The following is a 72089-nucleotide window of genomic DNA, read 5'->3' as shown; positions in this document are numbered from 1 at the left end:
AATAGTTATAACTTCATGGCTCTTGTCTTTATAAGTTAACGGTAGATTTGGGGAGAAATCCCATGTATAACTGTATAATTATCTTAACTTTATACTTGTAAATTTATGGACAGAGCAGTTATAAAATATAATTCTTATTTTGATTTTTATTAACGTGTACTAGTAATTTTCTTAGAGAATCCACTTTAATGTAACAGCATGCCACGTCCTTGAAAAGTCTTAAGCCGGCAAGCCTCAGACTGGCTCATACATAAGGTTCATGAGCCTGGCGCTCTTTATAAGTAAAGTCTGTGTGCCTTTGCACTGATTTCTTGTTAAAATTGTGCCTTCCCCACAATAGCAGGAATCATGTCGCAAACATTACTCGCTTGGAAGAAACGGTTTTACTCACACGAGAGTTATTTTACAATAGACTGTCCGACAGCGATATCACGGAAGAAGCATATAATCATGCCAAAGAGGTATGGACCAAATTCTCTGTGACAACACTCGGGGAGTACAGCGATCTCTATTTAAAGACCGATGTCCTATTGTTGGCCGATGTTTTCGAGAGTTTTCGCGATAGCTGCATGACAAATTATAGTTTAGATCCCGCTCACTATTATACGCTTCCAGGCTTCACTTGGGACGCGATGCTCAAGCATACGGGAATCCGTCTGGAACTCTTCACAGACGTGGACATGTTGCTTGTTATGGAACGCGGTATACGCGGTGGTTTGAGCCAGTGCTCCCACCGCTACGAGAGGGCCAACAATCGGTACATGCGAAACTACGATCCGGCGGAACCATCGAAATAATTGATGTATTACGACGTTAATAATCTATATGGATGGGCAATGTGTCAACCGTTGCGTACCCGCGGTTTACAATGGATCGATGACGCTGACAATCTTGACGTCCTTAATGTGTCCGAGGATTCCTCCGAAGGCTATATTTTGGAGGTTCACTTGGAATATCCACGCAAGCTTCACGACAAACACTCCAATCTACCATTCCGGTGCGTGAGAGGCCGCCAGGTTCACGCCAGGAGAAACTGCTCGCGACCGCCGACGATAAGACGCATTATGTAATACACTACCGTGCTCTACAGCAGTGTATACGTAACGGTATCCTCTTAAAAAGCATTTATCGCGGTTTAAAGTTCCGGCAGTCCACTTGGCTGAAGGCGTATATCGAATTAAATACACGCTTGCGGACAGCCTCGAAAAACGATTTCGAGAAGAATCTCTTCAAGCTAATGAACAACGCGGTACTTGGCAAGACTATGGAAAATGTTACGAATAGAGTTGACGTGAGGCTCGTAATCAAGTGGGAGGGAAGATACGGGGCGGAAGCGCTGATTTCCAAACCGAATTTTTACAGTCGTGCAATATTTAAAGAAAATTTGGTCGCTATTCAATTGTGGAAATTATCCGCGAAGTTTAATAAGCCCGTGTACGTAGGCATGAGCATTTTAGATATTTCAAAGACCTGTCTGTATGAACTCCATTACGATTATATGCTTCCTACATTCGGCAGTAAATGTAGAGCGATGTATACCGACACGGACAGTCTAGTGTACAGTATCGAGTTTGACGATGTTTACTCGGTCATGAAACGTGATCTCGTCAAATTCGACACCAGCGATTACTCTGCTGATAATCGGTACGGCTTACCTCGGGTCAATAAAAAGTATCTGGGCTAATGAAGGAAGAGGATAATGGAAAGATCATGACCGAGTTCGTCGAATTGAGATCAAAAATGTATACTTTTAAAGTGCAGGGTTGTACAAAAATGATCAAAAAAGCTAAAGGTGTCAAGGTTATGTTGTTGAATGAAGCATAACTTTTGATGATTACAAGGATTGTTTGAATAATTTCAATGTACAATCCCGCAATCAAAATTTAATTAGATCTATATTACATAAAGTTTTTTCAATTACACAGAAAAAAATTGTTCTCAGTCCACATGATGATAAGCGTTTTGTCACACCCGGTACTGTAGCCACTCTACCTTGGGGTCATTATAGACTAAAAGAATAATTGTGTATATATTTTATTATATAAAAAACATGTTTTTCCTATTTATTTTAAATACAAGAATATTTATATTACATAAATGATCATAAAACATTGTTCTTATTTATCCACGAGTTATGCGTTTTATCCATACATAACCCCCACTTTAAATAAACCTTATTCCCTTTCTTACGCAACACTTTTTCCATCAGGTATACATTAGGATTAGCAGTTTTTAGGAGCTCATATTCATAAAATCCTACATATATCACTTTCCCATGAAAATCTCTAAGTAAATATGTGGCTGGATTTGTCCTGTGCATTTTTGTAACTTGAAATATTTCAGTAGTCCAGTCAGTGATGATAGAAAGCGGGTATTCGTTCCCCCACTATGCAACCATAGGCTCACTACGACTCCGAAAGCCTTCTGGAAATTCTGGCATGTGTGAGACATCCCCACTCGTGCCCCTTCTCGCTGATCACATATACCATCACAGCGATGCATACGTGTCTCGGCTTCCGTCGCTTGACTTCGGCTAGTTTCGTTGAACGTAAGTACGAAAGAGAGCGGTATACTTTTCTCGGACCTCTCTTTCTCGCGCTCGATCTTCGTTCGTTTAGCCAACGAGCAAAGTCGTGCTAGCCGAAGCAAATTAAGAAATGTATTTTCTGGCAGCTATGATAAAAAAGCTGGCCACGTTGAATGAATATTAAAGTAATATTTATAAGCAGCCATTAACTTATTAGATTTTATAATAAATAAGGAAATGCGATGATTTTACGTAACATTGATCAATTTTGTTGAGACTCATATGTTACGTATTATTGTTAAAAATATTTCATTTTCTTAATTTATTATTTAATCTAGTTGATTAATGGTAATAAAAAAAATCATTATGGAAACAAAATTTAAAAAAATTGCACGAGTCTTCGGGATTTGAACCCGGGCCCGCGATAACAGTAGGCAGTCACCTTACCATCTACGCTATGGCACTTTTTTGGCAGCTTAGAAGCAAAATCGCAAGTCGCTTATTAAAGCGATGGAACCTTTCTCTATTAAGTTTAATTTCCAGAAGAAAGTATTAATTATAATCTTACCCACAAAAAACAAGCTTCGCTTGTAAAAAATGGACGGCAAGTACATAAGTCGTATCTAGCATGATTAATATATAATAATATAAAATATTTTAATTAAAAAAAATAGTGAAATCCAAATGTTAGGCAAGTATAAATTTTTACCATGGCGAAAATTGAAATTTGGAAAAAAGTAAATAGCAATACAAAAATTACTTGCCGGGCCCGTTGTGTGCAGTCGTATTAAATAGCCACATTTATAACTTACGAGAAGCAACGCTTATATAGCAAGATAACGACTTACACATGGATATTACGGGCCCGGCAAGTAATTTTTGTATTGCTATTTACTTTTTTCCAAATTTCAATTTTCGCCATGGTAAAAATTTATACTTGCCTAACATTTGGATTTCACTATTTTTTTTAATTAAAATATTTTATATTATTATATATTAATCATGCTAGATACGACTTATGTACTTGCCGTTTATTTTTTACAAGCGAAGCTTATTTTTTGTGGGATCTTATAACGTTTTGTAAGAATATAGGAATTAAAACTAAAAAATTGTTTTAACTAATTCAATCTTACAAAACATTTTCCAATGTTGTGATCGTTCCATAATGTAACGCTTCAATTCGAGATATTAATTTATTAATCTAATATGTAAAATACAAAATACTACAATGATGAGTTCTTATCATAATTACACTTTTAGATGCATTTAACATAGGATTCAATGACTGTTTGAATTATATTTTCAACATCTTATAACCAAAATCACCTTAAAGCCTCTCGCTTTCAAAAATTTATTTCTAAATTTACCTTTAAATCCACCTTTTTCTTAGTTGTTGCTCTCACTATCACCTTTGCATTATGGCTCTTTCCCTGATAAACTAGTGACATTTATATATTCTTTTCATTAATATAAACTGTAAAATATGTACCAGTTAATGTAATGGAAGCCTATGATTTTAAGGTATACTGCTTTCAGTTTCCTGAAGTTACACATCGTATGCTCTATTACATGTGAAATATTGAAATCCTGAATTACTTTTATATTTACACATCTACATGATTTTATTATAATTTTCATCAACTATGTGATTTCTAATTCCAAAGTTGTATGCCCAAAATCACCTGCAAGTTTTTCCCTCTCAAGGATTTTCTTATGAATTGACTCATTTTTCCACCTTTTTCTTAGCTGTCACTCTCAATATCAACTTTGCATTATGGCACTTTCTCCATCACATTAATGCCATTTATATTTTCCTTTCATTAATATACACTAGGAAATACACCAACTCCTGCAATGGATGCCTCTCTTCTTTAGATATATAGTTTTCAGCTTCCTAAATTTATTCACCGTATGCCCCATCACATGTTAAATATTGCAATCATGAATTCTTTTCATATTTACAGATCTACATGATTTTGTTATAATTTTCATCAAGTATGTGATTTTTAATTCCAAAATTGTATACCCAAAATCATCTACAAGCCCTTCACTTTTAAGGATTTGGTTAGAAATTCATCTCTTTTTCTTAACTGTTACTCCCAATATCAACTATGAATCACGGCTCTTTTTCAAGCAAAATAGTGCCATTTGTATTTTCCTTTCATCAATATAAACTTGAAAATACACAAATTAATGCAATGGAAGCCTCTATTTTAGATATACTGCTTTCATTTTCCCAAATTTATTCACTGTATGTTCTATCCTTATAACATTTCCTGTGCCAGAGTCCTCAGATGTTCGTTTCGCTAATTTCTATACACTGTTGAAACTGGTCGGACTTCTGGTGCTACAAAATGGAGTAGAAACCATTAATTTTTGGACTGACTTTCAATTGAGAATAAACATTGCATTTTTTCATCCATACCAATGACCAGTATACTGCCTTTGGCCTAGAATACTAGCATAGGTAACAGAGGAAAACAATTAATAGTTATTAACTCAATTTTTCAGAATTTCATCCAATGAGTCTCATCCTTAAATTATGGCTGAGCAATTGATGACGTTTTTCTGAATATTGGCTTATTCTTACTTTGCCAATCTTTCCATGCTTTCATCTTTGCCTGTTTCAAGTACCAGAATACAGGAGTGAAAAGCCCAGTTGTTGATTCAACTCCAATAGTCAGTATGTGAGCGAACCTTCTTCCTTGGATTTTCAACTCTATTGTACCAAATGTATTTATGTCAAAGCACAAGTATTACCATTTGCTATAAGACACTTCCACAGTGACTGTAAAATACTAAATGATAACACTATGAGTAAGCCTGAAATCAAATTCATCATTTAACAATCTTAATCTTCAAAGAAAATAAATATTTGAAGCAACATGAAGCATCTCAGTTACTTACCAGTATTTGATTTTGCCCCATCTCCATTTTTTTATTGCTTGTTGACCTAACTTCTGTAATATTTGGTTGTCTTCGCATCTTTTGTAAACATCTACTATCGTATAATTTGTTCAAAACCAAATACTGGTTAACTTGTATTTTATGTAAATGAAGATTCTTTGGAATGTTTCATATCTTTAAAATAAGCATTGCCATAATTTAATCTGAAATATTTGTTCGTATATATATGATATAACCTATCGGATAGTTACAATCAATATCAGTTTAAAGAAAACAAAAAGCAAAACATGCATTTGATTAATGATTTCAATACCTGAAAGTTTAGCATATGATTACCTTAACAATTTCTTTCAATTAATATCCTCCTGATAATGACCGATGCACATTAATGTTGAAAGTATACTTCTCATAGGCACAGAGTTATAAATATTAATCTTATTTAATCCAGTCAGCTCTATCCTCATCAATGAATATGAAAATGTTCTGTCTTAATTTAATCTGAAAAAGAAATACCACAAAGTATACTACGTCCTGTATTGTAAAATATATTGTTATACTTATCTAATTCGCGAATCCTTCAGTCACTGTTAATTGAATTATTTGTGATTGTAGAAATTAACAGATGCAATATCGCAACACGATGAATAACCTCACTGCATTAAATAAAAATAACCTCACATTACAATTTACACAGTTCAATATAGTCGCCGAATTGACAGTTCACAACCATATAGTTTGATCGTTGATTATATTATATTAGAAGCGTTGTGAAAATGACGTCATTTTTCTTAGCGACCAACTTCAGCCCGAGACATACATTTTGGCTGGAGAAGAAGAAGATTATGAAGGAAAATTTTATTTTCGATATATATATAGCTAACAGAGTATGAGATCTCTGGACTGCGTGAACCGATTTTGATGTTCTTAGGCGCAAATGAAAGCTTTTTCAAAACCATTTTAAAAAAAGCTTTACTTAAATAATGGCAATGGATTATTCACGGAGAAAAATCGGTTTGAAAATTGGGACGCCTCAACTAGCTGTATAAGAGAGTAGTGCCTCGACGGCGGTATAGGCATGACTTTTTCTACTTTTATGTACTTGCCGTCGAGACACTACCGTGTCTCTTGATATTTATTTACTTTGTATGTCTTTTCATAATAAAACAAAATATTTTTTTTACATATTTCTAAACATTAATGACTTTAATTGCTGTAGCTTCAAAAAGTGACTCTAACATTGCGGATAACATTTTTGAAAGACTGCAGAATTGAAAATAAGTAACCCAAGAATCATATTTGGTATTTAATATGTCATTCCTATTGCAATCTATTTAATTTAAAATACCTCATAAATATAAAAGCGATTAATCGTTCTTAACAAGTAAAAGCACCTGGCTGACAGAGATTAAGTCGATATTTATAATAGATAATATATGAAAATAAATAAATAAATTGTGATCGATTTTTTACATTTTCAAATAATAGTATCGCATAATTAAAAGAGTTAGTGCAAAAGTGGAAGAGCTAGTCTAAAGGATCGATATCGCAATTTTGGCAAGTCATCGAATAATTCCTCCCGATCTTTCTCCTTTAATTTTTACAATTTCTGAAAAATAAGCATCGTTTGCTAATTTTGATTTTCTCCTTCCGTACGATCATTAAGGTACGGGTACACGGCGCGTGAAGTGCCTTTTTGAGCCGGAAAAATTGCTTTTATCGAAAAAAGTTGTTTAGACATCGCAGAAAGTAGACATTTAGGGCTACACGTAGATACGCTTATTTCTCAGAAATTGTAAAAATTAACGGAGAAAGATCGGGAGAAACTATTCGATGTTTTGCCAAAATTGCGATATCGATCCTTTGGACTAGCTCATCCACTTTTGTACTACCTCTTTTAATTATGCGACACTATTATTTGAAAATGCAGAAAATCGATCACAATTGATTTATTTATTTGTTTATTTTCATATATTATCTATTATAAATATCGACTTAATCTCTGTCAGCCACATGCTTTTACTTATTAAGAACGATTAATCGTTTTTCTATTTATGAGGTATTTTAAATTAAATAGATTGCAATCCAAATATGATTCTTGGGTTACTTATTTTTAATTCTGCAGCTTTCAAAAATGTTCTCCGCAATGTTATAGTCACTTTTTGAAGCTACAGCAATTAAAGTCATTAATGTTTAGAAATATGTAAAAAAAATATTTTGTTTTATTATGAAAAGACATACGAAGTAAATAAATATAAGATTATAATTAATACTTTCTTCTGGAAATTAAACTTAATAGAGAAAGGTTCCATCGCTTTAATAAGCGACTTGCGATTTTGCTTCTAAGCTGCCAAAAAAGTGCCATAGCGTAGATGGTAAGGTGACTGCCTACTGTTATCGCGGGCCCGGGTTCAAATCCCGAAGACTCGTGCAATTTTTTTAAATTTTGTTTTCATAATGATTTTTTTTTATTACCATTAATCAACTAGATTAAATAATAAATTAAGAAAATGAAATATTTTTAACAATAATACGTAACATATGAGTCTCAACAAAATTGATCAATGTTACGTAAAATCATCGCATTTCCTTATTTATTATAAAATCTAATAAGTTAATGGCTGCTTATAAATATTATTTTAATATTCATTCAACGTGGCCAGCTTTTTTATCATAGCTGCCAGAAAAGACATTTCTTAATTTGCTTCGGCTAGCACGGCTTTGCTCATTGGCTAAACGAACGAAGATCGAGCGCGAGAAAGAGAGGTCCGAGAAAAGTATACCGCTCTCTTTCGTACTTACGTTCAACGAAACTAGCCGAAGTCAAGCGACGGAAGCCGAGACACGTATGCATCGCTGTGATGGTATGTGTGATCAGCGAGAAGGGGCACGAGTGGGGATATCTGACGCATGCCAGAATTTCCAGAAGGCTTTCGGAGTCGTAGTGAGCCTATGGTTGCATAGTGGGGGGAACGAATACCCGCTTTCTATCATCACTGAGTCCAGTTCGCTGTGTACCTTTAGCAAACACGTTTTTGTATTTGCTGATTCGCACAAAATCACCGACCTTGAACTTGGAACGTCCAACGATCTTAATTGTGTTGTATACAGTAGCGAATAGCTGCTCAGCATGCTTAGTTTTCACATCAGCTGGACGCATCCTTATAGTCTCTGCGAAAAAACAGTTGGAAGAAATGCAGCGTCACAATCGTATGATAGAAGCAACTGCAAGAGGCGGACGGGGGCTGTATCTCGCAACGTACAAACGAAGCGGTGGAGGGGTAGTAAAAAAATCAATGTCAGAGAAGCGAACAAAAAAGTAACTGTACACGGTCTACCAAGATCTGGTGCTGCAAGTAATATTCAATTATCTCACGTATGTCGTGATATACCAAATTTCCGTGGAGTCTTTATGCGTACAAGTCTACCATGAAATGGTCCATCGTGTAATGAATGTGCAATCGTTAACCTTGACGATTCTAATGGTCCAGGCACTCACTGGGTTGCCCACGTTAAATGCAATAATCTTGTAAAGTATTTCGATTCTTTCGGTAATCTGAAACCACAGACTGAACTTGTTCGGTACTTTGGTCTGCTTAGTACAATTTATTACAATCATGACCAATATCAGTCGTATGATACGAGCATTTGTGGTCAGTTGTGCGTTAAATTTCTAAGAGAACATACGAAATGTCTTTAACATATACGCTATAAGAACATGGTCATGTATTGGAATCAAATTTTTTCCCTCCGATCAATCTGGACGACGGTCACTATGAGCTGGGACTCGTAGATTTTCAAAGTTTCTACTCGATCGCCAATGTAGATGAGACCAATAATAATTTTCACTTTGGTAAAAATAAACTAATAACCATATGTTCGAGATCGGGAGGAGCAAAAATGTTGAGAAGTAGATTCCACATTTTCTGCTATATCTCCCTTTCTCTCTTGCGCTCAGAGTGACGGCTAGACCCTCAGCGTCTAGCTGCTCACTTTGTCTCTATCTCTCCGCGGCGCGCTTGCACGTCTTCTGGCCATGGCGCGTCGCGGCCGCGATAGCGACACTACTTGCGCGCTTGGCCACTAGGTGGCCAGCGCCCGCAGCAGCTCTCTCGCTGGCAAGTTTACTGTCGCGTAATTACTTAGATGGGTCCTTGATTAGGACCCATCGCAGCCAAACCAGCTCAGCAGCAGCTTTAACAGCAGCAGCAACCGAGCACCGCTGATAATTTTTGACGCCTTATCGGCAACCTCCGCCTTCCGGCATCACCGCCTACGGCATTTATTGACGCCTCTACGGCAGCGCCTCCACCAGGCCATCCAAGAGCGCCTCCACCGGCGAACTCATCGGGTCGAATACTTGGTAAGTATCACCCAACCACCCACCGCCTACCAAGAGGGGACTACCCCTCTGTGGCAATCTCCTCCGTCCTAAGGGAGATTTCTCCGGGGACTTCCCGGGAGAAATTAAACACTCTCCTTCCCCTCCACACTGCCTCCGAGGACTACCTTGGACCCAGTGTTCCGAATCTCAAATCCAGGGCTCTCGAAAGAGTCGGGTAGTGGGAGGGGTAGACTCACCATAGGGGTTGGGGTGGCTCAGAGCCACTGAAACTCGTGGAAAGGCGGCTGCGGGGTAAGGGGACTTCCCCTTCCCTAACACCTCTTCTCCACCTTTGCTTCCTCCTATGGCTGCGGATTTGTCTGGGGAATACCCCAGGGAAATTGTCCGGTCAGGGAGTTTTGTTGTCGGCGTACTTTCCTGGGGAATTTTAGTTCTTAGAGTTCTTGGGAATCTTCTGAGAAAGAAATTCCCTGGAATTTAACGAGGGCAAATTCCCTAGGAATTCGATATATTTAAGTCTCGAGGTCTTCTTTGTATATATTTGTACAATTTGTATATTATTTATTTATATAAATAAAGATTCCTTTTTCCTGTAAATCGTCTTTGAAACTTTTATTTTCGAGAGAAAACCGGCCCATCTGACCACAGGACTGGAAACTACTTGGACACTGTTTCGCACACCATACCTACAGGCTGTTATGAGTTGGGTGCGATAAATGAATACTTGCGTATGCGGTTGGAGTTACCATATGATCATAATGTTATTATTCTGCGTGCCAATAATAAGACACTTAACAGTGAAATAATGTGTAAATATTCTATTGATTTTATAAAAATTAATAATATTGGTTCTCTGCTAAGATTTTCATCGGACCGCGTTATCCTACCAAACACTTGGGCTGAATCGGACGAAACTGTGAATATTTTAAAAGTAAATATTCTACCTATCGAATATAATATTACCGCTGGTGCATATAAGAACGGTAGGCCAGGACATGTCATCCACAAATGTTTCCCAAGCGTTCCACCAGGCTATAAAATCTCGGAAACACCGAAAAACGTTATTTACTTGCCAGTCATTGCAAGGGTAATCGATCGTCTCACATTACGTATTCTCGATCAAGACAATCGTCCTGTAAATTTTGGAAGTGAAGAGATCACCATACGGTTACACATTAGAAAATGTTGATTTACAAGAATATTAATGATTATAAACAATCATTACTTGATGAACCAATCAGTCAATCAGCTGCAGTTGAATTGAATACATCATCATGATCATCATCATTACAGAGTAATATTGAAATAATAAAATTGGAATTGATAATAAGAAAGTGCTAACGAGAAAAAATATAGATTTTCTACACTCATTGGGTTTGACTGTGAAGAAAAAAAATCATGGATCCGGTGAACGTTACCGCACAGCCTGCGTACGACAACCGCATCACTAAATTGGAAATACATGCTTACAATCCGTATGCGAATGCATCATTAGGAAATAGCGATGAAATTCTTATCCTAATACAACAGCAAGATTTGATTCTTTTGCCCAGTGGCAGTTACCTCCAAATAGAGGAGAAGCTGATTGATGGTACTTGTGCGAAACAGTGTCCAAGTAGGCTCCAAACCTGTGGTCGGATGGGAAGGTTCTTTCTGAAGATAAAATGTTCAGAGACAATTTAAAAAAGGGAAAAGAGTCTTTATTTAAATAAATAAATGTACGAAAATTTACAAAATATATAAAAAACTGCGATACTTAAATATATCGAATTCCTAGGGAATTTGCCCCCGTCAAATTCAAGGGAATTACTTTCTCAGAAGATCCCCAAGAACTCTAGGAACGAAAACTCCCCAGGAAGGAACGCGGAGCAATAAACTCCCAAACTGGACAATTTCCCTGAGGTATTCCCCAGACAAATCACCAGCTACAGGAGGAAGCAAGGGTGGTTTAGGGAAGGGGAAATCCCCTTACCCCGCAGCCTCCCTCTCTCCGAGCTCTAGTGGCTCCGAGCCACCCCAACCCCTAGGGTGAATCTACCCCTCCCCATTACCCGACTCTTGCGAGAGCCCTGGATTCAAGGGTAGGGAACACTGGGTCCAAGGTAGTCCTCGGAGGCAGTGTGGTAGGGGAAGGAGAGGGTTGAATTTCTCCCGGGAAGTCCCCGGAGAAATCTCCCTTAGGAGGGAAGAGAGTGCCGCAGAGGGGAAGTCCCCTCTTGGAAGGCGGTGGGTGGTTGGGTGATACTTACCAAAGATCGACCCGTCGAGTTCGCCAGTGGAGGCGCTGCCACTGAGGCGTCAAAAAAGAAGAAGCCGAGAAGGCGACAAAAACTGCCGCTGTTGCTGCTGCTACGCGGCTGTCGAGCAAGTTTGGGGTGCGATGAGTCCTTATTAAGGACCCATCTAAGTAATTACGCGACACTAATCTTGCCAGCGAGAGAGCTGCTGCGGGCGCTGGCCATCTAGTGGCCAAGCGCGCAAGTAGTGTCGCGTCGCGGCCGCGACGCGCCAGGGCCAGAAGACGCGCAAGCGCGCCGCGGAGAGATAAAGACAGATAGAGCGGGTAGACGCTGTTAGTCTAGCCGTATACTGTGAGCGCAAGAGAGAAAGGGAGATATAGGAGAAAATGTGGAACCCACAAAAAAACACTTTCGTGTTAAAAAAAGACGGCAAATAATTGAAAGTGATTCCACTGAACAAAATAACCTATAAGACCAAACATTTTTTAAACTCAAATGTTACTTTAAAAATTTCTAGGTAAATATATTTCCACACATCAAACATCAATAATTTCACAATAAAAAATAATACATTAAAAACGAAATATTGCAGAAAAAGAATTTTAGACAAAAATATCTGAAAAAATACTTTACAGTTAAATATTTCAGAAAAGGAAGTAGTTCTTCTGGTTGCTTAATAAATATATCTGGCAACATAAAGCATGAAGATCAAATAAATTAGGCAAGTAAGTCGATCAATCGGCAACATAAAGTATTGAGATCACATAAATTCATGCAAATAAATGAATGAATAATTAATTATTATATAATTTTTATATACGTACACAGTGGGAAGTTGAACCGTGTGTGGTTTCAACTACAGTGTAGTATCTCATTTTCCAAGTTAAATTACAGAGTGAAGCTAGCTGAACCACCCACGATTCAATTCCCTACTGTGTACTACATGCCCGGACGGGCCGACATTTTTCCATTTCACACCTCTTTCTGCTACAACTAGCATGTAAACAATTCTCCACTCCAAAATGGCGAATGTGTCTCATTTTTCGTATTCATCTATTGGTAACGGACCATTTCATGTTGGCACTACATGATATTGACCAATCAGCGCTCTCACAAACCATCATCCTGAGCGCTATAGTCAACTAACACGAATCTCCTATATGCCGCCGTTAGAAAAACGCCCTGTATATTGCAGCCGAACGCGCTATAATTGCGGCCAAAATTTAGTGAAATGGTGTTTTATACGCAGCCGTGGTGCTAATATTGTTGAACATGTTAAGATCTTTTTACCCATGATAACAACTTTCAACATTTATAAAAGCAGTCGTTAAAGATACGAATAACGTCATACTGAATTAATTAAATTTCCTCAAAGAATATGATAAACGTACCTTTTGAATTTCTGGGCCATGTTTTCTTTTGAACGATATGATCGTTCGCATATATCCATGATTTATCCTTACGTATCATAGACGTATAATGACCAGTTGCAGCATCCTTGCCGTCATGGAAAATCGCACAATTTACTTTATAAACTTTATCACCCATTTTTAATTTCTTAATAGGTATACCTTTAATGTTTCAGTTTTTAAGAACAATCCAATCTTTAACGTTTTCTATATTTTCAGTTTTGGTATTATATAATGATAATTTAACAATCAGAACTTTGTTAGTAACTGTACTAGCAATTTTTTGCTGAAGTTCTAAGGAACTCATGCAATTACTGAACATAGAATTCAATAGTTTTTTTCCACTTGAAGAAGTTGCTCTGAATTATTTCTTTCATGTGCTCCAAGAATTACTTTTGCATAATTTTTTGGGAATTAACAAACTCTTCATACCATCAAATAGCGTAAGTAATAAAATATTATTATAAGATAGGGTAATATCTGTATGACAACATGAAGTACTACATTTGTCCGTTTTTGTTAGATAATGTTGCACAACGCGATTCAAGCAACTTAATTTATCACACAGAACAGTGATTAAATCACCAGCATCATACTGCCGCTTTCCAACAAATTGGATTTCAGCATATTGTCTAATATCAATATTTTCTAAAGATTTATCAAAAGTTTCTGTAAGCAAAAATAAAAGATTTTAGATCATTGTCTGCTCCTATACGAAATAGTACACTTCTAATTGAATAACAATTTACAATGCATTGTATAACTGCATTTGTGTATGAAGAAATATAATCACGTTTCATTATTCCTTTTATGTATTAATCAATATCATTTACATATACAGCAATTAATGACAAATTTAGATGATAAAAGTTATACTTATTACTACAACCTTCTATCCTCATTAAAATTAGTCACCAAAAATTTTCGTAAGTTATAATTTTTCATCTGCATATCTTTACGCAAATATGTGACAGCTTAGTCAATTTTCCACCATTGTAGATGCCCCTTCTTCTTTCTACGATAACCTGTAAATAAGATAAATTTATAATATAAAAAAATGCTATTTAAGAGAAAATTGGTTTGAATTAAAATTGGATACGTATAATACAATTTTCCTTTCAATTGTTACTTTGCTACTGAAACTTCATCTCAAACATAATAGTACCCAAGCTGACTATTTAAATATTTATACACAACAATTAATGACAATTTTAAATGATGAAAGATCTATTTATTACTTAAACCTTGTATCTTCAATAATTATAGGCACCAACAGTTTACGTATGTTAAAATTTTTTTCTGCATACATTTATGCAAATATTTGAGAGTTTACCCAATTTTCCACTATTCTAGATGCTCCTTCATCTTTCTGACATATCCTGTAAATAAGACAAATTTATTTTATAAATAATGCTACTTAAGAGAAAATTGGTTTGAATTAAAACTGGATATGTACGTATTATACAATATAATTTTCCTTTTAATTGTTGCTTTGCTACATAAAGCTCATCTCAAACATAATTGAATAATTTTATAATATCCACAAATGGCTCATACTCAACATACAGCTGCTGGATACAAATTATTTCTACTCTTTTTTCCATTCGGATGCTTTTTGTTGCATTATTTAAGAATATATTGCCTGGTAATCATTTTAAAAGAATATAATAACAATACAAGAGGCTATGAACCGAAAATGTGATAATATTTAAATTTCCACTACCTGCAAGTCACAAATTAAATTGAAATAAGTATCTCAATATTATTGTATTAGAGTTTATTGATAAGCACCATATATCACTATATACCAAACAGAATTCTCCAACATAATCTGAAATTGATACAAAAAAATATATCTGTAAAAACATGAATATGTATTTATAAATTTTAATATTTTTGTCTTACAATTTTATAGATCTTATGCAGTGTAAAATACCAGGCCTCTTTTTAGTCGAAATCTAAATTTATCATCCTCCGTAGCATTGTCTAACTGAATGATTTTCTAATATCCATAAATGGCTCATACTCTACATAATCAGCTACTGGATACAATTTGATAACTTCTACTTTATTTTCCCATTCCGATACTTGTTGTTGCATTTTTGAAGAATATATTACCTGCCAATCATTTTATAAGAATATAATAACAATAGCTTAAAATATATGTTGGTATATGACTGCATATAAGTATATAAAAGTACTTATATAGATTCAATTTTTAAACATACGTACAAACCAAGTTATGGCAAATTTATATGATGAAAGAAGATTTATTTTGTTAATACAACCTTCTAACCTCATTGAAATTAGTCACAAACAGTTACTGTATGTCAAATTATTCTTTCTGTCTACCTTTATATATATATCATTCTCATCGATCTTCGATTATTCCAACTATTTCTTGCATATTTCCAAAACAATCTGCTATTTAGGAAACAATAATAATATTCACTAACATATATAACAGAAAGACTAAGACTGAATTAAATCTAAATATTAATTGTTAAATGTTATTTACCTTCTAATTTGTCCATCGTAATCCATTATATCTGATTTAAATAATCTGAGTAAGCTTGAAGTATATGCTGGTATATAACTGCGTATATAAATATATAAAAATATCTAGATTCAATTTTTAAACATACGTACAAACCAAGTTATGGCAAATTTAAATGATGAAAGAAGATATATTTATTAATACAACCTTCTAAGCTCATTAAAATTATAAGTCACAAAAGATCAATGTATGTTTAATTCTTGTTTCTGCATACCTTTATATATGTAATCTGTTCAATCTGCCATTCGTTCATCTGCTTTCTGCATTTTGCTAACACAATCTGTAATTTTGAAAACACATACTATAATAATAATATTGATAAACACATTTAATATTAAAACTGAGTAAATAAAAATCAGATATTGAAAAATGTTATTTAGTTTTTAGTTTGTTCTTCAAGATGCATTGAAACTAACCTAAATAATCTGCGTATTAAGGGTTATAGACTATACCACAACTATTTTCCTTGTTTTGGCATCATTTTGTTACCAATTACTTTATTAATTGGAATGTGGTGAGCGTTTATAAACGCATGGTTTTCTATTAGTCACTCTATTTCCTGTAACCCATAAAACAAAGAAATCACAAAGTACCATTGCTCAAATATTTAAATATTTGTTCTAACAAATAATACTTATCAAATTGTTTTCTGGATCACTGCCATATAATTGATGCATCCAAATTTTAACTATGAATTCACGTGGAAAACTCACGTGCGGATTATACTAACAAAACGAACACTTCGATGGATACTACATATACGTCGCGCCTGCGTTGCGGCCATATTGGAATCTGTTTCACACCTATAGCACGAACACATTCGGACTATATCGGAAGAGTGGTGGAGAAGGACAGAAGATGCCGTTGATAGGCTTCTAATGTGAAAGAGTGAGACTTCCGAGCGAGAAAACAATTTTCGGTCGGAATAAGAAGAAAAGCTGAAACTAAAATAGCTGATCGTAATTGCTCAATCTTGATATCTCAGCATTGAGTGTACCGATTTAGACGTTTGTAGTCTCATTCGAAAGCTTATAATTGATTTATATAATGAAAGTTTCATTAAAATTTTCATTAAATGAACCGATCGGAAAATATATCCATCGGAAGAATCGAGTGGTATAGTTTGGTTCAATCTTCGCGTAAAAGTAAGTAGTGTCGCGCGGCTCGTATTTTTTTAATTACTTGCCGCGTAACACTACCGTGTTACTTGATCTACTTCTCAGCATTTTTGCTCCTCCCGATCTCGAACAGTACTTGTGCTGCTACTACACCTTTGACGGATAAAGTTATGCTCGACGCTAATTCCATGGCATTTTTGTTCGATGAAATACGTTATGAGTTGAACGGTATTGAGATTGATCGGTGCAAAAACGTTAGTATCACTACCAGTATGAAGAATCTTATATCTTTAACCCATTTGCATCATACAGAAAAGTGAAAAATTCGTTCTTATCACCAAACATTTTTTTTATTGTATTTAAATAAAAATGTTTTCAAATGTTAAAAATAAAAGCAATATTACATAAATAAAGAAATTTTACTTCATAATAGATTAGTAATTATGAGAGGAATGAAATCTAATTATTTTGCACAACATGATAATGCTTGAAATGATCAATGCATAATGCCACATGGCAATTATCACATTGATAAAATGTATCTTTTCTTTTTTTTTCTGATAAACAAACTACACAGCGTTTGCGAGCTTTCTTTGATGAATTCGTTTCAAGAAGGATTGGAAAATGTTGACCCCTAAATCTTCCTGGCAATGATAAACATGGTGTAATTGTTCTTTTTTTTGTTGGGTATTGATTTTAGGTATATTTTTTTCAAGTATTTCTTCCGCTAATTTTTGTTTGAACACGTGGAATGTTCTGTCCTTATAAATTGTTTTGTAAACAATATAACTGTTCAAAAGAATCATGTCCAGACAATAAAAAAACTCCTTTTTATACACCTTGTGATAACGTCGCATAGTGTGAAATTTACTGAGAAGTTGATCTCCTCCGTCAACTCCGCCCATGTTTTTGTTATAGCCTAAAACAACTGTTGGTTTTATAACATTTTCTTTAGTTTTGTAATTTTGTTTCCCTGAATCAGAAAATTGTACATTATGCATTGTTGATAGCATGTTGACATCTTTTTTGTCTTTCCACTTTATTGCGGAAATATTTTTACATTGTAGTATAGCTGCTTCACCTCGTTTTAATTTCTTACTTTCTAAGGCTTTAGGCATATGTTTTCTATTTTTTCTCACCGTGCCACAAACATTTGTTTTTAATTTATACAATTTATTATATAAATCAGGTGAGCTATACCAGTTATCAATATATAAACAATGCCCTTTTTCCAACAAGTTACTTTCCTTCATCATATCTAGAACAATTTTCGTGCTAGCTAGCCCCTTTTTACACTTATCCTTTCCTACATAAACCCTGAAATTATGTATATATTGTTACGCGGCAAAAATCCCTAGTGGATAAAACTCGCCGCGTAGAGCAAAATGCTGCTTACTCTACGAAAGGTTATTTGGGGAGCGATACGATACAGCCAAAAACCTATACGCGATGATGCCTACGTCTTTCTCCAAATACTCTAAATCAACTCTATGAACGGTATGTTGGGCGCCAGGTCCACATAGACCAGTTTTCTCTATATTACGTTACTCTCGGCATCCTTCATCTGTGCGATATAGCGATCTTTTCCCCAAAATGCTGGGCTAGCTCGGTCCCGATCTGGATAATGGAGAGGGGTCTGGTTAGGAGAGGCTTTCGATAAGGCGGGGACGATAATCCTTAACCAAAGAGGGAAAATACGATTAAAGGACAAGTCATGATTTACCTAGGAAAACTCTGAGGTTTATTCACCAAATAAGCTATTTACAACGATCGATAACACCTCAGATTTAAATCGTAAGAGCTAAAAGTCGAAATTCGTAAATCGATTGGCCCGCCACTTTCTATCACACCTTATGATAAATTCTCAACGGATTACAAGCGTCAGGTAGAGGTACAGGAAGAGGATACAACTCACTTTAGAGAAAAAGGTGGTGAATATTGCCTATGATCACGGCCAATCACCTATACCGACAAACTAACATACGCGAATATTTACTCCAACAGAACTCTAACAATCTCACACGCCTCAACAGCGGAGAACTTATTCTTCAAGAGGGAAGTGAGCTGGAGACGGAATTGATGCCCGGCGACACTCAATCTTGGGCTATCAATCCGTTAAACGATACAAAAACTCGGGCAATTTCGTCCCGGAAAACTCTATAAAGATATCGAAAATTATGCCGAGCCTACAATAGGCAGGCCTCGACGCGCGACACCGCCAACGACAAATAACTAAAACAATAAGGAAGATAATTCGCTTTTCTCCAGTTTACTTCCCGACAATCTACTAAAATAACTCTTCAATGTATCGGTATTGAATTCCGGGCCATGATCCTACGCAAAGCTAAAATTAAAGGCTTTCTATCAACTACGAGAGATGACTCGATATAACACAAATTAAGCATTTACTGGCATGGTCGACCCGAGGGAGGCACTCACCGATCCGCTCAATTCTTCCGGCTTCGATACCTCAAACTCTTCCTCTCGAATACGGCCGCTTTCCTCAGGACAACGGTGGTCCGATAGATTCAACCAGGCTCCTGGAGACAGTCGTCGGTCAGGTTCGGGGGGGGCTCCAGATTCACTTCGGATTCCAACAAGGGCCAAATTTCGACTGCGATAGCGGTACAGTGATCTCGGTACCTCTCGATCATCCCCACCTAGTCATTAATAGGCTCGGATATCGATCGGATCACCGAAGATTCACGAGGATCCGCGGTATCGGGCGATCCTCTTCTCTAGCTCTCTTCTCTTTTCTCGTCGTCAGGCGGAAGTTCCGTCCTGAACGACTCCAAATATTGTGGTTGGCGGTAGCGGGAGCGGTAGTCCTAGGCTGAGGCTGCTTCGTAATCAATTGTCGATAGATGTTCTCCGCGAGGGCGGCTAGGCGATAATTACTCCATCCGGATATGATCCTTCGTTATATTCGGCGTACCTTACGTTAACTCAGGCCTAGTTGGCATAGCACAGCGACCTATAGAGCTTCTCTTCTAGCCCCAATCTGGTTGAGTTGGGATGCGACGACTATCGGGAGTCCGGAAAGCGAGAGGGCGAAGCTGAAGGGTCTTTGGGTGACGATCCTGGTGATGCCGGTGTCCTTCCTTGAGGTGGCAGAGGAATAGGAGAGCGGAGAGGCAAGGCCCCACCCTCCGGTTGACACGCCGTACAAGCGATTACAAATTAAAAGCCGCGCTAGGTGCGAAAAGAAAACCGAGAAGCGCAACGCGATATATACCCAACTACTACCGTGTCTTATAGCTATAACCCGGGACGATATATATATATCAAATAGAAGTGACCTCTGACCTTTGTTAGTGGTGGGGTTCCTTAGCGACCCTGGAGTCTCCCCCGACCTTGGTGCTGAAAAGCTTAGTCTACCATGCTCATAAAATTTCTTATTTGCCTACTTCCAGCTTAATTTAGAAATAGTCAATCTCGAGGGTGCATTCGAGAGTGAGAGGAGGATTCCATCAATTATGTTTGTGACGCAGCCAAGACGCCTAGATTTGGCCACGTCACAACTCCCCCCTCCTTGTGATGGGAGACCGAACTTAGGCTCTCCCTCCCTTCGACCAGCCAGCAACGATAGTGTACAGGATCGGTAGTGCGGGCGAGGGATGTCGTACGGAAGTCAACGAGACAGAAAAACGATAGGAGAGAATGGAGGGATATATTAGTAGAAGAGATCGGATGGAAGGTGAATTCGTAATTAGGACGGGAGAGGGAACACAGGTTAACGAAGGAAAACCAATCGAGTTTAATTTTTTTTTTTTTTTTTTTTTTATTGCCAAGTTTGTCATGAACAATGAATAAGAGGTTATACAGGGAATGCGTTATGCCGGTATCAAAACATTAACTAACATAAGTCGGATGGCTATATCCGGTTTGGACATAAAGAACGTAAACAACAGAGAAAAAAAAAAGTACGTAGTAAACCCTAAGACGGAGTCAGGCATTTAGAAGGCTAGGAAGGATCGGAATAGATTCAATCGTGGAACTTAAAAAAAAATAATAAAGAAAAATAAATGAAACACTGTCATCTCGAATAGGGTGATCCTTCTTCCTTCCCTCGCTTCTTGGGATAGTGGCCTGGAACTTCTTCAGCGACTTATACATAATAGTCGAGCGGCGACGCCCTGATTGAGTCCACCTGGGGCCGGGTATCCTCCCCCTCGAAATAGGCTTTCCGAACCTCTGACTGGGAGGCCCATTCGTCCCCGCAACGAGAGCATTCTCTAAGATTAACCCCAGGTTTGCCACACCGGTAGCAGAACCTTCTGCGTTTTTCCAGGCACTGACTATAGGTATGTCCTATGGTGCCGCAGTTGTGACAAGCCCGGTCATCGTGGCCTCTGGATGAACGCGAGGGTGTGCGGAGTTTTGAGCTCTTCTCCTTAGCCTGGGGGGCAGTTGCCAGTGGCGGTAGGTCCACGGTAAGAGTGTCGATATCGGTAACGGTCTGAACTCCCACTTCTCGGGTTGAGGGTCCCAGGTTAGACGATTCGGTATTCGTTGCGGCGTCAGAGGTCCCCTTGGTATTTTCTTGACGGATTTCCGTCTGCTCGGTCTCCTCCTTGTTTATGTGGGTGGCTGGGGGAGCGCCCTTGGCGAACAATGTAGAGGTGGTAGTCTCTGGGGCAGTAGGTCCTTGATCGTCCAGGGGCCAACTGTGGTACGGCTCGGGAAAGTACCCTGGCGCTTCTTGGGATCGACGGTAACGGTTCAGGGACTCCTCCACCGCTTGAGCAAATCCAGGGCGACGGAGTAATGTGTGGATGGCGGGTAAGAAGTCGGCCAGAGGTTCGAGGATGGTGGCCTCTTGGTTGCGGAGAGGCATGATGTTACTTGTGGAAATGGACGGACTTCACTTTCCCTCTAATTGGGCAGGCACGATGGCGAAGTTGGATTATACTGACCCTCGGAAGGAAGTGGAAGGACGATAACACTATGGCTGGGGCGATATTGATACGGCCACTTTCGAGGTTTAATAATGACTTATACTCGTCATTCGTACTCGTCCGAACTATTGCTAGGGAATGCAGAGTACGAAGGCTCGCGAGCATCCCCACTCCCTAAATTTTACGTTCGGATCTCGATCTAACTCACGAGTGATCCCGAATGTTGGCGACGTTGTTCGATTCTCGTTCCAGGCTCTCCCTATCTCTCTGTTATTGTAGCGCTCTTCACCGTGTTTCCGCGAATCCTTATGTTTTGGTTGACGCCATCGGTAGCGATGGCTATCGACCAACAGTGAGTACGAACAAGTAGGATCCCGTCATCGAACTTCAGTGGACAACTAGTGATAGGTTTCGACCGACGGTGGGCATGAACAAATGACCGTACCTGTCTGGAACTATATATCGGGGTCGACTAGGGGTAGTATAGTAAGGAGATCTCCCCACTTCATAGCTGAAGGGGTGGCAAACAGACATATATGGGTAGTTTTTTTTTTTTTTTTTTTTTTAAATTCATAGAGCTACAAATCCCTGTCTTTTATATAACTATATCAAGAAGAAGCATTACAAGTTACGCCAGCGTTAGTTAAACAGCTAAACTAGACTGGCCGCAAACAGCTGAACATAGTGTGAACATCTTATTATTTTTATTTATAACCCCTTCGAATTGACGGTTAGATCACCGGTGGGATGATGAGGTATCGTATCGCGTTCCACATAAAGAAGAGAGAGCGAGACGGAAGGAGTTAAGAGGGAGGGATATAGATTTTAACGTCCACTACATGTGTTCTCACGCGTTTTTGACCGTCGAGACTCTCAACCTCGTAAACGGTAGGTGATAGAATTTTAATGACGCGATAGGGACCATGGTATTTCGGGAATAATTTGGCGGCTACTCGATCTTCACCCGACGATAATTTGCGAGTTTTGGTCAAGAGTAGGTCACCAATTTTTAAACGAAGGTCCCGTCGATGAACATTATAACGTTGAGCAGTTTTGTCAAAGGTTTCTTCTAATTTCAACGCTACTCGCTCCTGTAAGTCGCGCATACGTTTTACCCGCTGTCTCCATCGAGTGGTATCGATATCGGTGGGTGAAAGAGGATCTAGGTCGTCGATCTCGGCGTATCGGTAATGACGAATGGGTACGGGTTCTCGCCCTAAATTCAGGAAAGCCGGCGTTACCCCCGTAGCCGTGTGCCAGGCAGTATTGTACGCGAAGCGAAAATCGGAAAGATGTACATCCCAATTGCGGTGGTTTTCCCCTAAAAAGGAAACGATCATAGTCTTCAAGACTCGGTTGGTTCGCTCCACGGGATTGGCTTCGGGTCTATACGGAGGAGTTGTCGAACGTACGAGGCGGTATTCGGAGCACACTTCTTTCATGATTTTATTAACAAATTCGGTTCCGTTATCCGAATGGAGGACCCTTGGTGCCCCCCAACGCGAAAGTATCAATTCGTGGAAGGACTCTTTGACCTTCGCTCCGGTAGCGGTACGCAATGGACAGCACTCTATCCATTTTGTAAATAGGTCTTGAAAAACGATAATATACACGAATCCGCGAGCGCTTTTCGGTAACGGTCCCATTAGGTCGACAGCCACGATATCCCAGGGCATTTCCGCTATTCTACGTCCCATAAGCCCTTTTGGCGGTTGCTGCTCGACCTTGCATCTCTGACAGGTATCGCAGCACCTCACAAAAGTCACAATGTCGCGATACATACCGGGCCAGAAATAGCGAGTTGTGAGACGGTGGTAGGTCTTTTCAATGCCAAGATGCCCAGCTTGCGGCAACGAATGGGCATTGTTTATGGCTTCCTGACGAATGTCTTGTGGTAAGACCAACTTCCACGGCTGAAGATCTTCCAATTCGGCATCGGTATCGGACCGTGGTCGGTAATAGTACATTTTTCCCTTGTACAGCTGATAATTCGGGAGTTTTTCCGGCGTTTCGGTCAGGATCGAACGGCGTTTATTATACCACTCGTCCCCGGCATCAGCGAAATTATCTGGTTCGGATACGAGGATGGGCCCGTTGGGTTCGTTAGCGGCAACGAGAGAGTCGTCGATAGAGGGGGGGGAATCATTGGCTTGGCTGCGAGTGATCGCATGAAGGTGTTCCAAAGAAGAGCCGGAAGAACGACAGAGATTCGGCGGTACGCAGAGCGGAACGTACTCGTTGGCCACTAATTTCGAATCGGACTCATCGGGGGACTCATAGAGGGCGGAATCGGTGTCGTTCGGAAAAGCGAGAATTATGTTCGCCAAATCGGGATTGGGTGGTTCGATAGCGGTAGAATCGTCAGTTTCTCCTTCGAATGGCTCATACATCCTTGACAGAGCATCCGGCACCAAATTTAAGGAGCCCTTCCGATACATCACGTCAAAATTATACTGCATAAGATCGAGTGACCACCTGGCGAGTCGACCAGTCGGATCTTTGAGATTTTGCAGCCATCGCAAACTGCTGTGGTCGGTCACGACAGTAAACGAGTACCCTTCCAAGTAACCTCGAAATTTCTTGATTGACCACAATACGGCGAGACATTCTAGTTCGGTAGCAGAATACTTTCGTTCCTGATCGGTCAGGGTTCGACTAGCATACGCTATTACGAATTCTTGATCTTCTTTACTCTGTGTCAGTACGGCACCCAATCCGATCGTGCTCGCGTCAGTTTGAAGAACGAATGGTAGGTCGAAATCGGGACAGGTTAATATCGGAGTAGTCGTTAGGCGTGTTTTGAGCAGTTGAAAAGCTTCTTCTTGTTCCGAGTCCCACACCCACATTTGCTTTTTCTTCAATAATCGATTTAAAGGTTCGGCAAGGGTAGCGAAATTTGGCACGAACCGGCGATACCAGGAAGTCATTCCTAAGAAGCGTCTAATTTGTTTAACGTCCTTTGGCCGGGGATACTGTAAAATAGGCGATATTTTATCGGGATCGGTACGCAAGCCTTCTTCATCAATTCTAAAACCCAAGTATCGAACGTTGGATTTACAGAATTCACTCTTTTCGGGATTAATAAGTAAGCCCGCCTCGACAATCCGCGCAAAGACTCGATTCAGCCATTCCAAGTGTTCATTGAAATCGGCAGTCACGATGATTATATCATCCAAGTAGGCGAAAGCATGCGGTTCCATCTCGGGCCCTATCACTTTGTCTAACAAACGTTGAAAGGTTGCCGGAGCACCGGTCAACCCGAAGGGCATTCTACGAAAATGGAACAGGCCTTTTCCCGGAACGGTAAACGCGGTAATTTCTTTACTATCAGAGGCCATAGGGATCTGAAAATAAGCCTGACTAAGGTCGAGAGCGGTAATATATCGAGCAGAGCGAAGCTTGTCTAAGATGGCATTCATATACGGTAAAGGATACGCGTCTTTCTTGGATACGGCGTTAACCCGTCGAAAATCTAAACAAAATCTATATGTTCCGTTGGCCTTCTTAACCATCACGATAGGAGACGACCAGTCGCTCTGGGATGGTTCGATAATATTTTCGACTAACAAACGGTCGACCTCTTGGTAAATAGACTGCTGTACGATAGGAGTCACGGGATAATAGCGTTGTTTGATTGCTGGGTGACCTCCTACGTCTATCCGGTGTTCGGTTAAATGAGTAAGCCCTGGGGCTTGCCGTAAACGCGGTATATGCTCATCTAAAAACTGTTCTAAGCGAGATTTTTCACTATCGCATAATTCAACTATTCCTTGACATCCCGAGAAGTTTTTCGGTAGATTATCCTCCTCAGTTTCCGCGAGAATACGATAGAAAGGGTAAACGTGATATGGTTCGTCCCTGAAATACCAGCTAGCCTCTGCGCAATTAATAACGATGGCAAATGAAGCAAGAGCGTCTAGTCCGAGCACTAGAGGAACAGCTAGCGACGGAAAGATAACAACATTAATTGGCAGAGTTCGATCCTTGATGGAAATCGCTACAGTTGCTTGTTCTTCCAATAGCTCTAAGTGTCCGTCCGCAGTCATAACTTTGATAGGCTCGGTATTGGAGGTTCGAATTGGTAGTTCAGCGAGAGACAAAATTCCACGTTTTCCTATGAAAGTCCGCGAGGCTCCACTATCGATTAATACCGAGATGGATTGGCCTTGGATGGTGACCGGTAGATAGAACAATGACTTTGGTTGACATCCGATCTTAAAAGTGTCAGAATCTGAGTCCGAAATTATCGAAAATGAGTCAAGCTTGACTGCATCATTGGGCGTAAGTGTAGGTGACGATATAGAGAGAGGTACATGGACTGGCGATCCCGAGGCGCTAGCGGAAGGAGACGTAGCCATGTTTACGACGCCTTTCCTTGGTTTCCCGAGCAGGAGGGGCAGTTGGATCTGATCACGTCTGCATGACCGCAACGATAGCAGAAAAGATTTCGCGGTATCGTGCATGCGGCATATCGGTGTCCCTCTTTTCGACAATTCCAACATATTAATGTGCGGGCGGTGGTTGGCGACGTCCGGGAGTCAGAATCCAAGGATGGTACGAAAGGGTTAGTGTTCATCGCGTGAACGGTAGACACGCCCGGTGAAGCATTGACGGGGACTGTCGTCGGTATTGGTGGAGAGGACTTGGCCGTAGATTTCGAGGTTCGGCCGTTAGAATTGGCGAAAGCAATGAGATCGGTAGGGGGCGATAGGTTCGTGTCATTTTCCCCGGTTTCTTCCCCGGTAGGATTTCCGAGCTCTCCCAACGAAAAGACAGGTTGAGGAGCACGCCGTGTGGGTCTAGGGGTGGGCCGGTAAGCTAAGTCAGGGAACAAGGAGCGCTCCGGGGTCGGAGGTTGCGGGAAGCCGGAATGCCGAAGAAAACTAGCCTCTATTCGCATAGCTCGGAACTCAAGGGCGTCTAAACTCGATACACTTTGAATATCGATCAGGGCCTGATATCGCGGTAACATATTAATATGAGCCCAATTTAATCTCTCCGTCTCCGACCAGGGAGGAATAACGCGATCCATCAGGGCGCGTATACAGGTTAGGTAATCAGCGACGGGCTCGCTGTCGCCCTGGGTCCTCCGCGCAATTTCGACTTGTAGCGAAACTTGGAAGGAACGAGCTCCAAAACGGGATCGGAAGGCTGCCTCGAAATCTCGCCACTGCACCCACTCTCTTTGGTGGCTACGGAACCAATGTAGGGCGATGCCGGTAACTACGAATGGAACGTAGGTCAGAAGTTCGGAATCGCGAAGATTAAAAACGCCACGTGTTTCCGACAACCGCAGCAGAAATGCTTCTACGTCCTCGTTCGCTCGGCCACTGAAAGAAACGTTCATTCGCTTGAGAGTGGCATGTACGTGGGAAAATTGTTGCGCGCCATCACGCGTTCGGTAACGATCCGCGGAAAGGCTATAATGGGTGGGAGGCGGAACTCGGTGGTAGCGTTCGGGACCCGGACGACGGGGCAATTCCCAGTTAACGATATCGCCCTGGGCTCCTCTTCCTGTAGGGTTTAACATCTCCTCCTCTAGTTCCTCCGCGTCTAATGATTGTACGGGTGAGAGATTTCTCGCCTGCGAATCGAGGCCGATATGTCCTAGCCTTCTTAGAATGTCGGCCGTTATCTCTTCGCGAATTTGCGCGATAGTAGTTGGGTTGGGTCGGTCGGTCGACGATTCTCTCACCGGACTGGAGTTCCTGGGTCGCGGTAGGGAGAGGTCCGGTTGGAAACTTTTACGTCTCGCTCCCGATATCGTTTCGTGAACGGTAGGTAGGCTAGAAACCGGGATCGGGGTACCTTTCGGTTCTTGCTGGCTCTCTCGTACAGAAGGGGTTTCGATACTAGCGCTCCGGGTAACATCCTGACCGGTAGCCATATCCCGTAAATATTTAAATAACCGCGAACGTAAAACCGGAATAAGTCCCTTTGTGTCCAATCCATATGTTTCCAATTTCTTTCTCGCGTCATGTTCGTTGAGTTCGAACACCCACCGTAGGTGTTCGGGTATGTCTTTCAAATCTTGGGGCATAGTTTACCAACGAATATCCCCCAAAACGTTCCAACTATCGTAATCGATAATTTATAAGCTATTAGTCGTAAACGCGGACCTATACGGGATCGCGGAAGCTCTATATCGAAAAATCGCGGAAACGCGTGGCCGGAAATCGGGCAAGCGCGGGAGGGTGAACCTGAGCCAATCCCGCTAGAGTATAGTAATTAGAAAATAGGGATTTTCCTAATAGGACAAACAATTTATTACGACAAACATTAATAGAAGGTGTACGGTAACTCAATTACAGATCTACCGTCTGTAGATTACCGACAATCGACGCGTGAGCTTAGTCACGGTTATAAGAAAAGGCTAAACAGTTCTTATAACACTTTTTCAGTTGGGCTTGCTCGTAAGGCTTTAGCCTGCCTTACGCACACGGCACACCTACGCGACGTAAACAAACAAGCGTGACCTACACGCAAAAACTCGTCAGCCTACACACTTAAAATTTATAACGGCTAAATCAGCACAATTAAACCGGGAATAGGTTACTTACTAACTCTCGCTAATAATTACAAAATTTTCGTGATGTAAAACCTATCTACTCAAATTTTCCTTATCATTAAAATATCTACGAAATTTTCCTTATAGCGCAAATATATACCAAATTTTCTTTATCGCGCAACTATAAACAAAATTTTCTTTATCGCGAAAAGATCTATCAAAAATCACGCTAACTCTAAAATATCTGCAAAATCGTCGTTATAGCTGAAACATCTAGAGAAATTTCCTTAAGTTTCTAGCCTCTCGGCCCCACGTTGGGCGCCAAAATTTGTTACGCGGCAAAAATCCCTAGTGGATAAAACTCGCCGCGTAGAGCAAAATGCTGCTTACTCTACGAAAGGTTATTTGGGGAGCGATACGATACAGCCAAAAACCTATACGCGATGATGCCTACGTCTTTCTCCAAATACTCTAAATCAACTCTATGAACGGTATGTTGGGCGCCAGGTCCACATAGACCAGTTTTCTCTATATTACGTTACTCTCGGCATCCTTCATCTGTGCGATATAGCGATCTTTTCCCCAAAATGCTGGGCTAGCTCGGTCCCGATCTGGATAATGGAGAGGGGTCTGGTTAGGAGAGGCTTTCGATAAGGCGGGGACGATAATCCTTAACCAAAGAGGGAAAATACGATTAAAGGACAAGTCATGATTTACCTAGGAAAACTCTGAGGTTTATTCACCAAATAAGCTATTTACAACGATCGATAACACCTCAGATTTAAATCGTAAGAGCTAAAAGTCGAAATTCGTAAATCGATTGGCCCGCCACTTTCTATCACACCTTATGATAAATTCTCAACGGATTACAAGCGTCAGGTAGAGGTACAGGAAGAGGATACAACTCACTTTAGAGAAAAAGGTGGTGAATATTGCCTATGATCACGGCCAATCACCTATACCGACAAACTAACATACGCGAATATTTACTCCAACAGAACTCTAACAATCTCACACGCCTCAACAGCGGAGAACTTATTCTTCAAGAGGGAAGTGAGCTGGAGACGGAATTGATGCCCGGCGACACTCAATCTTGGGCTATCAATCCGTTAAACGATACAAAAACTCGGGCAATTTCGTCCCGGAAAACTCTATAAAGATATCGAAAATTATGCCGAGCCTACAATAGGCAGGCCTCGACGCGCGACACCGCCAACGACAAATAACTAAAACAATAAGGAAGATAATTCGCTTTTCTCCAGTTTACTTCCCGACAATCTACTAAAATAACTCTTCAATGTATCGGTATTGAATTCCGGGCCATGATCCTACGCAAAGCTAAAATTAAAGGCTTTCTATCAACTACGAGAGATGACTCGATATAACACAAATTAAGCATTTACTGGCATGGTCGACCCGAGGGAGGCACTCACCGATCCGCTCAATTCTTCCGGCTTCGATACCTCAAACTCTTCCTCTCGAATACGGCCGCTTTCCTCAGGACAACGGTGGTCCGATAGATTCAACCAGGCTCCTGGAGACAGTCGTCGGTCAGGTTCGGGGGGGGCTCCAGATTCACTTCGGATTCCAACAAGGGCCAAATTTCGACTGCGATAGCGGTACAGTGATCTCGGTACCTCTCGATCATCCCCACCTAGTCATTAATAGGCTCGGATATCGATCGGATCACCGAAGATTCACGAGGATCCGCGGTATCGGGCGATCCTCTTCTCTAGCTCTCTTCTCTTTTCTCGTCGTCAGGCGGAAGTTCCGTCCTGAACGACTCCAAATATTGTGGTTGGCAGTAGCGGGAGCGGTAGTCCTAGGCTGAGGCTGCTTCGTAATCAATTGTCGATAGATGTTCTCCGCGAGGGCGGCTAGGCGATAATTACTCCATCCGGATATGATCCTTCGTTATATTCGGCGTACCTTACGTTAACTCAGGCCTAGTTGGCATAGCACAGCGACCTATAGAGCTTCTCTTCTAGCCCCAATCTGGTTGAGTTGGGATGCGACGACTATCGGGAGTCCGGAAAGCGAGAGGGCGAAGCTGAAGGGTCTTTGGGTGACGATCCTGGTGATGCCGGTGTCCTTCCTTGAGGTGGCAGAGGAATAGGAGAGCGGAGAGGCAAGGCCCCACCCTCCGGTTGACACGCCGTACAAGCGATTACAAATTAAAAGCCGCGCTAGGTGCGAAAAAAAAAACCGAGAAGCGCAACGCGATATATACCCAACTACTACCGTGTCTTATAGCTATAACCCGGGACGATATATATATATCAAATAGAAGTGACCTCTGACCTTTCTTAGTGGTGGGGTTCCTTAGCGATCCTGGAGTCTCCCCCGACCTTGGTGCTGAAAAGCTTAGTCTACCATGCTCATAAAATTTCTTATTTGCCTACTTCCAGCTTAATTTAGAAATAGTCAATTTCGAGGGTGCATTCGAGAGTGAGAGGAGGATTCCATCAATTATGTTTGTGACGCAGCCAAGACGCCTAGATTTGGCCACGTCACAATATTTTGATCTAGAAGCGCACAGTTTGTAGTATTTTATTCCAAATCGGGCTCTCTTTGTTTTGTTATATTGAATGTAAGAAATTCTGCTTCTATATTTCATCAAGGATTCATCCAAGGAAATGTCCCGGTTTGGCGTGAATACTTCTTTGAATCTTTTGTTGATCATGTCCATTATTGGTCTAATTTTACGTAAGGGATCATCAGGCTGCAAAAGCTCATTATCAACAAAGTTTAATTTTCTTGAAATTGCCATGAATCTATTTCGAGACATCACTGTTTTGAAGTACGGCGTTTCAACGCTTTTATCCGTACTGCAATAACTTTGCAGTGTAAGTTTTTGCACCATGGACATCAATATAATGAGGGCAAAATAAACTTCTAATTCCTCTACAGAAACTTCTTTGAAACTTGAATCTTCTTCACCAAATCGATTAGTCTAAGTCACAATATGTTCAAGAATGTCGTTTGTTAAAAACAGGTGGTATACGTTCTGTCTAGTAAAATTCTGGATGTTTTGATTTACACCACCAACAGATGTAAATCTATGAAATTAAAGTTTATCATTTTTTTCCTCCCACTCAAAATCACTCTCACTCTGATTACTATCGCTACTATCAGAAGAAATCACCATAGAACGTCTACGTTTTCTAGATCTAATTAATTCTTCACTGCTGTCGGAAATATAAACATCCATTTTTTTTTATTTTTCTATGTTATTTTACCCTGAAACTATTCGCGATCACCTCTCTGCATTGATTGAGAGCCAAATGCGCATGGGTATAATATACGCTCTGGTGATAAATGCCTAAGTGCAATGTACGCATATATGCGCGCTCTGGTGATAGTGGCCAGGCAAAATGCGCGCATATGTGCGCTTATGATGCAAATGGGTTAAGCAGTGAAGAGAGTATGAGTCTACGTCATTCTGGCTGGTTCGTTGCCATTCAAGAGCGTGAAAATGTTGCTAACACATTCAGCTTTTGCGTTCCCCTGCATATGCTGTTGGGATTCTGGGAAGATTACAAACGTGTCTTTATCAATGCACGCCACGAGCTCGTTCTCATACGAGCGCGTAATGATATAAGTTCAATATTTTCTTTGAATAAGTTTACCGATTCTGGAATTGAACTGCACCGAGTGCAATGGAGAATTCCTCACGAAACTTTAAATGAATTTACCAAACTACAATTTCTACGCATTATCGAGCAGAATAAAAATCTCACCATGGCTTTTCGTTCCTGGGAGCTCTATGAATATCCTCTTTTACCTCAAACACAGCGACATACATGGGCTGTGAAAGCGGCTACACAATTGGAGAAGCCTCGATACGTGATTCTGGCGTTTAGAAGAAATAAGAAGAACGATCAATACTCGAATGTACTTAAATTTAGCGATTGCGATGTACGTAATGTTAAAGTCTATTTTGTAACGAAGTTCCCCGTTACGGATACGAGATACCGAATAAAGAACATGAAAGCTACCGAACAGTAGATATTATTAATCCCTACGTTACCGACTGGTGAGATAGGCTCACGAGTGGATTGTAGCTTACGTCAAGGGTAGATCCCGTTGATAGGCAGAGGCCCGGATGAAAAGACCGGCGCTCTAGGAAACGATGTCCAGGTTGTCCTGAGAAGTAAGGCAGGGCCATGTCAAACAACCGAGGCAACCTAAGATAAGGAGAAGCGGCCTCGAGGAGTCGTAAAAAGAATGACTGTGTCTATAAGTCCCCACGAGGAGGGGAGATAGAACATCGATTCTGGCTTAAACGCTGGTTACGCGCTTCAAGCAGGCTGCGCGAATATCGTGCGCAGACTGCCATAGCAGGCAGTCGGAACGCGACCATGGGACTGGGCTGAGGTGTCCGTGCGTGCTGGTAAGCGCGTGACGCGTCACTCAGACAGCCATGGGCAGCGTTGCCAACATCGCCATTTTGATTATGCTACGCAGTACAGTGATGTCAGTGATGCCAGAAACAAGCTTTTACCAACGAAAATGAAGTTAACCGCTAGCCAGCAGCAGTATAGAAAATTTGAAGAGAAGGGATATATACCCCTTCTCTTCAAATTATCTATACTGCTGCTGGCTAGCGGTTAACTTCATTTTCGTTGGTAAAAGCTTGTTTCTGGCATCACTGACATAACTGTACAGGGTAGCATAATCAAATTGGCGGAGTTGGCAACCCTGGCCATGGGTCCGTTCGCGTACGTGATGCGTGTGCTATAGGCCAGTCTACACGTAATGTACGTCATGACTGGTTACCGGCCAATGCATAGTGGGTTGTGCAGGGGCGTAGTTAGCTCGTTGGAATGCGTCCCGGTGCCCTCCGTAATCCCATAGGCTTGTGCTATGGCTGAACGGGCTGCGAAAATTGCCTCCGTGGTGGTCCGCTCCTAGCAAACTCTATGCTTGGCAATGATACCGCATGTTCCGGCACTCCTCACCACCACCTGAGTGTGGGTAGTGAGGAATAGATGTATGCCCCTCAGCAGATAGATCTGCGAGGCTCGGACTTCCGCAAGGAACCCTCCCCTCTCTTCACGACCTAGCATATTGAGCGAACCTGGCTACCGCTACCGTCCAAGTGCATGGCCACAGGGCCATATTAAATGCATATGAAAGGGAGTAGAAAGACTCACAAGATAACGTAGGGTTGTTGGCCACCCAACTGACCAACTGGCGCCCTGATATCAATGAATAAGGACGGGCGAAGGTAATGGAAGACCCGTAGTGTGAGTGGCCCCTGACACTGACGGGAATAACGTTACAATTTAAATTCTGAATTTTATCCGTACGATCGTCTCGACATTGATTTCACGAAATCTCGCTACTCCGTACTCTATGATATGTATGTAAAGTTTTTCCACTCATATTATGCTGGAGAAAAACTGTCGAAACCAATGCTCGATTACCTAAACTTCTTGCAATACGGTCCGCTATTTGTAATTGATTGTTCACATCAGAACGAGTCAGTTAAAACGGGTACGGTAGATGTTAAGATTGAAATCGAATGTTGGAAGAATATTCCGAGTAATACAACAGCTTATTGTTTAATTATAAATGATAAAATTGTAGACTATAATCCGCTTACGAATATTGTTAGAAGTGTAAGTTAGATATGTAAGGTTAGAAAAAAAATAAAGCACTTTTTTATAAATTATGACGAGAAATCTTTCTTAATAGTGGTAGGATTTCTGTATAAAATAAAATTAAACTGGGTAAGACAGTCATTCGCGAGATCCCATGATTGCATTCATCCCGGTACGGGGAATAGTTTCATTCATTATATGTGTTGGGCGCCAGGTTCGTTATTGGAACCGCAATCGTGGAGATCTCCTTATGCCATTACCCGTTTTATCAGCTAGCCAAGACAGTTAGGTACGGTAGAGGGGCAGGGTAGGGAAAGAGTTTAATTGAATAAATAAATCACACATTTAAGATGAATAACCGGGCAGATTCCGTCATTTATTCTTCTATCTTCCATACTCAATGCTCGTCGACACAATCCTTAACAATTCATTCATCCTGGACACACACACACTGGATCGCAAATCAGAGGAGTAGGAGTCTCGTCGATTTCGATACGCCTGGCGAGTGGCTTCCGGTGTTGGGGAAAAAGACTAGTCACGAAAATTTATTCTACCAAGCCCCGAAGGAGGTTCTCCATTCGGGCCACGATGTTTCGACCATTCGGGGAGGCCCTCGGCACACACTCCCGGATCGCGCTAATGGGGGAGGCCCTTCCAGAGGACGATACTCGGCGAGAAGGCTCGCGACGGGATCCACGCACCCCGAACAGCTCCATTTCGTGGCCCCGCCTAGGTCCGGTTCACCTCCTTCACCCGATCGGATATCGCCCACCTGGGAAAGGGAGATCGACGCATCGGGCCCGCGGATGACGGTACTGACCAACCGACGGTCCTATCAACACCCAATAATAATCGTCAAAGGGGTCTAAGTCCCTCCCTACGGGAGAATCTCCCTTACTTTGCTTTTCGGCCGAGGGTCACCTGGGGAACGGTACCCTACGGAGACCCCGGGTTGAGCGACGAGGGGAGGACACCACCCTCACACCCGCACCCAGGAATCCATGCAGGACACTTCCCCCCTCCTAGGGCAGTCCTCTCGGCTAAACCCATCATGCGAAGAACATCAAAATTCTTATTCTAACCTCAGACCTTCGATGTTTCCTGATGACAGCATACTCGAGTAGAGGCTCGTTATTAGCACTGGTCCTCTGGGAGTTATCTTTTCTTTCTCCCCGATCCATTTCCGAAGACTCCTCTCTCACTTGAAGTCCAGTTTAGACGACCTCCTCTCTCTCAGTCTCCCAGCTCCTCGAACGCTCCATCCTCACCGAAGATCGACGCCAGAAGAAGGACACAATCTCTCTCCTCTTGTTTCCAAATTCAATCCTTCTCTCCTCCCTCCCCGCTCTGCACCTATTTCTCCTTCGGTGAGTATGCCATACTTTGGGGTCTCTTCATCGGCACCGGATTAATTGTCTTTGTCCGAATTGGCTCTATTTATTTATTCGAGCTTCCTATGGCATTTGATTCGCCGCCTGTTATGTGCCAGTAGACTGATGCTTTTAGGATGGTTCATTGCATCTCGCTTCTTCCTACTCTTTCCTCGTCGGAGCTTTCGGTTAGGAGCGGGAAGGATCCCCATTGTTCTTTCTTCTTCCTCCTGGTCCGTAGCAGCCTCCCTCTCTCTCTCTCTCGTTCTTCGCTAACGCCTGTCCTCTTCTCCTCCGATCTACCTCCCACTACCCCTGATCCGCAACCACTCACTCACTCACGCTTATCTCACTCAACCACCCAACTACATCTAATCTCATACAGTACTCAAAAGAGAGCCAGGGGGGAGGGGGGGGGGGAAGGTCCCTGCTAAAAAAAAGTGAATCGGGCAGTTCCCTATTAATGGCCCCCATGTATCCATTTCCTAGACCTTGGGACGGGGACTCTCAAAACAACGTCACAAAATATATAAAGCATTTATTCACTCATTTATTATACAAAACACTTATTATTTAATCTTAAATTCTAAATTATTATATTTCCCACCTAAATATTTCATGATTTAAATATTTTTTGATGTTGCATTTATCAGCTCCGTAAACTGATCCTGCGATTCGAGTAAGGCAACCACCTGAGCAAGGAGATAAAATCAATCCTCTGTTGATAGTTTCGCTATTATCCTCATTCCATATTTAGTCTTTATTTTCAGCATTTCAATTATTTCATATTCTTTATGTTCCTCGAGACTGTTTAATTTAACAAATGTCTTCACAGGGATGAAAGCGAATGCATTAACTCCTGTTAAAAATGCCATTTTATCTAGACCCTGTATTACAGAAAACTATTATTATTATTATTGAAAAAATTAAAACAATATTTGAATAATATTTTCCTACCTTTCTTTGGCAGTTTTTTCAAAATAATCAGTTGAAACTGATAGCGTGTTTCACTTCGCTACACCCTTTGCACTGAATTACCCTGGGTCGATAACTTCACATTAATCTTTCAGTGAAATTTATTCTACCGAATGCAACTTCAGGTTACAATGATCGTTTTTTCCGTCGCAATAATTCAACTGCTCCAGTATTATCGAGTGTAATTTACACTATTTTAACGTCGTGTAGATCAGTATACCCTGAATTTCCTCGATGAACTGCATTTTTGATAGCACCGATGCCAATGCTTTATCGAGTTTCAAATTAAGGTTTTTTTACGACGATTTAAAAATGTCAAGGACGAAAATCGCTATTTTTGATTTCTTAGAAACGTCTAGGGATGATGAGTCATCAACAGAGGATGAAAGAATAATTTATACAATTTTTGACAATAACACTATTAGAAAAAAAAAATAATTATATGGAAATAATAGAAGAATATTCAGACAAAGATGTAACCTATTCCACTACTAATTATTCCTTTTCCCTTCACATTCTCTTAAATTTATTTTATAGTTTCAACGTCATTTTCGTCTAAATCGAGAAACAGCTGATTTCCTTGTTAAATTATATGAGAATTCAAATTCTGTCCGCGACGAAATGTTAAAACGAAAACAGCCATGGAAGATGTCTTAACGTTTTTATGGTAATAAGCATAATTACAAGTAAAGATTTCTTTTAATTGAATAATTAATGTGCGAAACAATGTCCCAAGTTGGCTCCGAACCTGTGGTCAGAAGGGAAGGTCTTATTCTAGAATAAAATATTCAAAGCCAAGGTAATAGGCAAAATGAGTTTTTTATTTAAATAAATAAAAATGTACAAAATTTACAATATATATTTACACAAGAACCGCTAAACTAAAATTATCGACTTCCTCGGGAATTTCTTCTCGTCAAGTTCTAGGGAATTTCGGTAGAAGAAGATTCCCAAGAACCCCAGAGACTAGAATTCCCCAGAAAGGAACGCGGACTTAGAAACTCCCGGACTGGACAATTTTCCCTGGGGTATTCCCCAGTAAAATCCCCAGCCACGGGAGGAAGCGAAGTTGGAGAAGTGGTTTGGGGAAGGGGAAGTCCCCTTACCCCGCAGCCTCCTTCTCCACGAGCTCTAGTGGCTCCGAGCCACTCCAACCCCTAGGGTGAATCTACCCCTCCCCATTACCCGACTCTTGCGAGAGCCCTGGATTCAAGGGTAGGGAACACTGGGTCCGAAAGAGTCCTCGGAGGCAGTGTGGTAGAGGAAGGAGAGGGTTGAATTTCTCCCGGAAAGTCCCCGGAGAAATCTCTCTTAGGAGGGAGGAAAGTGCCGCAGAAGGGAAGCCCCTTCTTGGAAAGCGGTGGGTGGTTGGATGATACTTACCAAGTATTTTACCCGATGAGTTCGCCGGTGTAGGCGCTTTTGGATGGCCGTGGAGGCGCTGCCGAGGAGGCGTCAAAAAAGAAAGGCCGAGAAGGCGACAAAAACTGCTGCTGTTGCTGCTGCTACGCAGGCTGTCGAGCAAGTTTAGGGTGCGATGGGTCTTTATCAAGGACCCATCTAAGTAATTACGCGACACTAATCTTGCCAGCGAGAGAGCTGCTGCGGGCGCTGGCCACCTAGTGGCCAAGCGCGCAAGTAGTGTCGCGTCGCGGCCGCGACGCGCCAGGGCCTGAACACGCGCAAGCGCGCCGCGGAGAGATAAAGACAGATAGAGCGGCTAGACGCTGTCGGTCTAGCCGTCTACTGTCAGCGCAAGAGAGAAAGGGAGATATAGCAGAAATGTGGAATCTACTTCTCAGCATTTTGCTCCTCCCAATCTCGAACAATTAATTTTATTTAAGGTTTGCTGCTAACAAGGAATCAATGCGTGTAGTTGCCGAACTGTTAGGATCAAGCATAAGAACAGTATTTAAGCAAAATCTTAGAGCAACCAAATTTTTAGTAGATTTAGCAAAACATATTATTATATTTCCAAAAAATTTAGAGGAAACAAGTGTTAAATTTCAAAAAGTAAAGACAATTCAAGATTGCTTTAAAATTATGTAATGCTGTAAATAAATTTTATTTTTTATTAATTAGATTTATTTAGTTTTCAATTTTTATTAACAATAAAGAGAGCTGGAATCCCTAATGTAATAGGCTGTATCGATGGAGCTCATATTAACATTCGAATACCTGTACACAAAAGAAAAAGTACATATGTTAATAGACATGATAAAGTTTCCATATTGTTGCAAGCAATTTGTGATTCAGATAAAAAGTTTCTTGACGTGTTCACTGGAATTCCGGGAGAAATCCATGACGCTAGAGCCTACAAGTTATCTGACATCTCCAGTATGCTAAATAAAATTTGTGGTGAGAAATATCACATTTTAGGAGATAACGCATACCCCATTTCCAATTATCTTTTAGTCCCATTCCGAAATTATAGTAATATTTCACCACAGGAGGAACTATACAGGGTGAGGCACTTAAGCCGCCCCAGAATACGAATGCCGAAAGAGGTGTATCTCTTTAACTATAACAGATATTCAATTTTTCCATAGGACATTTTCGAAGCCTCTTGTTATTTGCTTTCAGAAAGGTTCTATGCAAAAATTGAATATCTTTTATAGATGAAGAGATACGCTCCTTTCTGCATCCATATTCTGGGGCGGCTTAAGTGCCTCACCCTGTATAGTAAAAGGCATTCTCAAACGAGAATATAAATTGAAAATGCTTTTGGGATATTAAAAGGTCGATTCCGCCAATTAATGGAACTTGATATGCACAAAGTTGAAACAATTTCAAATTTTATAATAGCAGTGTGCGTTCTACATAATATTTGTATAGACTCTAACGATTTATGGTTTGATGAATACAACGAAATTATTGTTAATGAGAATGATGAGGATCAAGATGAAGACTTAGCAGCCGAAAAAGGTCAATTAAAAAGATATTTAATAATGGAAGAGACATATCAAAAGTATGTAATACATATATAGATTGATTATAAACCTGATAAATTTGTTTTTTTATACATTTTTAGTTTGCATTATGTTTGAATTAGCCTTAGTTACAATCTGTGTTTTTCTCATCTAGGTATTATGCACAATAAAATTGTAAATAATTTTGCTAAACAAGCGGCTCCATAAAATTAGAACCTCTAGTTTTTCTTCTTAACTTCACTATTGATACATTCGTGACACTTTAGCTGTGTGCTTCACCTGCTGAAATGTGGAAACTAAGTGTTAGAATGTAAATATTGTGACGTGGCCAATTCTAAGCGTATTGGTGTCGTCACAAAACATAATTATAAAGAACTATCGCACACTCTCGGATATAACATCCCGAGTTAATGCCGTCAATCACATTAATATTCGGTGATTGTGATATTTTGGCCCTCGGTCACTTACAATTTTATGAGCATGTTAGAGTAAGATTTTGCAGCTCAAGGTCAAAGGAAGCTCCAGAATCACCTTGGAATTCCACCACAAATAAAGATTAGAAATCTCATTTACTCATTCATTTCCGTTTTATGTCGATGACGACATATGTTATTTTATTTTATATTGGACTGCGCTTTGTAGCTTCATTTTTGTAAATTGTTTGCTCTGTAAATAAAACTCTCTGTACGGCATGTCGATCTGAGTGGGGGCCTTGCCTCTCCTCATTCTCCTCCATCACCAACCCAGGGGAAGACTACGTCATCGGGAAAAATCATCGGAGGGAATACCGCATTTTCGTCTTCTTACTACCGACCAACGAGGGATTTCAACCCGTAAAAGGACAACACCTAGACTTGAGAAGATCTTCCGAGGCCGGGATGCAGGACGAGCTACATTGGAGCAATAATAGAACTATCGGGGAGTCCTCCAAATTCGAGGAATAATTACATCAGAATGGGCTATCGTCACTTGCTCATATTCTCCTACGGTTTTTATCCATTACTGGTTCACGAACGGCGACTGCCTATATCTCATGCTACCGCTATGACTGCCGACAATATTTAGAGTCGTTCAGGACGAGACTTCCGCCTGGCGACAGAAGGAAGTGAAAATGAGCTATCGACCAGGATCGCATAATGTCGTGGATCCTCGTAGTTATTCGGAAGTATCGATATCCGAACCTTTTAATCAGTAGGTGGGGATGATCGAAAATTATCGGAAGTACTGTCTTGTTAGCGACACTCGTATTCTAACTCTTAGAAGAGAGACACTTCTAGTCTACCGCTTACGAGAGTAACACTCGTAACCTACCTCTGAGAAGAGTCACTCGTATTTTAGTCCTTACGAGAGGAAAGACTCATATTCTAGCTCTTGGAGCATTAAGAGTCGAAACCTAGTGCTGATGGGAGTCTGACGTGAACTCTGGAGCATCCTGGACCGAACACACTACCGTTCTTCTGAGGCTTTTTGACGACCAACTGACTGTTGTTTCCCTGCCGCTTCCGGTATCCGAGAGGAAGAATTAGACTACCGAATAGACGAGAGTTTGCGGATTGGTGAGTGCCTCATTCAAGTCGACCATGCCAGAGCTACACTAATTTCCTTGTACATAGTATTTTATCTTATTCCGCTACATAAATCCTCGAGATTTTGCTTTCTTATGATCACGGCCGAGTACTATACGGTGATATGTTGAATTAAGTTAATATATAGAATTTTGGGAGTTAACTGGGGAAAATTAGTCACATTTTCTTGCAGTTAAGTATCGTTTGGCGTTGTCGCGCATCGAGGCCTGCCTCTTGTAGGCTCGATATAATTTTCGTATCGTTTGTAGAGTTTTCCGAGATGAAATAGCCCGTGTTTTCGTGAGTTGATGAGCCAAGATTGAGTGTCGCAAGACATCAACTCTATCTCCAGTTCACTTACCGTTTTGAGAATAAAGTCTCCGCTTTCGAGGTGTTTGAGATCAGTAGAGTTTTGTTTTAGTTAATTTTGATTTAAAGAATCAACGATATCGATATTGAGCCATGATCATGGGAACTTTCATGATCATTCATTTAGAGTTTATTGTATCTTTTTTTGGATTATCTTCATATTAGGTTGTATTGCGTTTCCGAATTAAGTTGTATTATTTTGGCGTTCTCTTTGATGTATTTGTAGAGTTCTATCGTTAGAGAATTATGAGAAAAATTACCTATATCGTGGCGGGCCTAATATGTAATTATTATCGACTTTCTGGGCCATGTTAAATGAACCTGAGGTATTCTCAATAGCTGTAAATCCCAGGAGTTTTGTGAATAAATTTAAGGATGTTTCTTATGTAAATCTTGCCTTTTCTTTTGTCGTATTTTGTATCGCGTTTTAGAGATTCTCTTATCGATATTAGCGAATACCTCTCCTAACCTTGCCCCTTTCCATTATCCAGCTAGGGACAGAGCTAGCCCAGCACTTTAGGGAATTTTAGTTGTCAATTAGTAGATTTTTCGTACCGAATTCAGTTATAGAGAAAACTGGTCTACGTGTACCTGGCGCCCAACTTATCGTTTATAGCGTTATAGATTGTAGAGTTTTCGAGTATAGTAGAGTAGTTTATCGCGTATTAATTTGAGTAGTATCGTATCGTCCTCAATACCGTTCATAGAGACTCGCGTATTTTGCTCTACGCGGCAAGTTTTATCATAGGGATTTTTGCCGCGTAACAATATGATGACCGACACCGCCTTTTATAATGGCATCTCTTCGGACTTTTTCAAATATAAGAAAGCCACTGCCTCGGGAAATTCGATAAAAGATGGTTAGATATTCCTTAAGTTTCTTTTCACCACTGTTCGTTGTATCAAAACCTCTAAATAACATGCGGATACTGATGTAGTACATGAACGTGCACGATATGCAGTGCAAAACATAATAAACCTATGTTACAATATTAGTAACTGAAACATCTTTATTAATATTAATAGTATCATATAAATGGAGTAAAACATTAAATTTTATTTGCTATTAATAATAAAAAAACTAATTTTTATTTAGCAACTCTTTTAAGAATTGCATCTTTTTTTATGGCGTTTCTCCTTATTTTCTTCTCGTTTCTGCTCTAGTTCTCTTTTAAGATCGCAAAATTGTTTAAATGCTTCTTCTTTTGTGAACTGTAAGAATTAAAATATTTGCTTTAAAGAAATCAAATAATTATTATTAATAAATAAATGTTTTTTCCCTACACTAAATTTTCCTTTTTTCCGAATACTCGCCGTATCTTCTTCCTTCTCTTCTATCCGTTGGACATCTTTTAATATTGTTGTTTTACGTGAATTTTGTGTTAATTCTGGAAGAATACTATCATCCTCAGAGACTATTTTCCTCAGCTCCTCTTCAAAAGGCACTCCTTTTCTGCTATTTCCTGATTTGAGATTATTATCAATTGCTCGTTTTTTTCGTCGCAAAACTGTTTTATATTTATTTTCAATTTGTGTTGCGGTTTTATTAATATTTAATTCATTTTATAAATCTTGGCTAATTTGCGTCCACATATTCTTTTTCGTTTTAAAAGTCTTGGTTGGTCCAACTTTCGACAGATATATATACAATATATTTTATCCAATATAAATTTAGTCTGATCATCTGTTAGAAAAATAATAAAATTAATATTAACAAATCAAACGTACATGATCGGCAGAAATAGCGTCTCTTGATGCATATAGGAACCGCATTAGAGGACCCCCCAATGCCAATTACTCAAGACGGAAAAGTACGAGTTAGCTAACATTTTAGATTAAAAGAACTTTGAATAATTAAATTTAGATTATTTAATAAAAAATGTTTGTTAACTTGCGCTTTTCTGTCTTGAATTACAAATGATCAGAGGCTCTAACGCGGATTCTAAATGCATCGAAGGACTCCATATATCTGTTGGTCATTGTACAATCAAAGTATAAAGTGTTTAATAAAACTATAATTACGTCAATAGTACATTTACCAGTAAAATCTGTACTTTGTGACGCATCAGTAGAGGAGCTTTCCTTTGTTAAGAACTGCTTATTTACATTATCTTCGTCTTTTTTAACATTCCTATTAGAAAGTTGGTTTTCGATGCTTTCATCTTCTTCATATTGTGAATAAAAAGCATCGTATGGCATTCTCGGATCATTGGAAGCGTTGAATATTTTCATTTGGCTGAAGAAAATGGTAAATATAAATTTAATTAAAGAAATATAAAATAAATGTTACATTATGTATACTCACGCGAAGGAATTATCTAAACATCTTTCAATTTGATGTATTTCTCCTCCCTTCACATTTATCAAATTATTTTTTACCATATTTTGCAATTCTTCGCCAGCAAAATCATCACACTCTGAAAATTATACAGAATTATTGTTTAAAAAAATTGTTAAGTTCAAGCTAAGAAGAAACCTAAAAGTCTTCTCCTATCCTCTTCATCTTTGGCAACTATGCGGTAGTAACTTCCATTAACTTTAAAATCAACGTAATTCATTCTCTAACTATTAGTATAAATCTGAAATATAATATATAAATTATGAGAGAATTTTTTATTTTCTTTGATTATTGTTTCAGAAATCCTACTGTTTTAATTTATTTAACACAATTTTCTAGAAAATAGTAATTAGAACACCCAGGGTGTGCACCCATCCATTGGTATTACTTCTATAATATTTTATACGCAAGTAAAAATAGTCTTTTTCGTTTTAGTTCGTTAAATAAGAGAAAAACGCTTTTTTTTATTTAATCTGCTAAAACAAGCGTAATAGATATTTTATGGTTTTAAAATATTATAGAAATATTTCCAATAGGGTGTAACCTCATACCCAGGCTGTCCTCCAGCAAGTTAAATTTCACAAATCTGTATCTCGAATACAATTTCAAATTAAATATACTTTTATTACGGTAAAAGTTGGTTGGACATTAATAAATGAGAAGTAACATAACTTACCCAAATTGTAATAAAATCTTCAACATAAAGAGATTTGATAGCTGTTATAAGAAGAAACACAATGAAAGAAAAATATAAATTCATATTTGCCGCTCACATGGTAACGAATTCATGCGCAGTACCATTGCGCGTTAGAAATTTCTCAAGTTGAGTGCAATAAAAGACCCTGATAAGTGTAGCTTGAAGTTAGTCATTTAAAATTTCCCAGTTTTGCGTTAAGTTACACCGGGTGTACATGTGTAGCCAGGTGCAACGAAGGTAAACGCTATGAGGTATAAACTGATACTACAAAAAACAGACTTCGCCTGTAAAAAAAGGCGGCAAGTACATAAACCATCTAGCATAAATAATATAGTAAAATGATCCAATTAAAAAAAGTAGTTAAATCCATATATTAGGTAAGTGCATTTTTTCACCTTAGCAAAAGTTAAATTTTTGAAAAAAAAAGGGAACAAAAAAGTTACTTGCCGGGCCCGTAATGCCCATGCACAGAGGGAAATTGAATCGTGTGTGAGATTCAGCTATAGCGTAGTACAGCAAATTTCATGTTAAAATACAGAGTGAAGTTAACCGAACCACAGACGATTCTATTTATCACTGTGCATGGACATTACGGGCCCGGCAAGTAACTTTTTTGTTCTTTTTTTTTTCAAAAATTTAACTTTTGCTAAGGTGAAAAAATACACTTGCCTAATATTTGGATTTCACTACTTTTTTAATTGGATAATTTTACTATATTCTTTATGCTAGACGGTTTATGTACTTGCCGCCTTTTTTTACATGCGAAGTCTGTTTTTTGTGGGATTTCATAACGTTTTGTAAGAGTTTAATATTTAAAAAATTAAATAATTCTTTTAATTTTTCTACAGAATTTAAAGAAAATTTCTACACTTCTTATTTTTTGAAACAGCAACGCATAACAAATCCCACAAAAAACAAGCTTTGCTTGTAAAAAAAGGACGGCAAGTACATAAGTCGTATCTAGTATGATTAATATATAGTAATATAAAATATTTTAATTAAAAAAAAAAAGTGAAATCCAAATGTTAGGCAAGTATAAATTTTTTCCATGGCGAAAATTGAAATTTAGAAAAAAGTAAATAGTAATACAAAAATTACTTGCCGGGCCCGTAATATTCATGTGTAAGTCGCTATCTTGCAATATAAGCATTGCTTCTCGTAAGTTAAAAATGTGGCTATTTAATACGATTCCATACAACGGGCCTGGCAAGTAATTTTTGTATTACTATTTACTTTTTTCTAAATTTCAATTTTCGCCATGGAAAAAATTTATACTTGCCTAACATTTGGATTTCACTTTTTTTTTTAATTAATATATTTTATATTACTATATATTAATCATACTAGATACGACTTATGTACTTGCCGTCCTTTTTTTACAAGCAAAGCTTGTTTTTTGTGGGATCTTATAACGTTTTGTAAGAATATAGGAATTAAAACTAAAAATTGTTTTAACTAATTCAATCTAATAAAACATTTTCCAATGTTCTCATCGTTCCATAATGTAAAGCTTCAATTCGAGATATTAATTTATTAATCTATTAAATATAATACAAAATATTACAATGATGAGTTCATATCATAATTACACTTTTACAGGCATTTAACATAGGATTTAATGACTGTTTGAGTTATATTTTTAACATCATATACCCAATATAACATTAAAGCCTTTCGCTTTCAAAAATTTGTTTCTAAATTTACCTTTAAATCCACTTTTTTCTTAGGTGTTACTCTCACTATCATCTTTGCATTATGGCTCTTTCCCTGGTAAACTAGTGACATTTATATATTCTTTTCATTAATATAAACTGTAAAATATATACCAATTAATGCAATGGAAGTCTATGTTTTTTAGGTATACTGCTTTCAGTTTCTTGAAGTTACACACTGTATGTTCTATTACATGTGAAATATTGAAATTATAAATTCCTTTCATATTTACACATTTACATGATTTTATTATAATTTTCATCAACTATGTTATTTCTAATTCCAAAGTTGTATGCCCAAAATCACCTGCAAGCACTTCACTCTCAAGGATTTTCTTATAAATTAGCTCATATTTATCCATCATTTTCTTAGCTGTTACCGTCAATATCAACTTTGAATTATGGCACTTTCTCCAGCACACTAGTACCATTTATATTTTCCTTTCATTAATATAAACTAGGAAATACACCAATTTATACAATGGAAGCCACTCTTTTGTGGATATACTGCTTTCAGTTTCGCAAAGTTATTCACTGTAAATTCTATTGCATGGAAAATATTAATATGATGACTTCTTTTCATTGTTTCATTTCTAGATGACGTTATCATTAAAATTATGATTTAATTGACTTATATATTTCAAAGGGTTTATGCCCAAAATCACCTGCAAGCCTTTCGCTATTAAAAATCGGCTTCCAAATTAATTTTTTAATTTCTCCACCTTTTCCTTAGGTTTAACTCTCAACATTAACTTTGCATTATGGCTCTTTCTATGGTAAACTGGAATCATTTCTGACTTCTTGTATTAAATATTACAGCTTAACCCTGCACAATGACACAATAAACATGTTATTGTAAATCAATCTGAAATAAAATCTCACTAAGTACCAAAAGATATATTACATATTATATTATAAAAATCAATGTTATTCTTATAAAAAATTAAATTTGAATAATTTTTTTGGTAATAATAATAATTTCTTTCTATTCTGATTGGGGAAGCGTAGGTAAATATATGGTTTTAATACTTTTTTATATTATAATTGAATATTAAATAACGATTAGAAAATATTTATCTGCTTTTCTTTAATCGTAGTAATAAGAAAGATTTATTGTCTCCTGGAAAATTGTTTCTATATAAGATATAACCTATCGGACAGTTGAAATCCATATGAGTTTAAAGAAAAGAAAAATTTAAACATGAATTTTGTTATTGATTTCCATACCTGGATGTTTAGCATATGTTTAAACCTCATCCTTCTCTGTTTCATTTACAACCTTCGTTAATCTGCATTCTCCAATGACAGGGTATTTCCCAGAATTGTTATAGCATTTGGCACTGGTTGGCATCAAACTGCAAACTATGAAATAATGCCTATAAATTTTTTTCACAATGTACTTACTTTTCTTAAAAACGTTTATGTTAATTGCTGTTGAAACACTACCATGTGTGTTGGTTATGAGTGAACGTAACAACCTCATCCTTCTGTTTCATTTACAATTTTCGTTAATCTACATTCTTCAATAACAGGGTATTTCCAAGAATTGTTAGAGCATTTGGCACTGGTATGACTTCAAATCAGAGGTGCATACAAGGAAAATATTTTATTTATAACCTGAAATAAAATCCCACAAAGTACCACAAAATATTAAATTTTAATATATTTTACAATGTTGTGTTACTTATCTGATTCTCCATCAGACTCCTTCATCTATTTATTCCTTTAGTTTGTTTAATTATCTACACTTTGAATTATATCATACTATTTTTATCCCAACAGAGTAATTTTGATTTTGACAGTTCTATCGAAATCGATCGCAATTTAGGGTTATGCCGGTATTGAATATAGCAGGTGAATGTAGCAGCCAACTTCAGCCCGAGACATACAGAAGCGGTCAACTTCAGCCCGAGACATACAGAGAAAAGGGAGAAGAATTTCAACTTCGGCATATATATAGCTAACAGAGTATGAGATCTCTGGATTGCGTGAACCGATTTTAATGTTTATGGGCTCAAATGAAAGCTCGTTCAAAACCATTTTAAGAAAAGGTTTGCTTAAATCATGATAGTGGATTATTCACAAAGAAAAATCGGTTTGAAAATTAGGACAGCCAAACTTGCTGTATAAGAGAGTAGTGCCTCGACGGCCGTATATACATGTCATTATCTACTTTTTTCTGTACTTGCCGTCGAGACACTACCGTGTCTCTTGATATCATTGAGTCATCAACAGTTAATCACATTTCAAACTACTGTTTCCATTGCTCAATCAGTACTCCGTAGTTGCATTAAACCAAAGCTCTGTTTTCTAGCAACACATGGCAGCACTATCTTCTTTATCTATTTTATTATAAAAAGTAGTAATATCCACTGGAACTGTAACTGATTCCTCTTTAACTATGGTAGTACCTTATGGTGCTTGCATTTTTCCAAGAATTGTTATAAAATTTGGCACTGGTCTGGCATCAAATTGCAAACTATGAAAGGATACCTTGTATATAACTTTGCTTTAATTAAACTAATTTTTTTCACAATGTACTTACTTTTCTTAAAAACGTTTATGTTAATTGCTGTTGAAACACTACCATGTGTGTTGGTTATGAGTGAACGTAACAACCTCATCCTTCTGTTTCATTTACAATTTTCGTTAATCTACATTCTTCAATAACAGGGTATTTCCAAGAATTGTTAGAGCATTTGGCACTGGTATGACTTCAAATCAGAGCTGCATACAAGGAAAATATTTTATTTATAACCTGAAATAAAATCCCACAAAGTACCACAAAATATTAAATTTTAATATATTTTACAATGTTGTGTTACTTATCTAATTCTCCATCAGACTCCTTCATGTATTTATTCCTTTAGTTTGTTTAATTATCTACACTTTGAATTATATTATACTATTTTTATCCCAACAGAGTAATTTTGATTTTGACAGTTCTATCGAAATCGATCGAAATTTAGGGTTATGCCGGTATTGAATATAGCAGTTGAATATAGCAGCCAACTTCAGCCCGAGACATACAGATCAGCCCGAGACATACAGAGAAAAGGGAGAAGAATTTCAACTTCGGCATATATATAGCTAACAGAGTATGAGATCTCTGGATTGCGTGAACCGATTTTAATGTTTATGGGCTCAAATGAAAGCTCGTTCAAAACCATTTTAAGAAAAGCTTTGCTTAAATCATGATAGTGGATTATTCACAAAGAAAAATCGGTTTGAAAATTAGGACAGCCAAACTTGCTGTATAAGAGAGTAGTGCCTCGACGGCCGTATATACATGTCATTATCTACTTTTTTGTGTACTTGCCGTCGAGACACTACCGTGTCTCTTGATAAAAAAATATATATTAATATTGAAAAAATATCACAGTCAACACATTGAATTTATTGATATTTGTAATGCATTTTGCATAAATGAACTTCATAATTAATGCCCCGGCTACTTATTTAATGTTTTCAGTTTCACTATAATAAAAGTTTGATTAAATTTTTCATAATCAATAAACATACTTTCAACATATAAAACTAATTAAGTAAAATGTATGTTTTAATTAATTTACATTTTCTGTTTATCAACATTTGACTTTTTACCACTATCTGACCTTGCTAGACTTCACTAGTTTCATCAACTACTTGAGTTGATACTGGAACAAGACTGGACAAGCAATTTGCAAAGCTTTGAATAAGCTGCAATTGAGCATATATTCAAAGCTGACATTGCCGTTTTGCATACCACGTTTCTTTTTAGCACCAATTACTCTTACATTTATGCTACTAATTCTTGACAAAGGTGGCATAGGAGATACATTGGCGAATCGTCCTTATAACATTTCCCGTGCCAGAGTCCTCAAATGTTCGTTTCGCTAATTTCTATACACTGTTGAAACTGGTCGGATTTCTGGTGCTGCAAAATGGAGTGGAAACCATTAATTTTTGGACTAAGTTTCAATTGAGAATAAACGTGCATTTTTTCATCCATACCAATGACCAGTATACTGCCTTTGGCCTAGAATACTAGTATAGATAACAGAGGAAAACAATCAACAGTTATTAACTCAATTTTACAGAATTTCATCCAATGAGTCTCATTCTTAAATTATGGCTGAGTAATGGATGACGTTTTTCTGGAAATTAGCTTATTCTTACTTTGCCAATCTTTTAATGCTTTCATCTTTGCCTGTTTCAAGTACCAGAATGCAAGAGTGAAAAGCCCAATTGTTGATTCAACTCCAATAGTCAGTATGTGTGCGAACCTTCCTCCTTGGATTCTTAATTCAATTGTACCAAATGTATTTAAGTCAAATCACAAGTGTTACTAGTAGTGGTAACTAGGCGGTTCCTGTGACACGGTGGTGAGGGTAGTGCGGGTGTGCGGGGGGAAGTGTCTCTGTGACATGGTGGTCAGGGGAATGCGGGTGTGCGGGGGGGGGGGGGGGGAAGTATCTCTGTGACATGATGGAGAGAGGGGGTGCGGGTGTGCGGGGGGGAAGTGTCTTAAGAGCTGGGGTATATTGGGTGATGAGGGGGAGTGCGGGTGTGCGGAGGAAGTGCCTTGGCTGTGGGGAGTGTGTGTGAGAGAGAGAGAGAGAGAGAGAGAGATCCCTCTCACCCTCTCTTTCTCTCTTAGTCTCTCACCCCTCTCCCATCACCCTAGGGTCCGGATGGTTAATTATCCTACGGATCCACTAGAAGGGGTACCCCCTCTCCCCTGACTCTTGGGCCCGGATGGTTAGTTATCCTACGGGTCGACTAGTTTCCTAAGGGTTACCCCTCCCATCACTCTAGGGTCCGTATGGTTAGTTATCCTGACAGTTACCCAGAGAACTTTTTTTTGTATTTTAGTTAGTGGAGGAAAAAGTTCAAATTTTCTCCACTAGGTGGCGATCACGAAAATTACTGGGGCATCTACACCGCTAGGGGTCCTCACCATCTTACAGACTACCATTTTTTCTTAGGCCTGCCCTCGGAGGGGCTTTCCTCCCTCCACATACTTATCTTAGACCCTCCCACTATTTTCCTACTGTGGACCCGCCATTTAATTTGATTTCACATTTTCTTAAACCGTGAACACTAGGTAGATTTTTTTTCTTTTACAAGTTAGTAATAATTATAAATTGAAAAAATATGCGAGTTAGCATTGCTATTATTTTAGGACGTCCTACGGATAATATATTACAGGAAATGATTGAATTGTTTCATTTGAATTTCTTTGAAATAGATTCATATATAAGATTGTCATATAACTCCCTTCCGCTTTTTTGTTTTTTTGAAATTCGCAGCTATGTACAAAGTGTTGCAAAGCTCTTATCCAGTGATATTATATATTATTTAAAAGCCCTTGAAATGACCTTTAAAACGTAACTAAGTATGATTAGATTGCATATTGCGTTCAGCTGTTATAAACGTGTAAACATGGAGTTCACTAACGCCGAAATTCGCGCTATTTTGAAGTTTTTCTTCGTACAAGGCAAATCTGTTACAGAAACGTTTCGTGAGATTAATGGTGTTTTGGGGGATGGAGCTGTATCGCTTTGAACCGCGGAGGAATGGTTTCGACGATTCAGAGCAGGTGAAAACGACACCATGGATAAGCAAGCGGGCGGAAGACCTGTGACGACAAACACAGATATAATCAAAGAAGTCACTGAGTTAAACAGGCATGTGGCATCTCGTGACATCGCACAGGAGATGGGAGTGAGTCATCAAACAATCTTAAACCATCTGCGGAAGGCTGGATACAAAAAAAAGCTTGATGTTTGGGTGCCACATGATTTGACTCAAAAAAACCTTCTGGACCGAATCAACGCCTGCGATATGCTGCTGAAACGGAACGAACTCGACCCATTTTTGAAGCGGATGGTTACTGGTGATGAAAAGTGGATTACCTACGACAACATTAAGCGAAAACGATCGTGGTCAAAATCCGGCGAATCGTCTCAAACTGTGGCCAAGCCGGGATTGACGGCCAGAAAGGTTTTACTGTGTGTTTGGTGGGATTGGAAGGAAATCATCCACTATGAGTTGCTCCCATATGGTCAAACGCTTAATTCAACCATCTATTGCGAACAATTGGACCGCTTGAAGCAGGCGATCGACCAGAAGCGTCCTGAATTGGCCAACAGGAAAGGTGTAGTGTTCCACCAAGATAACGCCAAACCTCATTCTTCGTTGATGACGCGTCAAAAGCTCCGAGAGCTCGGATGGGAGGTTTTATTGCATCCACCATATAGCCCAGACATGGCGTCGAGCGATTACTACCTGTTCCTGTCCATGGCGAACGCCCTTGGTGTTGTAAAGTTAAATTCAAAAGAAGCTTGTGAAAAGTGGCTGTTCGAGTTTTTCGCAAATAAGGAGGGAGGCTTCTACGAGAGGGGTATTATGAAGTTGCCGTCTAGATGGCAACAGATTATCGAACAAAACGGTGCATATTTGAAATAAATCCAATCCCAGTAAGTTTTTTTATAAAGCATTGAATAAATAACAAAAAAAGCGGAAGGGAGTTATTTGACAATCCATTTGTTTTAGATGACAGTTATTTGATCTATAGAACGTGTATCTTACGACTCGCTTTTAAACAATGAAAAGTTTATATTCTAGACTGATGTCACTTTATCTAAGGAACGTGTATATAATTAAATGGATTCATTTGTTTTAATTAACAACTACTTGATCTAAAGACTACATGTATCAACACGTTTAAAATAATGACTTCTCTTTGAAATCTACAATCATAAGAGAGTAACCTATTACAAATTTCGTTCGCCTGCAACACTTCCCCTACTCTCAATTTCCAATAAGTGTGTATATCTTATCCCTTCCTACGATATTATTCAAAGTCACCCACGCTAACAATTAGGAAATTTCATTCAGTCTCGATTAGAAGCGTGAAGCAGTCGAAAGTTCAAGTCTGTAATGCTGCAGTCAGAATATTTTATTGTGGTGTAATAGCAGTATTGAAGCTTCAAGCACAGTGCAAAGTACCAGTGTCACGTTGCAGACAGAATATTTTTTCACTATCACGTAATTGTCGTAGAAAATCTTTAGAAGGTAAGAATTATTTTTTCTTTTTACGTTATTCTCTTTTCTTAATATTATTTTATTATAGAAATAGATTTAACTAAGATTAATTTTTTTTTATTATAGAAATGGATTTAACTAAGATTAATGAACTCGCAACTGTAGAACCAAAAACTTTTATAAAACTGAATACTTTGGAGATTGGGGGGTCATACCGAATAACTGAATTATCGAAAATTAAAACCAAATATGGAGAGAGAATAATAGCAAACCTGGTTACGAAGGAATGGTTCTTCTTGCCTGCGAGGATGATGGCATTACTGGAAAAACCAGAACAAATCAAGAATTTTCAAGATGCAGCTTCAAATCAAATATTAACATTCACGTATCATGGTGGAAATTACAATAATATGACATTTGCAATTGTTAGTCAAATTTCAAAAGATTAATTTAGAAAACATTTGTAAGGAATGATTTAAACACAAATAAATTATTATTATATCTTATTTATTATTATTTTCTTCATTAAAATGATAAGCTTAACTATAGTCTATTAGCTATTAATTTACATTTCTAACTATTAGCGATTAACTTACATTTCTAACTATTAACGATTAACTTACATTTCTAACAATACTTGTAAGCGGGTTATATTCAACAATTTTATCATGTATAATTAAACAATACGCAGTAGTATTACTTGCAATATTTTTAGAACAATCGATCTCTATTTTAACGTCAACCGTGCCAGATTTAACAGATTCGTTTTGATGCGAACAATCAATGACAAAGAGAGGGCCATATTCTAAGAAATTTTTGTAATTAAGCATTGGTTTCGATGGTTTTTCTCCAGCATAATAGGATTGGATAAATTTAACATACATATCATATAGTACAGAAAATCGTGATTTTTCAGTACAGTATCGAGTCGATCATACTGATAAAATTCAGAATTAAGATAGACTTTAATATCACGAACAAAACTATCATCGAAGTCAAGCACCTTCATATGCTGTGTATTCTTCTTATTTCTTCTAAATGCTAGAATTACGTATCGAGGCTTCTCCAATTGTGTTGCAGCTTTTACAGCCCACGTATGCCTCTGTGTTTCTGGTGGAAGCGGGTATTCGTAGAGTTCCCAGGATCGAAAAGCCATGGTGAGGCTTTTGTTTTGGTCGATAATACGTAGAAATTGAAGTTTTGTGTATTCATTCAATGATATATGAGGAATTCTCCATTGCACTTTTTGAACATCAATTTTCGAGTCGGTGATTTTCGTTGAAGAGTATATCGAATTCGTATCATTACGCGCTCGAATGAGAAGGAGCTCATGACGTGCATTTATTATGACTCTTCTATAGTCTTCACAAAAACCCAACAACATTTTCAGTGGTACGCAAAAATTGAAATATTTCGTAGGCTTATAATCTGATAGAAACCATCCTGAATGGCGTAGACTCGTACTCTCCTCCTCAGTCAGGGAAATGAGATTCTTCATGGAACTAGTAATACCCACATTCTTACTGAGGTCAATCTCAATACCATTCAATTCATAGCGAATTTCATCGAACAAGAATGCCATGGAATTGCAGTCAAGTCCCACAGTATCTTCAGCTGTTGCAGTTGAAATACAAGTACCCTCGATTAATTTTCCTTCTATGTAAAGGTAACTCTCACATGGTAGAAGAATTAAATCTTGCTGTTGTATTGGAATTCGAATTTCGTCACTATTTCCCAATGATGCATTTGCATACGGATTGTAAGCATGTATTTCCATTTTAGTAATGCGATTGTCGTACACAGGTTGTGCGGTTACGTCCAACAGGTCCATCTTTATTTCTGACCTTGAAACCCAGCGATTGAAGAAAGGCTATATTTTTTCTTGTTAGCGGTCTTCTAACGTAATCCCCACCCAATGTATCTGGTCCTGCAGCAACTGTTGGACTGATGATAGGTTCATCTGGTATCGGTGATTTATAAGTATTCTTGTAAATTAGCATTTTCTAATGTGTAATCGAATTGTAATTTCTTCCCCACCGAAATTTACTAGACGGTTTTCCTGATCGAGAAAGGGCAAGGTAAGACGGTCAATTACTTTCACAATGACTGGCAAGTAAATGACGTTTTTCGGTGTTTCCGAGAGTTTATAGCCAGGTGGGACGCTTGAAAAAAATTCATGTATAACATGTTGATGTTTGCCGTTTGTATATGCACCAGCAGTAATATTACATTCAATTCGTAAAATATTGACCCTTATAATGTTTACGGGCTGGTTTGATTCGGCTAGAGTGTTCGGCTGAATAATTCGATCTGACGAAAAACCCAATAAAGGGCCTATATTATAAGGTTCTGTAAAATCAATAAGATATTTACACTTTATTTCACTTTTCAACGTATTATTATTAGCACGTAGAATAATAACATCTTCATTATCCACCTCATGCATCAATGTACGCAAAAGATCATTTATAGCACTCAGTTCATAAAAACCTGTAGGTATAGTCAGATCTTCGGTATCGTAGAAAAACTTATTGTTCGACTCGTCAACATTAGCGATTGAATTGAAGCTCTGAAAGTCTACGAGACCAAGTTCATGTTGCCCCACCTGAAGATTGATCGGTGGGGAAAAATCTGTCTCCAATATGGACTCGCGGTCAGACAGCGTAACCGTTAAAGACATTGTTCACGTATAAACTTGACACACAACTGACCGCATATGCTTGTATCATACGATTGATATTGATCGTGGTTGTAGTAGATTATAGCAGAAGGACCAAAATAATCTAAAAGTTCAATTGGAGGTTCCAAATTTCCGAAGGAGTCGAAATACTTTACGTAATTTTTACGTTTAACGTAGGCAACCCAATGTGTACCAGAACCTTTTTCTTCGTCAATATTCACGATTGCACACTCATTGCATAGTACGGTTTGTGGTAGAGATGTGCGCATAAAGACTCCTCGAAAATATGGTATATCCTGACATGCATGTAATAATTGAATATTACTAGTAGCTCCAGATTTCGGAAGGCTGCTTATTTTTTTTGCGAGGTTTTTTTCCTCCTTTCCAAACCCTCTCCCTTTCGCCCGTAAGGGGATAGGTATAAACCATGTCCACGCCTGCCTTCTATTAAACGATTGTGACGCTGTATCTCTTCCAATTGTCTCTTGGATGCTTTCGCATCCTTTACAGCTTTTGTTATACCTGCTGCGCCCCCAGCTAATGCGCCCACTGCACTCAACAGTGGTAGCAGAGGTAATAAACCTCCCCGTTTTTTTTTTGTGAGTAAATTGCTTTTTCCTCAATAAATCTCCTCGTTTCTTCGGTACACGAATTTTTCTTTTCTTCATGCTTCTCCTATGCACTTGTAGGCCTAAGCCAAGTTTTCGTTTTACATTCATGGATGCCCAGACTGCTGCTGCAGCTGTTCGTTCACGTAAAGATGAGTAACTAGCAGTGATACGCTTTCGTGCACGCTGTGCAAGAACTTTATCAACCTGGTGACGTGGTGGCAGATCCTTATATATTGAATATGCGATATCGTGTTCACGGCAGGCTTCGTCTAGAGGATTTATACCCGGATCACCACGTGCTAACCGTTCTCGAAGTCGAGTACCTGGTCCGCAATAATTGTAGCCAGGTATGTGTACTTCGAACGGTAATTTATTCAGTATATTATTGAAAAAAGTTCCACAACCGTAGCTTACCATGTGGAACATTCTTTCTGTTTCTCGCACAGAGTTTGCTGACAAGCCCAGCAATCTTTTATTGAAGGGGGCGGTCCATCAATGTGATCTGTATTAGGTAGATTATGATGTTTAAAACACCAGCGATATTGTTGTACTTCAGGATCTGCGCGAATGTGTTCAGGCAATTTATTCCAAACCTCTTGAATACTACGCGGAAAGTGCTTTAAAATTAAAATTTTCGGTATGTATTCAAACTGCTCAGCGGTTAATTCTTCCAAACTTGACACATCTAACAATAATAACGGCATGATGAGAACTGATCAAACAATTCATTTCATTCCTCTAAATAGGTTGTATGATTACAGAGTTTTCAGTCATGGACTTCGTAAAGCAGCTGCTCGGTATTCGTGTTTCTAATATAGATTACCGAACAACCCATAAATGTATGAGATGTCACGGACCTCTACTCCCATCAACCATACGCTGTATAGTTTGTGGCCCTTCAAATTGTGAAAAAACAAATGTATTGTTGAGCCTTATAGAAAGCCCTCAGGGTGTGAGATTTGAAAACCTATAAGTTTATTCAAAATCGTTGCAGCAACCAAAATATCGATACTTGGAGCGACTATTATCGGACAATGAAGAAATTAGTTATTTCCAATTTTCTAATAACAGTGAGGTTATAAAAGTAGCTGAAGCACTACCAAATTCAATTTTCATATTTCATGATGTTGCAACCGATAAACAAGACAATATAAGAGACTACTTCCCCATGGGTAGACATTCTAAGATTGATTGCTTTTATCTTTGTCAGACTTATGCAAGGATACCAAAACATCTAATACGTGATAATGCAAATTTTTAATTATTTTTAAACAAGATGGAACTAACCTAAAACATATATATAACGAACATGTAAATACAGATATGGCGTTTGAAAAATTTTGTGAATTGTGTTCAAATTGTTGGAAGCGTTATTATGGATTTTTAGTAATTGATAAAGACAGTGCAATGCAAAATGGACGATATCGAAAGGGTTTCAATAAATATGCTGTGATTAAAGAGTGATGTTTATGGTCAAAAATGTTAGTTTAACCTTGAACATTGAACAAGTCTATATATTGAATAAAGAATAGCTTTACAAAATGAAGGAGAAAAAGCTTCTAAAGAAGATTGCTGAGGCAAGTGAAGTAATTCGTCAAAAATATCGCGCACTCAAATCAGAGTAATGATGGAAGACAGTTTAAATGAAACTTTTAAACCAATAGTTGAACCATTAAAGAAGCTCACCGAAAATAATCAAGCAATTTTTGTTGCACCGAAACATGAGATGAAAATGGAACCTATAAAGAGATCTATCTCACACGAGGAATCTTTCATAATTCCGATGAAACGAAGAAAGTCTTATCTCACATCGACTCCACAGCGGAAAGATTTCATACGCAGCTCCAGAATTAACGTTCAAGGTCATTCATCGGATGATGAGCAGGAATATCCACAGTCGCACGAAACACAGTACCTTTCTCTGGAAGATGATGAAGAGGAGGAGGAGGAGGAGGGGGAGGGGGAGGAGGAGGAGGAGAAGGTGAAGAAGAATAATGAATATGGCACGCAAGATTTAGCGGAACAAATAGAATTACCTGTGCATACATCCATCGAGGCTGTAAAAGATGCTAATCGAACTACGACAAAGTTTGGTTCAATTGCATCCAAATATATAGGGTTGTTGACGAATAATGCTAAGGATAAAATTGACAGTAATTTTGGAGTTAAGTTAGATAAAGTGACGAATAAAATTTGGCTTGCGAAATGTGCTTTTAATGTTGATGATTACAGTAATTTTATTATTATCGATAAGGAGTATTATCCTGGCATGAAAGGTCTATTTGAATTGATCTTCATGAAAGAACCTGAATACTATACTAAAGATGATTTAGATACATATAAAAGTATTCTTTCTCAAACTAATGTGCACAGAGCAGATAACATTAGTACACTAAAGCTTCGTGGGAATAAGGGGCATAAATGGAAGAAAATAATTAGTGAATTATTTCCACCGAAGACAAAACTTGTACAAGGCAAGGGATATATGCGTGTTAATAATAATCCAGTAAGCTATGTACATTGGAACGATCCAAACGAACTGGTCGAGCGATTAAAACTTTTATTTGCATCATCTGTTGCTGGTCATACTAATTACTATAATGAGATACAGTCAATAATTGAGGAGCTCCATGAAGAAGGTATCATCTTATAAAAGAGATTGCAGTTTCAAGATTTTCTCAGTTCAACGTGCTACTTCACTATGACAATAAATAAATTTGGAGCTGGTTTCAATACCGGTAAAGTGAGAAATTATTTCCACAAAATTGATAATGATACGTTAAAGTTTGATAAACAAAAGAATGCATTTAATGCCAAGAAGAAAATAATTTCAAATTTAGAATGTGATGTTACGTATGAGACAAGTGCGGTGAATATGGCTGCTCTGTTACGTAATTCGATGACTGTACGTGATAGCTTAATGAGAGAATTGTTTGAATACAGTGAGAAGCTAACTCACTATTACCTAAAATGTAACATTCTTGAGGAAAAATTTACAACTCTAATGAAAAAAATCGATGAAATTAATGAAATTGGTACAAGAATCGATAAATTGATTGATAAATTCGATCATAATGATTATAAATTGGATCGAAAAGACAAAGAATTACGAAATAATATGATTGTTGGATTGAAAATTGTTGTAGAATATTTTTCTAATCAGCTCGCAAAAAAAGATTTTGCAAATGAGAAGAATAGAGAAGACGATATAAATTATGCCCTGAAGAAACTTATACTACCGCCAGTGCTTGATGACCTGCTGTAAACATAACACGTAGCGGAATAATTATGAGTAGTGAGGAGAAGAAGCAATTGGTAGAGGAGCTGCATGTGCCTGCCAGACGGAATTTTTTACGTAGACGTGTAATAATACGAGGCTTCGATGACCTCTGGCAAGCAGATCTGGTAGACATGAGAAACTATCCAGACGCAGGCTACCACTACATTCTCACAGTTATTGATGCATTGTCGAAATATGGCTGGGCAATAGCCTTGAAAACCAAGTCAGGCAAGGAAGTGACAGCTGCATTACTGAAAATCCTGAAGAGTGGGAGATGTCCGAAAAATCTACAGACCGACGATGGCAAGGAATTTTATAATAGTGATTTCCAATCGCTTATGAAAAAGCATGGAATAAATTATTACTCGACATACAGTGTATTGAAAGCAACGATAGTCGAGCGTTGGAATTGAACGTTGAAGACCGAAATGTGGAAAGGATTTACGTTGAATGGAAATTACAAGTGGAGAGCTATGCTACAACAACTGGTTGACGAATACAATGCAAGAAAACATCGTACTATAGGAATGCGTTCAGTCGATGTGAAACCTGAACATGCTAATAAGCACTTAGCAACAGTATTCAGTAATATAAAGATCGTTGGTCGTGTCAAGTTCAAAGTCGGTGATTTTGTACGAATCAGTAAATATAAGAATGTATTTGCAAAAGGCTACACACCAAATTGGACAACTGAAATATTTGAAATTATAAAAGTGCAGAAAACAAATCCTGTTACATATTTACTAAGGGATTCTAGTGGTACGGATATATATGGCGGATTCTACGAATATGAACTTTTAAAAACTGCTAATCCTAATGTATATCTAGTTGAGAAGGTATTACGTAAGAAGGGCGACAAAGCCTTTGTAAAGTGGTTAGGATTTGATAATACACATAATTCATGGATAAATATAACAATATTTTGTAATATACAATTTATTAATAAAGAAGCATTTATTTAATCTTCATTTAAATCTACTTTACTTAATTCTATTTCATTTATCCTATAATGACCCTATGGTAGAGTTGATACAGTACCTTGTACAATATAGCGCTTATCATCATGTGGACTGAGAGTAATTTTTTGTTGTACAATTGAATAAACATTATGCAATTTTGAACGAATTAAATTTTGATTATGGATATGAACAGTAAAATTTTGTAAGCAGTCTTTATAATCTTCAAACGTTATTTTTCTAGCGATAACGCAACTCTTAACGCCCTTAGCTTTTTTAAAAATTTTATCTTGTATTTTAAATGTATACATTTTCGATCTCAGTCCAATAAACTCAATCATAATTCTCCCGTTATTCTCATCTTTCATCAAACCAGGCACTTTTTTATTTACTAGAGGTAAATTATACTGGTTAATAGGCGAATAATCACTAGTATCGAATCTTGAAAGATTTTCTCTCATGATCGTGTAAATGTCATCGCATTCGATACTGTATATCAAACTATCTGTATCGGTATACAATGCTCTACATTTAATACCAAACGTTGGAAGCATATATTCATAATGGAATTCGTATAAACATGTTTTTGAAATATCTAGAATACTCATACCTACATATATAGGTTTATCAAATTTCGCCGTTAATTTTTTTAATTCTATCGCAACCAAATTTTCGTTGAATATGGAGCTACTGTGAAAATTTGTTTGGGATATCAATGCTTCTGCTCCATATCTTCCTTCCCACTTACTAACAAGCCTCACATCAACTCTATTTCTTACATTTTCCATCGTCTTACCGAATACGTCATTGTTGATTAGTTTGAAAAGATTTTTGTCAAACTCATTTTTAGATGCAGCTCGCAAACGTGTGTTTAAGTCTATATATTTGTTTAGCCATGCCGATTGCTGAAATCTTATTCCGCGCTGGATACGTTTCAGTAACATTCCATGACGAATACATTGTTGTAAAGATAATGTATAACATAACGCTCCTTATTTTCGACAGTTGCAAGTAGCTTTTTCTGTCGTGCTCCGGGCGGAGCCTCACGTACCGGACAAAATGGCAAGTCAGAGTGATTATCATGAAGTACGCTTGGATACTCCAAGTCTACCTCTAAAATAAAACTCTCAAATGAATCTATAGGTATGCTTGAGATATCAAAGTTGTTAGTATCTTCAATCCAGCGAAATCCATGAGTAGGTAGAGCTTGACACATTGCCCATCCGTCTAGATTATTTACATCATAGTACATTAAATATTTGGTTGGTTTTGTTGAGTCATAATCATTCATATACCGATTGTTTGCTTTTTCATAGCGGTGAGAGCACTGACTCAAACCGCCACGTATTCCACGCTCTACGAAAAGCAACATTTCAACATCAGTGAAAAGTTCCAATTTTATTTCAGTATATTTAAGCATTGCATCCCAAGTGAAGCCTGGGAGTGTAAAATAATGTGCAGGATCCTAATTATAATTTTCCATGCAATTATCGCGAAAATTTTCAAAAACGTCTCTCAGTAATAATACGTCAGTTTTTAAATAGAGATCGATGTACTCCCCAAGTGTTTGTATTTGAAAATTGATCCATACCTCCTTAGCATGATTATATGCCTCTTCACTAATATCACTGTCAGTTAATTTATTATAGAATAACTCGCGAGGCGGTAAAGCATTTTCTTCCAGGCGATTCAGATTATCTACGTAATCATAAGGAAAAATAACTTTTCTTGTTAGTAGATTAAATTGTTCCGTATTTAAATTCGAAAATTCTGACTCTAAGTTTTTAAATTGAGATCTCTCCAAGTATGAGCTCAATTTGTCTAAACTTGATGCTAGAAATTTAAATGAATCAATAAATCTGAGCTGAATATTATATTTCCGTATGTATTTTGTAAATGAAATATACTTTTCCTTATGTACAGGTAGCAGGTATACTGAACCCTCATACATGTTAGCGATCGCATTGAAGATGAAATGTGCATCGTAATTAGATAAATTATGAAAAATTACTGGAATAACGTGCGAATCTTTATAGTTTAAATTACAATTGTTGTGAGCGGGTCCTCTATATTTACCTGTTAAATGATAATGATCGCGAACACGTATTTGATTTGGGAGAAATGACTTTTTACATATATGACAGTCGGGGTCATTCTTATGACGAAAATTTTCACTAATACTTAGCGTTCTCATAGGCACTACAGTCTTTAGTTTTTCGCTCGATATGCTAGCAATTTTATCGAGTTCTCGCACAAACCATTCTATACACTCGAGTCCACGATATGATTTATAAGTTGAGAGCGATGAATCACGAACGCTTTTAAAATAATATCCTACACTAAAGGGTAATTGTTTTTGATAAATACTACTACTACCGCTCGTTTCATTCACTTTTTCTAATAAACATTCAATGTCTGCATATACAACGAATGGGGTCCTCTCACTGTTCTTGTCATTTTTAAAGGACACCCAACGGTCCTCTTCAGGTAGCAGTATACGGACGTTTTTATTGAGCTCACTGCAATCACGTTTATGAGATTGAAGTTTATCCTCATTGAAGAAATAGTGTAAACATCTAAGAGAAAAAATCAAATTAGTATATAAACATTAAATAAAATTATATTAAAATATAAACAGTATAACATACCGATTACAAATAAGATGAGATCGTTTTTTTCGAGTCAGTTGTTTATTTAGCAAGCGAGAAAGATTCGTGATACATAAAAAATGTGCTGCACCTTGATGTTCGAGAAGAAGAAGAAGATTCGCATGTCTCGATTTCTCACATTTTGTGAGTTGAAGAGGTGCAATAATTTTATTCTCCTGCCCTTCCTGCTCATCCACCATGGTGAAAACATTAATCGACACATCATTATCTTCTTCAAATTTAGGTATCTGCCTTAATGTGGTTGGAAATGTTATACTTCTAACGTTGAAAACAGATTTAAAATGGGGGTATGAAAATTGTCTTTGTGGGTGTTTAGTTGAAATAGCCGAATAGAGTGTAGCCGTTACAGCCCATGCAAAACATGTATTATCATCACTCTGTATGTTTATCACTGCATGTTTGTTCTTAATATATTTTGGAAGGTCGATTGTACAGCCTGCATGTAGTGGATTATAATGATTTATATTCAAAATTAAATTTAATATTTTTTCCAAAGCCCACCCACTATTACGCTCTTGAAATTCACCCAATTTTGTTTTAATTTTTTTCTATGACGTTTGGTTTATACGAATCACTAAAAGTATCAGTCTTGAATAAAATCACATTTTTTGTGGAAATATGTTTGATATCACTAATTTCTTTGCAAATAAATTGTCCGTTGAATACCATATTTATCTTAACAGCGCTTACTTTACTGAATACTTTGTTCATGTAAGATTGCAGCATATCTGATGCTGCCAATAGAAATTCATGTGGTTCGATATAATTAGTGTTTACTATCATACCACTACACATTCGACTTTTAAATGATGAATCAAGATCTTTCCAAATAAGCTTTTTCACATTAATGCCCGCTCCAATTGAATTTTTATTTTTTGCCACATGGAGAAGTAACTTTCGAATACATTTTATTTCGGCAAGATTTTTCTGTACAGCATCTGGAGTTGCATTCCGGTTGGATTCTCTCAAATATCGAATATAATCACGACACTTGCAAACCTACTCGCGATAATCATGCTGAGTTTTTAAATCGGGATTCTTAAGAGCGTGATTTGAAGAATAACTTTTTTCTCTTGCTGCTCTGATTAATCGGCACTGTATCTGAGCAATTTCCGTAAAAATTTTCTGCCTTGCCCCTATACGTGCATTGTGGCTAGCAACTCTCAATTTGTTAATGTAATCACGACAATCACGTACCCACTCACGATATTCATCCTGACTATTTAAAACTCTATTTAGAAGCGACATCGTAGTTCTTTCCGTTTAAATGATCAGCGTGAAACTAATGAAAAATCTTAGATGGAGAGTCCTTCAAATAATCAGTCTCCGAGACACTTCAGTAATATAAATATTTTACGGATCAGGTTGCGCGTTGAAGTAAAAAGAATGCATTCAAGTTTAAAATATACATATATTCTAGATTTTTGATTCATACATATATTTCATATAATATACATTTCTCAGTGCGCATATACCCTCATGATTCATGCAAATAGGAAGTTGTGAATTATATAAACCGTCTTCTAAATTATAATTTCCCCACACATATTCCTCTACATTACTAATTTCAAAATCACAAATACTCCTTAACCAATTTAACTTTTCCACCCCTTTTACAAAAACCGTATCCTCATATACATATTTTTTTATAATATCTTTATATTTATAATATGGTGAATAACCATCCATCCAATTTAAGCCATGATGATTGAAAAAGATTGAACTGAAAAAGAAATTCCTTATTCATTAAAAATAATAATTCGTTATTGTTTGTTATAAAATATACTTACACTGTTTTCTTTCTCTCCTCTTCACTTAACCAAGTATGTGGAAAGGGGGGTGAAAATAAAATATGATGCACTTTTAGTTCTTGTAAAACTGCAAATTCTTTAACTATAAATGTTTTATCCATTAAATAGAATCCTTGAAAATCGACGAACGTTGGGATCATCATGTTAGCATTTTTTATACTAAATTTATTACACTTTGCCTTTATTTTAAATATATTCTTTTTTAGTTTCTCTAAAGTTTTCCCCTTCTCTTCAAACCAAGTATTTCAATTCTCCCACTATCCTTAACTATTCTCTCTTTGGACCAATGGTGTTTCTAGGAGTGTCTGGTTAGTCACCTCCCACCACAGATCAAATTTTTCACATCCCTTACAGCATTTAAAAAATCTTGAGAAGCGTGTAGGGTAGTCTTCAGTTCAGTTTAAGCCACAGAATCTTCAGGTACTCTGACATTATGCATCATTTAAGAGATATCACGCACATAATAGATGTGGATGGATTTATCGTTAATAAGAAGATAGTGTACAAAGAAGTGGCTATTAAAAATATATACTCTAATTTAACACATTATGGTGCGTTTAAAGTTAGTGGATCAATGAACACTTTAAGTATTGCTGACCGCAAAACTGCATCTTTTGTGTTTAATAATGTGCACGGAATTGCATATGGAAATACGGGAAATGAATGAAATATATGATTTTCTAAAAATCATTGAATGTGACAGTGTGCAACCAGTGGTTGCATATAAAGGTGGACACTTCGAACGTGACTTATTAAATATAATGAATATTAATAATGTCAATTTAGAAAATTTTAATTGTCCAAAATTCGATTGCTTAATTGAATATATAAAAACAGACATTATTCTTTGTGAGCTGCATAAAAATAAAATTATGCGAAAAACACAAAAGCCTGTCCACTGTGTGAAACAGGAGGTAGATGTTTTCACAAAGTGGGTGCGGAAACAAATAAAAGGTAAATATTAAAAATTAAGTTCGCAATTTACTGGATATTAATAAATTTTTTATGTTTCAGAAGCTGTTATTTGCTGAATGGGCTAAATATTATTGTATATTCGTTTTTATATAAGTTTCAATTGTATTAGTTTTTTATATAAGTTTCATGTTCGTTTTATTATTGTATATTCGTTATTATATAAGTTTCATGTTCGTTTTTAATTATATGATAAATGTTATTTAAAAGTCTCTTTCTTTTCCCCTACTCCTATTTCCTTTAATTTAATCCGTAAAAGAAAAACAGAAAAAAATGAAAAAAGCACTTTATAATTATTACTAACTCATAAAAGAAAAAAATCTACCTAGTGCTCAATGTTTAAGGAAAAATGTAAAATCAAGTTAAATGGCAGGTCTATAGTAGAAAAATAGTGGGAGGGTCTAGGATAAGTATGTGGAGGGAGAAAAGACCCTCCGAGGGCAGGCCTAAAAAAAAAATGGTAGTCTCTAAGATGGTGAGGACCCCTAGCGGTGTAGCTGCCCCAGTAATTTTCGTGATCGCCACCTATTGGAGACAATTGGAACTTTTTCCTCCACTAACTAAAATGCAAAAAAAAGTTCTCTGGGTAACTGTCAGGATAACTAACCATCCGGACCCTAGAGTGATGGGAGAGGGGTAACCCTTAGGAAACTAGTCGACCCGTAGGATAACTAACCATCCGGACCCAAGAGTCAGGGGAGAGGGGGTACCCCTTCTATAGTGAATCCGTAGGATAATTAACCATCCGGGCCCTAGGGTGATGGGAGAGGGGTGAGAGACTAAGAGAGAAAGAGAGGGTGAGAGGGATCTCTCTCTCTCTCTCTCTATGTAAGTAGATACACCTGCCTGTCATTGCTCTGCTTTATTTCTGCCTATTTTTTCTGCCGTACTCTGGTCCATTGGGCCATGTTTCAGACGCTTCTTCCTCACTTCTCAAGCTTCCTTCTGAGACATTAATTACTGGTGAGGAATTGGCTGATGAATCGCAATTTTGCACTATTTGCCGTGGTGCTGGATCTAACCTACAAATTCTACTTATCCGCCTTCACCGTGCTGATTATCTGCCGCCTTATCTGTGGCGACTGCGCATGCCTGCTGGCACGCTCTGAATTACACCGACCTGATAACACGTTGTGCTTGCTGCTTACCAAACTATTGTTATTGCCGCACTATATATGCCTACATGTGGACTCTGCCTGTCATGCTAACAACGACCCAGTGAAACACAGCTAATTACTCATTTTTAATTAATTTTAATTAATTTTATGCGCACCAATATTATTGCAAATTTTTTATCTATTTATTTATTTATTTCTATCTATTGTTTTACTTATTTATTTGCGATATTATTTATTTATTTATTAGCGATCTTATTTATTTATTTATTTGCGATCTTGTTTATTTATTTATTTGCGATTTTATTTATTTATTTATTTGCGACCTTATTTATTTATTTTTTTCGCGATCTTATTTTATTTATTTACTGCGTCATTATTTTTACTATTTTAACTATTTAATCTCGTCATGCCTACTGTGAATTGCGGACTTTGCGGCTCGTATGTTGGGAAATCTGACCTTGTAAGGTTCTGTAAGGCTGAGGAGCATGGATACCACTCGACATGCCTACGTAATAAACTTAAGCTTGGTCCCAAGGATGCTATACCAAATTACAATTGTCATATTTGTAATAAAACTGCTAACAAGGCCTCTCCTGCTGCTGCTGGACATCGTATTGATACTGCCTCGCATGGCTCCATGAAATGCGGCAATGATCTGAGTACGGCACAGGATAATACGGTCACCGCCCTTTTAACTAATATCAATGATAAATTCGAATCAATCAACACCAGGCTGTCTAAGATCGATGACCTTACTGCAAAGGTAGATTCTTGCATTTTAAAGCTTGATGCTATGGCTAGTAGAGTTGACACGGTGGAGAACGCTGTGACTGAGCTGAGGAGTGCCTGTACAGTTCTTGATACTCGACTTACGGCGATGGAGCTAGAGCCTGATATCAACGATGACATGCAACGTGATCTCATACAAGTTGATGCTAGAGTAACACAACTTGAATTCCAACTGAATCGTTCGCAATTGATCTTCTCAGGCTTGCCAGTTTCACAGGAAATGAACGACCTTCTACTGATACAAAAACTCCTATCTGTCTTAAAGACTGATGTTGGCGGTGACCAGATCCGAAATATACGTCGTCTTCGCTCGTCAGATCCTAAGCGACCCGGTAATATCAGTGTGCGATTTACTGGTACTCCTGCAGCTGACTCCGTCTTGTCTGCTAGACGTAAGATTGGTCAACTTACTGCCAACATGCTAAATTCAGCATTTGGGAAGCATAATATTTATATTAACAAGTCGATCCCCCCCTTATTATATAAACTTCTCCGAGATGCTAAGACTGCCGCTAAATCTGCGAATTACCGACATGTTTGGCTCGATGACCAGGGCATTGTTAGAGTTAAGAAAGATGACTCGACTCCTGCCGTTACTATCCGATCAGCTAAAGATCTCGCTAATATTAATTTGTGAAATGCAATGCCCTCCACTCTACCATCTGTCCAATTTCAGGCACGTAGCACTTCGTTGTGCATCTGCCATGTCAATGCCCAGTCTATTCCTGGTCACATTGTTGAATTTAGGAACTTCTTTTTACAGAGTTCCTATGACATTATCATGGTCTCTGAGACGTGGCTGCACTCGACCATTTCTAACGACTTTATCTCGGTCCCGGGTTACTTGGTCCTGCGTTGTGACAGAAATGGCACTAGGGGTGGAGGGGTGTGCATATATTATCGCAGTTTTCTTAATATTAAGTTATTGCGTTCTTCCGAAGCTGCAACCTATGTTCGTAGCGTTGAATACATTTATGCTGAACTTTACGTTTCCTCGGTTAAAATATTTCTAGGTGTTATTTACAGGCCCCCTCGTGTGGCATTTAGCAAGGTTATAGATGAGGTCCTTATGGACATTTCCCAATGCTATTCGCATAAAATTATCATGGGTGACCTTAATGCGGACCTTAGCTGCTCCTCTGCTGACTCCCTATATTTGCACCGTATGATCGAATTGAGCTCCTTGCATCTTATCCCATATAATCCTACGCACCACACAGTCACCTCGCATACTTGGCTGGATGTAGCTATTGTTGATTCCAAAGATAGTATTGGTTCCTTCTCACAGTCAGATGTGCCTTTTCTCTCTGGTCATGACCTCATCTCTCTGTCTTATTCTATTGAGCGACACTTCATTAACAGACCAGAGTTGCGTGCTGGCAGGCGCTGGGTCCAACTCACAACTGCTGAAGCAATGACATCTCTGACTCAAATTAACTTTTGTGATGCTTTCCGTCTGGGATCTATCGATGCTACCTTATCTGAGCTGAATGGTTTAATTGTTAGCCATCTTGACAAATTTGCGCCTATAACCTTATTTAAACCGCGCCGGTTTGCTGCCCCGTGGATTACTGACACAATAAAATCCGCCATTTTGGCACGAAATAAACTACGTCTTAGGCTCCGACGTCTGCCTACCTCGTCTGCTTTGTTCTGTGAGGTGCGGGCTGACTACCGAAATGCTCGAAACTCTGTTCGTTCATTGATGAGGATTGCCAGAGAGAATCATTGTCTTGCAGCTATTGATCACTGTCATACTTCTAAGGCTTTATGGGGCTGCCTTCGGGAGTTAAATATCATACCCCGTAAGAGACAGTCCAGTGATGCCTGTCTTGACCCAAATACCTTATGTGAATATTTTGGTAGTGTGTTTAAAAGCCATCTTCATTGTTATAACTACACAGTATATCCCTCTGAGCTTGCTCCTCCTCCTCCTTACAATCCCGAAAACTTCTATTTCTCCCATATTCTTCCGTCTACATTTCTCAATTACTTTAAATTCTCCAGTTCATTGGTTGCTGGTTATGATCAGCTTCCTGCTAGATTACTATCTCTTTTTACACCTTATGTCAGTGCTGCCTTTCTTGAAATGTGTAACCTTTCTCTGTTATTGTCATATTTCCCTTCATGTTGGAAGATGTCATATATTACGCCTGTACCAAAGATTTCAAATCCGACTACGGCTGATCATTTTCGACCTATTTCCATCATTTCGGAGTTGTCTAAGGTACTTGAACGTATTGTTCATCGTGATACTCTGCGCTACCTTCATAGCATCAATTTTACTGACGATACCCAGTATGGTTTCCGGCAGGGCAGATCAACTCAGGATGCCTTAATTAAACTTACTGACCACATACGTCTAGGGATTGATAAAAGGCAGCTAACAATTCTGGTTGTTTTTGACTTCTCTAAAGCTTTTGACACTGTCAATCACATTCTTCTTTTACGCAAACTATCTGCCCTTGGTTTCTCTGACCCTGTTCTCCGCTGGTTTTGGTCATACCTCTCGGGTCGTAGCTGTGCTGTTAGATCTCGCACTGGTGTCTCCCGATGGCATCCAGTCACATCCGGTGTGCCTCAGGGGTCGGTATTGGGCCCACTTCTCTTTCAGATTTATACTGCTGATATTGCATCAATGTTTGATGATTATATGCTCATCAGATATGCTGACGATGTCCAGCCTTGTGCCCGATGCAGTCCCTCAGGCCTTAATCAATGTGTTACTGAGCTTAATGCACGGATTTCTAACTTTGTAAACTGGGCTAGTGACAATGATCTTAACCTCAATCCGGGTAAAACTAAAGCCATGATTTTGGGCTCTTCCAGATTTTTGAATTCGCTTGATCTCTCCTTGGTTTCCTCTGTAGTTGTTAACCAAATTCCAATCCAGTTCTCCACCTCAGTTCATAGTCTTGGGATCGTTATTACAGCTAACCTTAGCTGGAGGGAAACTGTTACTGATACATGTAGACGGGCCTACAGCATATTACATCAGCTTCGTTCAAATAGTGGGTGTCTTTCCCTTAAAGTAAGGCTCCAATTGGTTAAATCCCTGGTCTATCCTATCTTTGATTATTGTACCGTAGTTCTCTCTGATATAACTGATGCTGAAGACTTGCGATTACAACGTGCTTTGAATGCCTGCGTGCGTTTTATTTATAATGTTAAGAGATATGAGCATATTACACCTTATTATGAGAGGGCCAATCTCCTGAAAATTAAAGAACGGCGGCTTTATTTCTTAGGCATTACTTTCCACAAGGCTTTTTACTGCCCTGAGACTTCGGTGTTTGGTGGCATTGTGCAGGAGCTTCATGCTTCTTCTCAACACTCTTCCTCCTCGCGGCGGACAACTCTTAACATCAAGCCACCGCAATGTAGAACTGCTATTTATCAGCATTCATTTATCTCTGTGGGAGTCCGATTCTGGAACTCGCTACCTGTCGAACTTCGTGAGATTGGCCCTGTCCGTAATTTTAAGACGGCACTTTATTATTACCTTAGTAATGGCTATTTGCATAACCTTACTTAGTTATATTATATTTTTTCGTATCATTCTATTTTATTTACTAAATGAGAGCTCATTTTATTTTGTCATGGGGCTAGCTACTCTAGTATTATATTGTTATACCATGTACTCACTTCTCCCATGACACTCTCTTTTGTAATTTGTTATATTATTACCTTTATTCATATCTATAATTTGTTCTACTTTGTACATTTGGGTCCTCACCCTTGTATGATAATAAACTATCTATCTATCTATCTATCTATCTCACACACACTCCCCACAGCCAAAACACTTCCTCCGCACACCCGCACCCCCCTAACCTCATGTCACAGAGACATTCCCCCCCCCCCCCCCCCCCGCACCACCGCCCTCACCACCATGTCACAGAGACACTTCCCCTCGCACACCCGCACTCCCCTCACCACCGTGTCACAGGAACCGCCTAGCTACCACTACTGTTACTATTTGCTATAATACACTTGCACAGTGACTGTAAAATATGTAACGAAGTTCCCCGTTACGTATACGAGATACCGAATAAAGAACATAAAAGCTACCGAACAGTGGATATTATTAATCCCTACGTTACCGA

General features: G+C 38.4%; 4 protein-coding genes and 1 pseudogene across 4 annotated transcripts; 3 read left to right on the top strand and 2 right to left on the bottom strand.

Moving 5' to 3' along the window:
• Positions 1-1264: 1264 nt before the first annotated feature.
• LOC136781519 (uncharacterized) lies at positions 1265-1684 on the top strand. Its single transcript, XM_066740407.1, has one exon. The coding sequence runs from the start codon at positions 1265-1267 to the stop codon at positions 1682-1684; it is 420 nt and encodes a 139-aa protein (XP_066596504.1).
• Positions 1685-17669: 15985 nt separating this feature from the next.
• LOC136781518 (piggyBac transposable element-derived protein 4-like) lies at positions 17670-18356 on the bottom strand. The gene has a single exon (XM_066740406.1). The coding sequence runs from the start codon at positions 18354-18356 to the stop codon at positions 17670-17672; it is 687 nt and encodes a 228-aa protein (XP_066596503.1).
• A 12456-nt stretch (positions 18357-30812) lies between these two features.
• On the bottom strand, positions 30813-31717 carry LOC136781517 (piggyBac transposable element-derived protein 4-like). Its single transcript, XM_066740404.1, has 4 exons — positions 31602-31717; positions 31511-31565; positions 30909-31459; positions 30813-30861 (listed from the first exon to the last, which is right to left on the bottom strand). The coding sequence occupies exons 1-4, from the start codon at positions 31715-31717 to the stop codon at positions 30813-30815; spliced, it is 771 nt and encodes a 256-aa protein (XP_066596501.1).
• Positions 31718-37883: 6166 nt separating this feature from the next.
• LOC136781516 (uncharacterized) lies at positions 37884-39701 on the top strand (annotated as a pseudogene).
• Positions 39702-67600: 27899 nt separating this feature from the next.
• On the top strand, positions 67601-68620 carry LOC136781514 (uncharacterized). The gene has a single exon (XM_066740403.1). The coding sequence runs from the start codon at positions 67601-67603 to the stop codon at positions 68618-68620; it is 1020 nt and encodes a 339-aa protein (XP_066596500.1).
• Positions 68621-72089: the final 3469 nt, after the last annotated feature.

Source organism: Prorops nasuta, unplaced genomic scaffold (assembly GCF_024137725.1).
Source record: "Prorops nasuta isolate Cenicafe-Biocafe unplaced genomic scaffold, Cenicafe_Pnas_1.2 PNAS00023, whole genome shotgun sequence".
Classification (NCBI taxonomy): Eukaryota; Metazoa; Arthropoda; class Insecta; order Hymenoptera; family Bethylidae; genus Prorops; species Prorops nasuta.
This window is presented reverse-complemented; position numbering and strand designations above follow the sequence as displayed.

Excerpts from the sequence above, each read along its gene's own strand:
- LOC136781519 (XM_066740407.1), top strand. The coding sequence starts at position 1,265 with ATGGAAAATGTTACGAATAGAGTTGACGTGAGGCTCGTAATCAAGTGG.
- LOC136781518 (XM_066740406.1), bottom strand. The coding sequence starts at position 18,356 with ATGATGAAGGAAAGTAACTTGTTGGAAAAAGGGCATTGTTTATATATT.
- LOC136781517 (XM_066740404.1), bottom strand. The coding sequence starts at position 31,717 with ATGGATGTTTATATTTCCGACAGCAGTGAAGAATTAATTAGATCTAGA. Across the intron at positions 31,566-31,601 it reads CAGAGTGAGAGTGATTTTGA|ATTTACATCTGTTGGTGGTG; the intron begins GTGGGAGGAAAA and ends TTAATTTCATAG. Across the intron at positions 31,460-31,510 it reads AGAATTTTACTAGACAGAAC|ACTAATCGATTTGGTGAAGA; the intron begins GTATACCACCTG and ends ATTGTGACTTAG.
- LOC136781514 (XM_066740403.1), top strand. The coding sequence starts at position 67,601 with ATGCCTACTGTGAATTGCGGACTTTGCGGCTCGTATGTTGGGAAATCT.